General features: G+C 33.4%; 4 protein-coding genes and 1 pseudogene across 6 annotated transcripts in view; 2 read left to right on the forward strand and 3 right to left on the reverse strand.

Moving 5' to 3' along the window:
• The window catches only part of LOC111383173 (probable E3 ubiquitin-protein ligase RZFP34), a 6,515-nt gene extending 3,933 nt beyond the window's left edge, over window positions 1-2,582 (forward strand). Inside the window, exons 6-12 of the mRNA XM_023007251.1 lie at window positions 403-480; window positions 678-721; window positions 1,383-1,423; window positions 1,532-1,614; window positions 1,732-1,823; window positions 1,918-2,029; window positions 2,205-2,582. Coding sequence (XP_022863019.1) covers window positions 403-480; window positions 678-721; window positions 1,383-1,423; window positions 1,532-1,614; window positions 1,732-1,823; window positions 1,918-2,029; window positions 2,205-2,324 — 570 coding nt within the window. The 3' untranslated portion in view covers window positions 2,325-2,582. The remainder of the gene's footprint in view (window positions 1-402; window positions 481-677; window positions 722-1,382; window positions 1,424-1,531; window positions 1,615-1,731; window positions 1,824-1,917; window positions 2,030-2,204) is intronic.
• A 3,408-nt stretch (window positions 2,583-5,990) lies between these two features.
• LOC111383163 lies at window positions 5,991-9,251 on the reverse strand. Of its 3 annotated transcripts, none has more exons than XM_023007239.1 (3): window positions 9,093-9,251; window positions 6,885-8,021; window positions 5,991-6,452 (listed from the first exon to the last, which is right to left on the reverse strand). In XM_023007239.1, exons 2-3 carry the CDS (start codon window positions 7,964-7,966, stop codon window positions 6,314-6,316), a joined length of 1,221 nt encoding a protein of 406 aa, XP_022863007.1. In that variant the 5' UTR covers window positions 7,967-8,021; window positions 9,093-9,251; the 3' UTR covers window positions 5,991-6,313. The 3 variants fall into 3 exon arrangements, with proteins under 3 accessions (XP_022863007.1, XP_022863009.1, XP_022863010.1); XM_023007241.1 differs by having other exon boundaries at window positions 8,919-9,251; XM_023007242.1 differs by lacking the exon at window positions 9,093-9,251 and having other exon boundaries at window positions 6,885-8,624.
• Window positions 9,252-11,345: 2,094 nt separating this feature from the next.
• Window positions 11,346-13,058, forward strand: LOC111383148 (annotated as a pseudogene).
• Window positions 13,059-22,090: 9,032 nt separating this feature from the next.
• LOC111383134 (39S ribosomal protein L28, mitochondrial) lies at window positions 22,091-40,300 on the reverse strand. The gene is made up of 2 exons (XM_023007206.1): window positions 40,101-40,300; window positions 22,091-22,685 (listed from the first exon to the last, which is right to left on the reverse strand). The coding sequence occupies exons 1-2, from the start codon at window positions 40,298-40,300 to the stop codon at window positions 22,232-22,234; spliced, it is 654 nt and encodes a 217-aa protein (XP_022862974.1). The 3' UTR covers window positions 22,091-22,231.
• A 9,953-nt stretch (window positions 40,301-50,253) lies between these two features.
• On the reverse strand, window positions 50,254-56,303 carry LOC111383159 (nitrate regulatory gene2 protein-like). Its single transcript, XM_023007237.1, has 4 exons — window positions 55,052-56,303; window positions 53,759-53,934; window positions 52,901-53,124; window positions 50,254-51,221 (listed from the first exon to the last, which is right to left on the reverse strand). Exons 1-4 carry the CDS (start codon window positions 56,016-56,018, stop codon window positions 50,417-50,419), a joined length of 2,172 nt encoding a protein of 723 aa, XP_022863005.1. The 5' UTR covers window positions 56,019-56,303; the 3' UTR covers window positions 50,254-50,416.
• Window positions 56,304-72,089: the final 15,786 nt, after the last annotated feature.

The following is a 72,089-nucleotide window of genomic DNA, read 5'->3' on the forward strand; positions in this document are numbered from 1 at the left end:
GGCCTCCCTAATAAGAACACTGCATTGAGTTTAAAGGATGAGCTTTACAAATAGCTCCCATTTGTTTATCATTTTTGGAAGAATGAGAATGAAAAATATAGTCGTTACGGGCCCCACACAAGAGATAGAAATTCAAATTTGGTGGCTTGATGTGATGGATAACGATCATATTTTTTATTTTAATGAAGAAATAATGGGAACCAAACACGGGCTAAATATTATCTGGGTCAAGGCTTCATTAATTCATTACTTGAGACCTGCTGAATATTTGGTTGAATTCTGACTCTGTGTGTGTGTTGGGTGGGAAGATGGCCTTCCAAAGAAATTTTTTCTTTTTTCTTTCCACAGTTTTCTTTTTCTATTCAACTGAAATCTTTTTTCCTTGTCCCGCGGTTATTCCAGGTTCGACAATTTTGCATTAATTGTGGTGTATGCATGGCTAGATATTTCTGTGGAATCTGCAAGCTGTTTGATGATGATGTAAGTAACATGCATCCTCTCCGATGATATAGACCTTTTTCTTGAACAGTAATTATCTGTTTGGATCAACGGGTGTTGATATTTAACCGGACACAACCTGTGTCAATACTAAAGTACTTGGTGAAATGTGAAATGTTTTTATGATGTAGACTGCTAAGTTGTACACGCTGATAACAAAATTGAATTGCCATTTGTAGATCTCAAAAGGACAGTTTCACTGCAGTGGGTGTGGCATATGCAGGTATGATTGCAACTCCAGACAAACCCAGCCCTCCCATTATTTCTGATATCACCTTTAATTTAGGTCATCCTTGCTTCTAGATATTGTTCTTTTGAACTAGATGAAAATCACAGTTCCCCAAAAAAATATAAAAAAATAAAAATGTATGACAGAGATGGCATACCACGATAGCTGGAAATTATAGAATAAAAGTAATCGAGGCAAAACACGAAGAGGAATGGATAACTTATATAACTGTTGTCTTTTATACTAAAAAGGTTAAAGACTATTTAGATGATTCCTAATAACCTTCGAAGGAAATAATCTGTTGACAAAGTCACTATTATGGAAATAATCACATAGAGTTAACTAGTGAAACACCTTGATTTCTGGACTTTCCAAGATATTCAATGTGTAAGAGGAAAGAAGACTGGTGAATGAGGAAAGTCAAATCTTCCAACACTGACGATTTGTACCTTGGAACGAGGGTCACTGTCAATTCAAACAAGAACCTTGATAATCAAGACACACTTTAATGTAAGACATATAATCGCCAATTAGTTTTTCTTGTTAACATTTTGAAGGAAATTTTCTCATTAGTTAGTCGAAGGATTTCATCATATGATTGTGAGGATGCATGATTGTGTTTGGTTTCCTGCTGCTAACAATTACTCTGTTTCAGGGTTGGAGGGTCTGAGAATTTCTTCCATTGTGATAATTGTGGTAGTCTACCTCTCCCTTCACACCACCCCAACTAAAAAAATAATTTATTACGCATTTATGATAAGCGTTGCTTCCTGGTTCTTATCGTCTTCTTTGCATGTTATCTAGGATGTTGCTACTCGATCCTTCTGAAAAACAGCCACCCCTGTGTGGAGAGAGCAATGCATCATGACTGCCCTGTATGCTTTGAGGTAAGAACGACATTTAATTTGTCAATACTCGAACTTTCTTTCCCACTTTATGTAGAGTTCCTTTTGCGAATTTATTATCTCTTAGTGCTGCACTGATGGTAAGGTCCTTCTCTCCAGTACCTTTTTGAGTCGATGAACGATGTAACTGCTATGCCATGCGGCCATACCATTCACCAGAAATGCTTGGAGGAAATGCAGGAACACTACCAGTAAGTGAAGATTTTACATGTTTTTTTGTTCTCTAGGCCCTGTAGAGGTTATAGTTTTGTTATAACGATTAGAAATTGATTGATTGTTGAACAGATATGTTTGCCCTCTCTGCTCCAAATCAGTTTGTGATATGTCAAAGGTGTGGGAGAAGTTTGACCTGGAGATTGCAGCTACACCCATGCCAGAATCTTACCAGAACAAAATGGTATCTCTCCTCTCCTCTCTTTTGTCCCTCTCGTCTCAAGTCTTCCATAAATGTTGTACGTGAGAAGTCATGTCGAAAACCAAATTTACGTAAATAAATGTGTCCCTTACTTGAAAACCTAAGCGTGTGTTATATTCTAGCATACACAGAATGCTGATCGAACTTTGATTAACAGGTTTGGATTCTCTGCAACGATTGTGGAGCCAATTCAGAAGTGAAATATCATGTTGTGGCCCAGAAATGTCCTAATTGCAAGTCGTACAACACCCGTCAAACCAGAGGCAATAGCATATAGGGATATATTCACTCTTTAGTGCAATGAAAGCAATCGCTTTTGCTGGAAGCACTTTGGGTTCTCTCTCCTTTTGTTAACTTTGTGTCGTAGCTTTTCAAAGTTGTTATTCTTTTATTGAATTTCATCTATGCGTGCTAATGATTCAGAAGTAGAATAAGTTCGTTACTTTTGTCTCCTTTTCTTTAAAATTCTTATGTTCTTGTACTCATTTTTGAGCAAATATTTACATAATAAATATTTACTCATAAATTTAAATTTTTTCTTTATTGTTTAATTACATATTCGTCAAAAAAAAAAATCACTGGTCATAAATATTTTTTTTCTCAAAGGCATTTTAATTAGGAATTTGAGTAGAGGCTAAATTTTTTGCTAATTTTTGACTTTGACCGCAATCTCTTCCATGTTGTACGTGGTATAAGGACACGCAATATCATACAAACAATTTAAATTCAGATGGAAAGATCAAATCTTACCGTTATGATTTTCCCTGCACTAAGCTATACCTTCAAATTTTGAACTCTTGATTTTGAATGACAACACGTTCTTGTCTACGTTGAGCCTCTGAGTTTGAGATTTAAGTGAGTTGGAGATTGTATCATGTTACAAGTATAGAATTTTTTAAAAGAAAAATTTTACAAACAACACATAATACGACATTATTCAAAGATGAAAAAAAAAAAAAAAACAGTGAACTTATATTTTGTCACGTCATTGTTGGTACAAATTTTGTTAAATTTTTTTTGTACTTATAGAGAAGAATTTAAAGATCATTCAATACTGAAAACAATAAAATCCTAAGTACACAAAAAATTTTAATAGAATTTGTACCAACAATGACATGGCAAAATGTAAGTGGATTGTTTATTTTTTTCATCTTTCAATAATGTTGTGTCATGTGTTGTTTGTAAAAATTTTTTGTTAAAAAATTCTGTACTTGTAGCATAATTCAACTAAAATGTATGGGTTTTCCTAATGCGACATGGTTGGGGATAGGCCCTGTGATGGGGACCACCTCAACCCTTGACACCTAATGTGTTATCGACAGTATCTTAGATATTAAACTCAAATCAATAATTATTTTTTTTATTAATTTTTTTCATTATTCTCGAAAAAGCTCGCTCGGTGATTTTGCTTAAAGGGCTTGAGCTGCCACTATGGCGAATGTATGCATGTGCATATTATACACGTGTAATGTGATCTGAATCATTTATGTTTAAATTTATTTTGTTAGTTTAAAGAATTTTCTTTAGAAGAAAATTTATTTTTTGTCAAGTTAAAGACCACAATATTATTTATGTAGGATAAAAGTAATAAAGAATTATTAATATTTTATTAACATTTATTTATTTATTTTTGTTCGTTTCAGAAAATTAATCCATTAACCCACCCACGATTTTAATTATATTTTCTTTTATGTAGGTTTCTTAATAAAAGCCATGTTTAATTCAGTTTGGAGTTCTCAATATTTTGAATATTGAATTTTTGAATAATGTAATTAAAATGTGGAGAAAAATTTTGAATTTAAAAGCAAAATATTTTATTATGGAAATTTGTGATTGAAAATGAGTATGTAAAAAAAAAATGAAATAAAGGATGTGCAATTATTAAAATTTAAATTAAAATCAACAATTAATTTTAATCACATATTTCGAAAAACCCACTAGTTACCATGCTCTTCACACAAGATACCTCAATTCTCAACTGGCCTAACAGAAGACATATCCATCAGGTATTCATCCGACAATCAAATGATAATTTACAAAGATCACGAGGAGATAAAGTTTATCAGATTGAATTGTACAATACAAAATACTTTTGAAATATGTATACAATTGAAACTTTTGAAAACTTTGATAAACTTTTTTTAAGCGATGATTTATGTGGATTTCGTAAATTTGTATTGAATTAGTAAAAGTCTTTCATTGACTTCTATAGATTTTCATTTTAAATTTTTTATAGACTTTTGTATAATTTAAAAGATTTTTGAAGACATCCATTTAAAATAAAATTCAATTGAATCCCAGTATAATAATGTGAAATTTTTATATACCAGGTGGTGATTCTCACAATTTTCCTTCCCTTCCCCATATAATAAAAAGTTATTTTTAAAAAAATGAAAAGTCAATGTATTTAAATTTAATTATAAATTCGTCATGTGAAATTTAATAAAAACTAGATATTTTTCCCCAAAAAAAAAAAGAAGGAAAGAAGGAAAAAAAATATTTATAAGAATTCGATTTAATTTTGTCACAGAAAATTGAGATAAACAATATGAAAGAGAGAAATAAAAAATAGAAATAAATATAATCAATAAAAAAAAATCATAACTCTAATGTTCGTAGATAAAAAGAAAGAGAAATATTGAAGAAAATACATAATAATAATAATAATAATAATAATATTATTATTATTATTTCTGTGGAAGTTTCAAAATTTGAGATTTTATATGAATATTTTCTATTTAAAAATTAATATCCTAAAGACTTTTATAAAAATCTCTAGAAGTTATTAAAAAATTTAAATGCCCCAAAATTTATATAATTAAACACATCATGATTTTTAGATACATTTTAAAAGTCTATTAAGATCTAAATTGAGTAGATCAATATTTCTAGAGTCTCTTAAAAAAATCTACATTAACTACCCCAAACTTTTTAAATTCCACAAAGTTATTAAAAGTTTTAACTGAATACACCCCCTTTAACTTATTTTTCTTCAATAATACCTTATTATAAACATATATTTCTTGACCTTTTTCATCACGTGAAAATTTTACTTCAAGGAGATGCTGCTTTTTTAGCTACAAGCATAAAAAGGCACCAACTACAAGCTTACAACGTAATGACAACATGTTTGAGTAGTGTGTATAAACCATTTTAATTATAAATAGATAAAAATGATTCGTGGATAATATATAATATTTATAAATTCCTTGAAATATTTTGATAAAAAGTTATTTGAGTATTTATAAATAATCTATAAACACGAGCCAAACATGAGCTTAGTTTCAATCAAGAGAAATAGCCAACATTAGTGCAAACGTATATAAAAGATTTTCATATTTTATGCTTCTCACTAAATACCATCCGTGAATCTCATGATAAGTACCTAAGCCCCTGTTTGGGGCACATTTTCAAGGAAGGAAGTAGAAAAAATTTTACCCTTTTTTTCAAATGTGGAGTCCACTTAAGAGAGAAAAAGTCAAATATGGTGGCTGCATAGTGCTCTCCAACAGTCACAATTCTCATTTTTTTGGATGAAAATGTGCCCCAAACAGGGGCTAAATATTCTTGATGAACTTCGATAGGAGTTTTCCTAAAAACAATAACATGATCTAGTCATACCTCTTGATAGATAGCTACTACATCAATTCGCTGAGCTCATGAGGAAGTCAGATTAAGACGTCAACTCATACAGGAGACGTAAAAAAAAAAAAAAGGTAAGGGTTATACTACATGTAATGTACAAGTAGTATAACATTATTGGAGAGAAAAAACAATTTTTTCACCCTCTAATAATGGAATTTCACATGTACATTATAGACACCCTTATAAATACCATAATGCACATATAGAATTATCCAAAAAAGAATTCGAGTCTTGGCTATCGCTTCAAGAATGTAAGCTTATCCTCGACTTGCTTTCATTATCGATACATAACAGAAAATGAGAAAAAACCACAGTATATTCATAAAACCTTTTGCATTAAATTTAGTTGAAGACTTGTACATCAAATCTAGCGAATACATAGTCTACTGCCCTTCTGAATAAGATATCACCACATAAAATTCTAGTGATATACCAAGAAAGTTAGAATTATAAGAGACGAAACACAATCAACATATGCAACAAGTATCCAAGGCTGCTAAAAGATGCACAAACAGCTCTCAATGGATATAAGGTCGGGGATGTATACCTAAGTCGAGGTTTCCATCAATCACGGGCAGTGTCTCAAGATGACATAACCACAGCATCCTATGTATCGATAAACTAAGTGTCGTCGAAACTTTCTTCACAGTTGTTCAACTCATGAGAGTTTTCTGAAGAATTATTTTTGGCTTTCTCCATCTCCTGATCAATCAAAATCTCCTGCGAGCGGCAACTCCAACTGCAAAATGCCTTCTCGCCCCTGTCAAGACATCAATCGACCAAGAACCAATTATAACCTAACGGTGTAATACTTCATGCACGTCTAGGAGAAAAAATTGAGGAAAATTACACCATCTGTCCCCAATTTAATGCTTGAGTAGCAAGTTGGTCATCGGCCTTTTGTAATAGTTGCACAATTAGTCTCCAACGACGTTAACCATTCAAATCTTCGGTTAATTATCACATGGCCCTTATGAGAACATGCTTCACTTCATATTTCTGGGCATTGACCCAAATTGGGAAACAAAGCATAACTCTATAGCATTAGACATATGAAGGTCACACGACAATTTAACAAATATCTGAATGATTTTTGTGGTTGGAGACTGATTGTGCAAGGTTGAGTGCAATTTTCGCAAAAGATTACTGCATGTATCCAGAAATAAAAGAAGAAAGGATTGTTGGGGCAAACCTATACATGTAAATATCTTCCCCTTCCAATTTCTTCTTGCAAGAGTAACAGAATTTTAAGAAATCACTCGGAGGATAAGAAGCAATAATGTCAGAGAGTTCTGCCGCCTGCTGCAATGCAATATCCTCTTCGCTTTCCTTTAAAAAAGTGGTAACTTCATTGTTGTGACATTCCAAAACACAGTCACCAAAGATATGGGTAATTTTTGGGTTGGGGCCATGTTTTCTTACACAGGTATAGTCTTCAGAAAGCTCAATCTCACTAGGCGGGATATTTCCAATTAAACCAGTTCTGGAGCCGACGGATTCCAGAATTGAACTAAGGTTTTCCTGAGATGAATTGCATAACTTAAAGCTTCGTCCAATGACTTCCGATTGTGAAGGCACTGGCTTTATTGAGTTCTCGGAATTGAAATCACCACATCGCTGATCAGGCTTCAGGTTAGCTAAATGTGAAAAATGCATTCCAGAATCTAATGAGAAAGAGCGGAAATTAGAGCGGAAATTTCCATCCGATTCCTCTTCAAATGGGTCTTCCCCAATTCCAAACAGAACACCAGAATTGCCCTTTTGATGATTTGATTGTTTGCCTCGGGTACAAGGAAAAATCGTAATGTTTTTAGGCAGTGATTTTGGTGTATCAGATGAATCGGTGTGGGTTCTAAAATTTGGACTTTTTATCCTCATTTGTGGTCCAGAAAGAATATTTCTACTATTGGACAATAGGAGAACCTTCTCCGAGTGTTCACTTCCATTTTCAAGACAATGGATAATGCTTAAGCCTACTTTACTACAATCCCATCTCTTCTGATGCCCCTCATTTGATAATTTTGAGACCCTAGATGGATTGCTGAGATTCGAAAACAACTTAAAATCTAAAGGAGAAGTAGGGCTTCTAATTGAATCAGATTCTGAATTCTTGGGATTGAACCCCACAAACAGACTAGGAACATTAAAGACAGAAATGTTTTTAGTTTCCTGACCGAAAACATCAGAATGAAAATAAGGCTGTGAAACAGAATCAGACATCAATTGATCCATCAGTTGATTCTTCTGGTTGGATCTGCTCCTTTTCCTCAGCATTATCTTAAAATCTCAAAATCTTCCAAACAGCCAAGGCCCCTCTTAAAAAAATTATCTGCAAAGAATAATTACATTAATGAATTAATACTCAGAAGAAGAGACGGTAAGAAAGGTGAACACACCATGAACTGCAGGAAACTTAGCAATTAAGTGATGACAGTAGATATTAAACAAAGAATCAAATTGCAGTTTCTTTTCTCTTGGTTATTCGTTAAAAATCAAGATTTCCATCATGGAATTATAAAAGAAAATAAGGACAAAAAGACAGCAAGATAGTTGAAAACAATTAAGTGTGATACACTTCATACAATTGAGTCTAGATTAAGCAAATTTAGAAAGAAAAAATAATAAGAGATGAACATAAAGAATCAAATTGCAGTTTCTTTCTCGTGGTGATAAGTTAAAAGGCTAGATTTTACTAAAATATTAAAGAAAAATCTGTCAGAATCAATTGCATTATTATGTTAATTAACGTAGGATGAGGAAAAAAAGACAGCAAAAAAAAGATTAATTCTATGAGCTGCAAGAAACTTAATAAAATTATAAGAAACATTTCTTTTCTTGATTATAAGTTTAAAAAACAAGATTTCTATGAGGCAATGATTAAAGAAAACCTGTCAGAGAACAGCAATTATGAGATGCAACATTCAAAAAAAAATGAAGAACGTGAAGGACCTAAAAAAAGAGGAACAAACACATTTAAAAAATTCACACATCAAAGAAAAACAAAAAATATAAAACGAATGAACTTACCCACTAATGGAAGCCCAGATTTCAAACAAAAAATGCTGTGATCATGACTACTAAAAAATTAAGAAAACGAAAGAAAGAAAGAAAACTTTTAGTTTATAAATGTTTTTGATAAATATAACACCAAATAGCAGCAATTCCCGGATGACAAATAAACAAACAAAATAAGTAAATAAAAACAGTAAATTGGTAAAAGCCGTGCCTCTCTGAAGTCTAAGAACAACCAAGAAACTAATGCATTATGTTCAAATCCAATACACGAGCCATGGGATTCAAATGAATAAATGAGATGAATTCTGTGTAATATATAAACAAAAATATATACACACACAATAGTTATAGATACGGAGAAAGAGGGGAAATTGGGAAAACCCACCTGGTTTTTTTCCCAAAAGAAACTTCGGGGAAATGGGATTTGAGAGAAGACCCAAATGCAGTAAAAACTAAGAAATATCTAAAGAGAATCCCACCCCACGACCCACAGTTTCTTTGCGTGCGTGGTGCAGTACTGCACCTCTCAGTTGCCTCGAAATAGGAGAGCAGTGAGCTTCTCACGTACCACACCTCCGTATGTATTTATTACACATGGCATATGGTGTTTATTCATTTGTTTAATATTTTAATTAGGACTAATTTGTATTTGTATTTAAAAAAAAAAATGAGACTTTACACTGTTTGGAAGTGATTTTTTCTCCAAAAAAATTAATTTTTTGATCGTTATTTCACTATTTTAGTTGTCATATTTGACTTTTTCTCTTACTGGTAGATTTCACATTTTTCCTAACGGTCAAAAAATCAATTCTTAAAATCACTCCCAAACAGACTCAGTTTGTAAATATTTCTTTATTTTTTTATTTTTATTTATTTAAAAATGTTGATAAATTCGTCGGTAGAGTTATTCTGCATAATATTTGGTTGATTTGATTTACAAAAAATGTAAAGGACACACAATCGATTGACCTTTATTTTAGGTATTAAACACTACTACCATAAAAGAGTGAATATACCAGTTATTATTTATTCAGGACGTATTTTTACTTTCCTATTTTACCCTCAAATATTTTAGCAATCACTCTTTCCTCAAAGAAAATAAGAAAAGACTTGGGCGTAGTTATTCCATTTCAACCAAATTTTTGTGAATTTTTTTACTCTTGCACAAGTTTACTTGGCCCACATCTGCAAAATTTTGTGGCAAGAAAGGGGACAACAATTGCAGCCGTCGGTCAAAAATTGCTTGAAATGTCCAAAATATCCTTGTGATGGTGTAAAATTTTAAAAATTTAGGGATATCATGATATTTTCATCAATCTTTAATTTACTTGTTGAGAAAGTCAAAAATTGCTGCAAAACAGTGGTTTTTTCTATATATTTTTCCTATTTTTCTCCATTCATTTGCGTAATATCTATAAAAAAATATATACTACATTTCTCCGTTCCTTCATCTCTCCAGAGAGATGCCCATATTTTTTTTCCCACACTCTAAGAATATACTGTTCATTTGTGAAGTGTTTTCATTTTCTCATTTTATCCTTCAATCCTATTTTAATTTTTCAACTTAATTAATATATCACTACTACTATAAAATTAATTTTTTAAATAATCTAATAAATTTTTTGACGTCACTTAGAAAATTTTCTAATAAACTTTTAAATTATTTTTAGTGTCAAAAGAGATATCATTTAAAAAATTAAAAATTTCGATAACAAACTAACTTTAAAAATTTATTGACGATTGTATGGTAGTCGAATCCATAAATCTTCTATATTCTCTCGAACTTGAAACTCGTTTCAAGAACTATACCATAAACACATTGAGTGGTCTAAATGAATATCGAAAAAAATTAAACGTACATCAAACATGTGTATTCAAAAATGCGTATAACTCGTCTTTTTTCTCTAAAAAAATCATTCATTTTATTAATGTTTGTTATTTTTTCGCGATACTTTTCTTAATAATAATTTACATCATCTTCTTAAAAAAAAAATTATGTGTATGACGTTAATTATTTTTTTATACGTAGAAATTCCTAATAAAATTATTATCACTTTATAATTTATATGGTTTATAAATTGTTATACTATTTTTCCTACTTTTCTTCATTCCTTTACGCAATATTTATATATAAAAAAAACATTTATGGCATTAAAATAAAATTTAATATATATAAACTAACAGCGCGCATTTAATATATATATTGGCATCTCTGCGCTAAAAATAAAATAAAATAAAATAATAAAATATTAATATATATACTGGGCATCTCCGCACTCGCAAAGCGAAGCAACATCTCTTCGTGCTACACGGAGAGACAGCTCTCCACTCAGCGCGAAGAGAGTATTTGGCACAATTTTTTCCCTCCTTTCGTAATCGCTTCTCTATCAATCACATCCACTAATTCTTCTTTCACTTTCTCTTTCCTTTCTCTCACTTTTCCTCGTTCATATACCATTTCCTTTTCCCTTCGGCTCATTTCCCTTTCCCTTCTCCTCCAAGAGCAAAGGCGTCTCTGGCACTTCGACCCTCGCCCACATGACTCCTCACAACTGCTTTACCACATCTTCTCCTCTAACAGAGGTTTTCTTCCGAGCCCCGTCAACATGGCTGCGGCTCGAACCCATCTCAAGTGAACATGGTGGTTGAGGGTATTTTAGGCCAACTTGCTTGCAGCACCTGCTTCTTGGGTCTAGATCCAGTTCTACTGCTATTAGTGGTGTCGTCTCAGGTACTGTAAAAGGAATTCCTATTCTACTTCACACCACCTGAAGGTTCGTCTATTTTTATGTATTTATTCATGTTATTTCATAAAATTTGAATATATGTGATTCTGCAGCTTTGTTTTTATATCTATACCACGAAGGATGGAGAAAGATTGATTTTAATGAGCATCTTTAGAAGTTTAATGGCATTCCTGTTCTTTTTATCTTTGGGCTCTGAAAAATGTCCAAACGTGGATATAAATTGCATATTGTCTTGAACTTTTTTTTTTCTGTTTATTATATATGATTGTATGTAAATGCGAATGTGCATTTCTCTGTGTATATGAATTCTATTGGTAACTTTAGTTTACAATTTGAATTTTGGTTTCATATGATCTAAGATGAGCTGATTTTAGCTTTATCCAAAAATTACCTCTTCTTTATATTGATTGCGGACAAAAATTAAAGGAATGTTGAATAAATTGCTAAGAAATATCACTTTTTGTGTGTAATGCCAAGTGGGATAGCTAAAATTTGCATATCAGTTCAACTTCTCTAATTTAATTTGCATATAAGTAAGTGGGAAAAATTATCTTGAATTTATATTGACAGCTTGCAGGTATTCTGCCACTGGCAATGGTGCACACCTTAAGCAACCTTTTCACCAACACAAGTCTTGGAAAAGTTGCTATTTCATTCACTCACACTGTAAAAGCCATGGAGCCCCTCTTCTTAGTTGTACTCTCAGCTATGTTCCTGGGACAAATGGGTGATTCATTTTTATTTTAATTTCCTTCCTTCTGTGCATGTAAATTTAAGATGATTAAATTATTTCCATATTCCATGAAAGCTGTCCTCAATTTTTATGGAGGTATAGACTTCAGACCAGGTTCCTGGTTGAGAATGTGATGGTATTGTGTATTTTGGTTATTGTTTGAGTTGTTCAACTTTTATATTTTGGTGTCTAATTTTGCTCTCCTCTTTGAGCAGTTCCCTACAATATGGGTTGTTTATTCTCTTTTACCTATTGTTGGTGGAGTGGCATTGGCATCAATGATTGAGGCCTCTTTTAATTGGTGAGAAGTAGGAATGGATTCGATGGCAATAACTCTTACTGCCACATCTCTTTAAAGCATGGTAAATACATTTGTTTGAGATATTCACATAGAAGTTCTTTTTTGTGAGTGTGTTTTTTGAAGGGCTGGTTTTTGGAGTGCAATGGCCTCAAGTTTGACCAATCAATCTCGAAATGTCCTTAGCAAAAAGTTCATGGTCAAGAAAGAGGTATATTTCACTCTCAATTTTGTTTCATTCCAATAGTTAACAATGAAGCGCTGGTCATTTTCTCATCCACTTAAATCACTTTTGCCGAAATCAGTTGTGGTAAATTTGTTACCTAATACTGTCTAGTTGTGACTAATTGCCTTTCAAGTTATGCTCAAGTTTGAATTGCTTGCTTGGAATACGTACATGATCTGTTTGGTTTTCATGCAGGAATCTTTGGATAACATCACTCTCTTCCGATAATCACAATTATGTCATTTTTCTTGTTGGCCCCTGCAGCTATATTCATGGAAGGAGTTAAGTTTACCCCTACTTTCATTGAAATTGCTATAAGTAAATCTCAAGAACGAAAATGCTTATAATTCTTATTTATTATGCGTTTGATAATGAGCATATTTCATATGTTTGATCAACGATTTTGTTCATAAGAAACAGAAAAATGTAGAAATTGACTATTGTATTGTTTTCTTCACATGGGTTGAATGTCAAGCAGATTTATACTAGGTCCCTCATTGCTGCTCTTTACTTCCATGCATATCAGCAAGCTGTTCAGATTTTCAGTTAGCGCTGAAGCAATGATTATGTCATGTGCATTGTTAAAGTAAATGCTTAAACCCCCCAAAGCAAAATGCAAAGAAGTATATATTTGCTAACCTTTTCATAATGAAAATGGTCTTTGCCATAGTTGCTAATCTTTTCATATTGATATTTCTTACAAAAGTTTGTCTGCAGGTTTCATACATAATATTGCAGAGGGTATCTCCCGTCACACATTATGTAGGTAACTGCGTGAAGTGAGTGGTGGTCATCGTTACCTCTGTTCTTTTCTTCCGCGCTCCAGTTTCACCCATTGACTCTTCTGGTATTTCTCTTATAATTAATGAACTTTAGTCGCATGTTTGTTCTAATGGACAAGACAGGCTAAAATTTTGTTCATTCCTTTGTCCTATACAATCTAATATTATGCACTAAACATGCATTGCTGGAAAAAGAAAAAAAGAAATCGAGTCGCCAAGTACTGACACTATCTTGCTTGTGGCTTGGCATCTCTACCGACGAAGTGGAACTTGTTATTTTAACAACTTTGAACCATTTTTATCTTTTATATATTAACTTCCAACTTTTCTGAAATTTTGAGATTTGTATTATTTCCACAAATTTTTATTTTTATTTTACTTTATGCTTGGATCTTGGTAGACAAGTTAAAGATAATTTCACAAGTTAACTTCGAAGATAATTACAGAATTGCATGCAAATATATTTGTTTTATGTTAAATGATGTATTCTTCACTGAATTTGATGTAAAGGAATTTGACAAGCACATGTTAGGAATGTGAATTGTTTGAACATTGGGAAGAAGAATTGTCGGGCATTCCTTATAGGTGGAGATGATAAAAAAGTTAATCTTTGGTCCATTGGCAAACCATTGGCAAAGCCACATCTTTAGAGGTTAGTAGAACAAAAATCTATTTTGGCATTCTTTTTAACACAACTAAGTCATTATTGTTGCTTGGGCTGCAAACTGTTGGGCATTGTCCAGTTTCAATTGATTGGAGGGATTCCATCTCTATGTATTTGTTACGTTGTGCATGGATTGTAAAGTTATCAAATTTATAGAACATTGATGTACCAAATGAGGAAAAAATTTAGCTATAAAATGGAGGGTAATCGTGACAAATTGATTATTAAATGAGGTATAATGGTCTTTCCATTCATGAATGTATCTATCAAAAAGATTGTCCCTGGGAATAAAATGTGGGATCATAATGCGTTTTCAAAACTTCATTGCATCATTGTCCTCTTTCTTTCTTTTTTCATTTTCTTCTACATTCATCACCTCTTCTGCTTCTTTGTAAAAATGAGTTTGAAAGCTTTGCTGTCTCATTTTTTCATTCTCTAGAGTCCAAAAACAAAGAAAAGCTTCCAATTTTGTAGATGATTGAGTACAACGGCACCCTCTACCATGGCCTTCTTTCCTCATTCAATGATTGGTTCCTTCTCTTTCTTTCTTCTTTAAGATTTATTAATGAACACTTCTTGTTTATTATATGCGTCTTTATTTTGTATGTATAGTTTGGAATTGATGAATATGATCAGGGTTCTTTAACATCTGCTGCATATTATTTTTACTAGTTGGAAATTTCATATTAATTAGCTCCATCTCTCTTTGTTGAGGCGTTAGTTTTAAGGTTCCCCTTTACACGGTCATTTTGTCATCTAATTCACGTTCAATGATTTTCTAATGGATTATGTTCGTTAATGCCAATTTGTTGGTTTTAGCGACATGGGTTTATATTTGTGTCTTAAATATTTTCAAAGTTCTTGTTTAGTAAGCAAATATATAACTAAGTTCAACAAGTAAACAACAGTATTGTTTTAATGTACTTCTTTAACCTCCTCGAGAGCATAATAGGCTTTAATAGGTATTCCAAGCTCTTTTGGTTGTTTTAAATTCATATTTAATAGCATGTTGCTCGCTTGTTTTTCCCATTTTGAAACAAATATTATCTTGCATTGATTGGTTATATTCTTTCTTAATACTATATAGACATCTGTGCAAATAATTGTCGAGTAAACACCATCCAATGACTAATACAGTTGCATTTTTCACTGAACGTGCCCAATTGTTTAAGCACCACCCTGACACTCGCTACCAGCACAATTCATATTGCTATTTAGACTCCCTCACGTTTGGAACAGGGGATTGAGAGGCGAGCATACAATAAAGCAATTGAGGCTATCAAAAGCTTTGACATTTCCTGAAACAACAAGCGTTAATGATGTTTGTGTCGTCAGATGGCTGCTCGTACAATTGATGCCTTATTGCTTACTGATTCAAATGCATTACTGTGTTGAATCTTGACCGATAGGGTATGGCTTCTATTGCACATTTGGTAAATTTGAAGCAATTAAAAGTTTAGATCTTTCTCTTACTCTTGCTTATCTTCTTCTTCTTCTTCGTCTTTTTAATTTTTTTTTAATTTTTTATTTTTATTGAAGGATATCATTATAAGAGTTGTTGCATGTGTTGTTAATCTTGGTGAAACACCTATTTCAAGACTCATGACAAGAAATATTGTTTTGAACTGCTTTTAATATTTCATATCCAATGTTAACATATTTTCTACTTCTCTTCATATAATTAGCTCTTTATCTTTATTGTTTTTTTATCAGACTTCTGTATACACCAACTAAATACTCTCTTCACTTCCCAAAAATTCATTCAATGTACTCCTCTCTCATGAATACTCAATACTCAAGTAACTCAACACACTAATATCACCTTCAAGAAAATTCAAGCCATGCATTGCATGTCCACAAACTAGTTTATTTGAAAGGAACAAATAGAGCCCTTGTTTGAGCCCCATTTTGAAGGAAAAATGCATTTTGAATAGTGTGTTGATAGAAAATGTGTGATTAAAATTAAGGGAAGTTTTAAATTTGCGTTTAATATTATTTTATTAAAGAATTTGTGATTGAAAATTGAAATAATGTCAAAATACTGTTCAAAGAATGCACTTTTTTTCCCAAAGAATGGAGATCAAATAAGGGCAAAATTGAAACTAGTTGTGGAAATACCCTTCTTCCTCCTTTTTTTTTTTTTTTTGCAAACTCATTTTAGATATATCAACTTTATGTTAAATTGGAGATGTTAGAAAGATTTTTCAAATGTATAGGTGTCTCTAATATTGTCACAAAACTTGACTACCTGTAAATTGTCTTTTAATATAAAGAGTACTACACTTGTTTGAGTCCCATTTTTTTCAATTATGTTGCATCTACATTCTTATTTGCACATTTCTTTACACTCTTTCACATAAAAATATTTACACTTTTGATTTTAAACTCATCTATCACATCATTATACAAATTTTCTCTACATAGGGAGGAATATCATCAAAGTGGTAGGGAGGATGTACATATAGTATTATTCTATTTTTTCACTACTCATTATTCATTAAAATACTATTCCAAAATGCATTTTGGATAAAGAAAAAAAGGGATTAAACTACTTGAAAACACAAAGCGTACACTTTGATTGACACCCCTCTATATGTCAAAATTTGACAATTAATTGAAAAAGGTGTTGTCAAGATCAATGTATATAAATTTGCCAATTCAAGTGAGTGTAAAATAATATGTCAACATTTATGTACATGTAGCATAGTCCTTGTAAAAAATAAGGAGAAGAGTTTTGAATTTGCGTATGATTATATTTTATTAAAGAATGAGTGATTGAATATAAGAGAAATATATTTTGGACATAATGAAGACCAAACAAGGGCTTTATTATAGAATTTGTGACTTCAAATAAATTTTCTATAAAAATGTTTTAGGTACTATTTTGACAGGGCTTTGTTTTTGTTTATGTTTATGTTCTTTATAGAAGATTTTCATTAGAAAACTATTTTAATTAGTATGAGAAAATAATTTATAAAAGAGTTTTTTTTCTCAATAAAATACTTTTGCATGTGGAGCTATAATTTTTTTTTCGAATTTTTAACAATGTATTCTCAAAAATATTACTTTTAAAAAACCAACATATCACAAACTCATAGTGTTTTGTTTTTAGCAAAATGTATAAACTTGCCTGAGGTTTACGAGAATTTATAGAGACATCTCTCATTTTTCTAAAATTTTAGAAAACTTCCCTTAAGGTTTTAGTTTTTGTAACAGATTTTTCCATGTCAACAAAAAGTTTAAAATAAATATACACTTCTTATTCTATTTTAAGCTCATGTTTGTCTTTCATTTTTCAAACTCTCCGTCTCTCTCTTTTTAGAAACTCATTTTCAAGTTCCCATTCTTCCAATGAAATATTTTAACGTAAACTCAAAACATTTTCTTACTTTTTAACCGCACATTTTTCAAAAAATACTATTTAAAAACTCATTTTCCCTAAAAAAAATCTTTTTAATGAACATCAAGCATTGGTTAAAATTACCATACTATTATATTTAAATTATATATTTTTCTTTTCTTATTTCTTAAGATTTCATACTTTTCATTAGACCCTTTTTGGTTCGGCTATAAAATTTAATTAAAATCTAAGTCAAAATTAATAATTTTTTTAACCATACATTTTATAGGATACAATTTTTGAACCACACATTCCATCATTTTTTTTTATCAAAATCTATTAAAAAATTGATTTTTATCTAAACCAAATTGGGGCTTAGATAAAATATTTCATTTAAAAAAAAAAAGTATCGTTATAAATCTTATTATAATATTTTTAAAAAATTAATAATATTTTTCAAACATAATTGACAAACAATTAACAATTCATAATAAATAAATATTTTGGAGTAATTTAATAAATGCGACTAACAATATTTTCTATAAATTGATTTTTGGTATTAGAAATAATAATATCATAATACTAGAAAAAGCAAAAAACGATTATGGTTCAGTCCAATAGAGTTTGAGAAGAATCGATCGAATCGAGCGATTTCGATCCTATAATGGTTCGGTCCAATGATTCTGATAATTTTTGTCAACTCCATCTATAATTATAATACTTTTCAACAGAATTTTTTTATATCTTTTTTTTCTTGAGGAAAATTACTTTAAAAACTACAATTAAAGACTAATTATCATAAATAAGGGGATTAGTTTAAGCCCTCTGTTTGGTGGGATTAAAATTAAATTTTTAGTAGATTTTGATAAAAGTTGATTAAATGTGTAGTTGAAAAATTGTAAAATCTATAAAATATAATATTAAAATTAATTGTTAACTTTGACTTAAATTAAAATCTAAATTCTAATCACAACCAAACATGGCTAAATTTCAAATATCATGTTATAATAACATTTCAACAATTATAATTAACAAAATTTAATTAAACATGATATCCATATTCATTCACCCCCAAAATTCATGGGGCTTTTATTTAAAAAGTTTAGTCAAAAAAAAGATTAGTTTATAAAGTCCACAAACTAAGAGCCCGTTTGAGAGTGATTTTGAGAATTGATTTTTTGACTGTTAGGAGAAAAGTGAGGTCCACCTATGAGAGAAGAAATCAAATATGACGGCTAGATAGTGAAATAACAGTAAAAAAATCAATTTTTTGGGTGAAAAAATCGGGCCCAAACAGGCCCTAAGTTCTTTGGGTAAAAGACCTAAAGATATGGAAAATGAAAAAGCGGCTCTGCTCAGCCAAAAACGCTGAGACCATTTTTATTCGAGCCGGCCCATGCTTCAAGTTTTGGTTTTTGGCTCAACTTAACTCATTGACATTCTTATGTATTTGGTGCCCACCAACACGTGTCTGTGATGCAATGCAATTCCCGAGGCAATCCTAAGGCTATAATTCCAGAATTTATCTCTTACTCTCAGTTAATCAAGCGGTCAATAATTCATGAAAAATTGTGTAAGAATTGTGAGAAGCAAATGTCAGCAGGGTCCACCACACATGTGAATCCAACGTGTCAGATTTTTTTTATTATTTTATTATTTTTGGTTTAACATCAAAAAATAGGGAATCCAATGTACAATATATGAACACCTATTCATGAATGGTAGGAGATAATTTCTATCCAATGTATTATAGCATGTATTGAAAAGTGATTATAAATAATTATAAAGCGTAAAAAAATGTTGCCATTATTTGTTTATTTATCACTTATATTTATTTATGAACAAAACCATTTATAAATATTTTTCAAACAAGCTGTAAAATTATTTTATTCGTATTTATAAATAACTTTATTCATATATAAAATTTATATTATTCCATTAGTATCATATATAAAATATTAGGTGCACCATATTGAAATTATATTCATATACGTGTATACTTGATTTAGATAGAGCAATATTTGTCACATAAAATCCATAAATTTCGAAAAATAAAAATAAAAATTATGCATGAGTAAATGTTTAAGAAATTAGAGATGGACAAAACTTTCGAATCGAATCGAGTGGTTCTTTTTTAAGTTAAATACCCAAAATGTACTTGAATCGAGAACTGACATATTTGGTTTGATTCTAAGTTCTAGAAGAAGAATCGAAGAATCGAATCTCCCTGATATTTTAAATTTATTTATCTTAAATAACTCAATTTATTATTTTTTAAAAATAAATTTGTTAACAATTAATTTAGCCAAAAAACCCAAAATATGATTTTTCTATTTCTAATTTTCAACTCAAGTCCATGTTAATCAAATCGACCTAATTTTTACCAAAATTTATAATTCTAACGTAGTGTCATTTCTTCAATTCTAGAACAATCAAACTGAAAGCTTGGTTATACCTCTCTAAGCTCTCTTCATTGTTATGAGCTCGCTATTTTTATTTTATTGTGATTTTAACAATCAAATATATGAATAACTCAACAAAGAGATACGCAAGAGATAGACAAATTGGACTATGTTATTTTGTAAGAACTAAAATTAAATATATCATTAGTTGAATTAATATAGTATTGTAAATATTAAAAAAACTTAATCATTGTATGGATCTCAGAAACTGAATGGAATCGAAACCTAATTGAATTGAATGGAATCGAACCTGAACTGTTCCATAATTAAATTTCGACCAACGATTCTATTTATTACATACTCGAAAATTCAGATTTGATTCAGTCCTCTTTAAAACCGAATTGGATCATTTCCAATCCTATAAGAAATTATGATCATATCTTTTTTCTTAATGGAATCAACAAATTTCGTTTCTCTTTAAATATTTTTTTTATTAAAATTATATGTGATTACTTATTTGATCCAAACAATACTCCGCATGTGATTGCTGTCCCTTTATTAATGGCAAATGAATGGTTTCGTTAGTATTTCAATGATCAACTTCTTCCATAATTATATCTATACTGCCTAGTATCATCATAATATCGGTTTAATATATAAATAGGTGAAAACTACATATGAAATTATAAACAAGTAAATAATATTTATTGATCTAATATTGTATGAGTAAAATAAATTTTGTCAACCGGAGGCTATGTAAGAACCAATTGATGCTATAAAATAATTTCCTTTGAATTTATCGGTTCAAGTTAGTCATTAAATATTTACTTTTATTTTACCATGTCTTGCTATATTAATGGAGATGTGAATAAGCTCCTATTCAAGCCACGGTTATACACTATATATATATATATATATATATATATATTTTTTTTTTTTTTTTAAAAATTTATTTTCAATCACACATTCTTCCAATAAAATAGTTTTACACATAAATCCAAAAATTTTTCATATTTTTTAACTATACATTCTCCAAAAAAATCGCTGTTACAAAATCCATTCTTTAAGAAAATGGGGTCTCAAACATACACTATGATGTAGGAACGATACACTAGCACGATATTTTTACCATCTAGCTAACCCAAAAGTAGATTTAAAATATGCTTTTATGTTAATGGCTCTCATTCTCTTTCATTTTTTTCCTTCTTATTTTCAACCACATAATATTCTATAAAATAATATTACATGTAAATCGAAAACTTTTCATTCTTTTTCAACCACACATTTTTCAAAAAAAATGCTATTCCAAACATTAAAATTTAGAAAAAAAAAATGAGGGTCAAACGGGGGCTAAAAATTTCGAAGTTACATACCTGAAATTCAAATTCAGCCATCAAAGTTATATGCAAGCAGTCCCTTGTTTGGACTAACCCAGAGCGAAGGTAGCAAGTATGGCTTGCTCGACTTGGCTCTCTAACTTATAAGTAACTAGACGAGTCACATGCTTTACAGCTTTATGTGTGAATCAGAAGTCCAAAAACTAGACAAGTTAGTGGGATCAGTTTGATTAATAATTAATCTCGAGTACATGGATTAATTTCACAGGGGTCTGCCAGGTCCCTCACTGTAGCATGTCCTCACATGAAAAGAAAAAGAAAAAAAAAAAAAAAAAACTACGATGGACCCCACTGTGTATGTGTCCTGGCAGGGGACCTGTTTCACAGGTCCTTCAAGCAGGATTGATTTATTAATGGCAATAAACATTAGTGGAAGACCAAATCCAAAATATATTCCAATATCAGATTTGTGTTTATCGTGCCGGACAAGGACTACATTGACTTTATCAATTCAATTAACTTTTATGGGAGTTGAGTGTCGACTAATTTTCTACATTTCACTATTTTATTTGGGGCATCTCATATCACAAGAAACGAAAAATTCAATCGTTGAATACAATTGTAAAATAATTCCACATTCATCTCAATCTATTATTTTCATTCCATTTTTCTCTTTTTTATTTTCAACTACACAATCTTCCGTAAAATAATATTCCAAGTAAACTGAAAACTTTTTCTTCCTTTTCAACCACTCATTTTTCAAAAAAATATCATTCCACCCATTTTTATTTCCAAAAAATGGGGTCAAACGGGAGCTTAATGGACTAGCTTCCTATCTTGACCGTACCAAGCCTACCATGCCCATGTATAGATTAATGCTTGGCCAATTGTGTTAAAAAATAAAAAATAAACCAGCCTAAGCAATTTATAGGCAACAACATTAAAAGGGAGACATCAAAAGAGATCAAGCTACAAAAATCTGGCAGCCCATATAATCAAGCATTAGCTACCATCTGCTCATGAATGTCAGCATGCAGGCTTCCTTCTTCGCTGCCAGAAGGTTCTTCATGTGCTGCTTCTGCATCTGCTCCATCGTCTCTTTTGCCGGACCAACCATACATTTTTCTCCGGCCATCCCCACGTGCTGCTCGCTCAGCTAATTTGATTTCTCTAAATTGCTCTTCTAAACGATCCTCATCTTCAGGTGTGAAGAAAACTACCTCCATCTCCCCAAGTTGTTCGTACATCTTATCAACTTTCGCTTTCCAGAAGAGGCCCATCTCTGCGTCCATCTTGTGGTACGGAGTTTTCAGCAAGTACTTGTCAATCCCGCCTGCCTTATCGATGCAGCGGATAGCGTGCGTGGTTACCTTAACACGAATGTGGCGATCAAGAATGTAGCTGAAGAGTCGTTTCTCCTGCACATTAGGCTTCCAATTCCTCCTCGTCCTATCATTGTCATCAAACTAATAAGATTCAGAGTGCAATATCTTTCATTATTTCATGGACGAGAGTCGAATATGCATAATGGAACTAGAAAATAACTTTCCACCATGCTAACAGAAATTTATCATATCATTACAAATTACTAACTATACAATAATTGCAAGTCAATCACAACAATTTACCACAATACACTTAGCCAATATACTAATTCACATTGAGGATACCAATCTTGGACAGTCAGCACTTATAAATTATAAAGGGTTCTACTTAGTGCAAGTGCTGTACACTTTTACATTCCCCTCACAATGAGGAGACCCACAAATTTTTTATTCATGTGGACCCCCCTTAACATGTGAGGGGACTGTACACCATGGTGTACCAATGGTTTTACCTTATAAATTATGTCAAAAGTGGGAAGATCTCACACTTTAGATCCTAATGTTTTCCCCCATTTTCAATCATAAATATCAATAAAACCGAGAGTACAGGCCATACAGACATTTTAATTTAGTTTCACTTAAGTTGTGATATTTTGTGCCAAAGATACACGACATATGCCCAAAAGAGTGTATGCTGTATTTATTTGGAAACAAAAGAAGGGACAGCTAAGAGTACATGTTATACTGTCAAAAATTGTTTAGAAAAAACCAAATGATACCCGCTTTAAGGCCCTCCTCAAAGTGAGTTGAACAAAAGGCCTCAAGGCCCTAATAATGAGGCAGTTTTTGGAGTTGTACGCCGCACAGCACCACCTCAAAGGCTTGTGGTCCGTAAAACATAAACATTTGTGATAAACCCATTTTTGAGAATAGCCCGCTAAAACATAAAACACTTTGGGTACAGTCCACTGCCCCTACCAACTAAAATAATTTTCTATATAGTTTTTTTTTTTTTTTTAATTTGTTTGCACAGTTTAAATTGTTCGATTATGAATTTTGAAGATTGTTTATGACATATTATGAACTTATTTTGGCATTTTAATATCTTTTTGGTTTACTATGAGGCTTAAGCTTCGCATCGTGAAGGAAAAATGCCTGAGTACCCAATTACGTCTTTTTAAACATTGCGGTCAAATTCCAAAATGGTATCAGAGTAGACGTATTATACTTGCCATTCACAAACCATGTATACACGGGCCAAAGTTGTAGATAACCATTTGCAGAAACTGGATTTAGAGGTTGCAGATATGGGTAAAGCCTTCAAAGCTGTTACCAACAAACTGGAAGCCAGAATGGAGTCTTCAGAGCAAACACTTCAGGTACTTTGTCATAGGCAAATGCTGTATTAGACATAAATCAAAAGTATGAAAAATTAGCGACTATAATGGCCCAAATGACTGCTGATTTTGAAGCTGAAAAGGAGAATAAGAGTGTGGAAGGATCCATGACTAACATTAGATCTGGTAGTATGTTAACCATACAAGGAAGTAGTGGTCGAGAGAATAGTAGCCGTTCTAGACGTAGAATCAGGGAAGGCACTAATCTACCTAAAATTGATTTCCCACACTTGAAGAGGGACCTAAAGAATGGTTGAGGGGAGCCAGAAAATACTTCCAACTCCGTCAGATTTCTGATGAACTGAGGCTGGGAATGGCTGAGAAGTACTTGACGGGGAAAGCAGATATATGGTTTGATGGGTTCATTGCCAGTCACCCTAAAGCAGACTGGAGCTTGTTTTCTGAGAAGCTTTGCAGTAGGTTTTCGGAAACTACTGGGGAAGATGTGGTTGAGACATTTAGCAAAATTAAACAACTGGAAACAAATGATGATAAAGGCTCTGAATCAGAACGTGAGGAGATCATGGAGATATCCATTAATGCAGTGGTTGGGAGGTGGAAACACCAAACCATTAGAGGTTCTAGAATGATCAAAGGGAGGAAGGTGTCCATACTGATTGACAGTGGGGATATTAATAGCTTTGTTGATGAGAAACAATTAGGGAATTGAACTACGCCACTGATGAGAACAACTGAGTGATCGTTAGGGTAGTCAATGATCACAAACTGGAAAGTAAAGCTGCATATCAACTAGTGGTTTGGAAGGTAGCAGGGAATTTCAATACAATCTCAAAACTCTTAAGCTTGCAGGAAGTGACATGATGTTAGGAGAAAAATGGATTCACAAATTTGGTCCAATCAACTTTGACTATGCAAACGAGCGTATTAGATTCAGGAATAATAATGCAGTGGTGGATTTGAAGAGTGAAATTTCAAAACATCCTGTCAAAATGATGAGAGTAGAAGGGATAGAGAGAATGTTAGGTAAGGACCCATATGGGATAGTGGGACAGTTCTACACTATCAAGGAGGAGAAAGGTGGGGATATACCTAACAAGATAAATGAAGGTTATTCACAAATTTCCAACGGCGTTTGAAGAACCAACAGAATTACCCCCTCCTAGGTCACATAACTCCCATATGCCATTGAAAGAAGTGGCACAGCCATTTAGAATGAAACCTTATAGATGTGTGTAGAAATTGGGTTGCTGCCTTTTTGAAGCCCAAAGTTAATATGCCCAACCCAAGACCCGGTTTAATGGCCCAAAAGAAAGAATAATCTGGAAGCTCAATTGGTTTAAAGGAAAAACACGTTTTTCAGTTGTGAAAAACACGTTTTTCAGTTGTGAAAAACGACTTTCACTAGATCTCGACATTTGGCAATTGCTGGACCATTGAATCAAATGATTTGTTTCTTTCATATAAAAGAAACTAAAACGCCTAGGGTTTGCTTGCTCTCATTTTACGCAGCTTTCCTTTGAGTTAAAAATTCTCTCTATACTTTGGCTCTCTCATCTTGGATCTTGTCGATTTTCTGTTGTTGGTTGAGAATATGTGTGATGTTATGAACTCTTGTGTGAGTTCTTCGTGTTGTTGAGGGGATTTTGTTGTTGTTGTAGCTGGAATTGTGTGTTCCGTTTGTAACTCAAAACTGCTATAATTTTGGGCTGGTGATTTAGTGAATTCGAGCTTATTCCTTCATGGATGCTCAACGGGGACTAGGCGATCTGACAAATCGCTGAACCTCGAGGCTTAGGCCAAAAATCGCTTGTGTTCTTTTACTGTTTTTCAGATCTACAAATCTTGAGGCGATCTGACAAATCGCTGAACCTCGAGGCTTAGGCCAAAAATCGCTTGTGTTCTTTTACTGTTTTTCAGATCTACAAATCTTGAGGCGATCTGACAAATCGCTGAACCTCGAGGCTTAGGCCAAAAATCGCTTGTGTTCTTTTACTGTTTTTCAGATCTACAAATCTTGATTTTTAGTTTTGCGATTTTTGATGGTTTTAAAACGTTCCTAGGTTCCTACAGTGATATCAAAGCTTGGAATTTTTTTTTCTTTGCTGTTTTCAGTCACGTTTTTAGTTGAGGATCTAAAATTTCGTTCACTGGCCGAAAGGAAAACGACAGATCTTTCAAGATCTACCAACATTATTTTTTAAATTTTCTCCATTTTTCTTTTGAATAATCAGTGTGGGTGTCGCTTTTCTTTAAGAAATCGAAGTTTTTTTGTTGGTTGTGGAGTCCTCTTAACTCCGGCTGGCGCTGTTTTTATAACTGGAAAGAAAGTTCTTGATACTGTAGGACTTGATCACCTGCAGTGTTGGTGTTGATCTTCGTTTACAAAATAAAAAAAGCCTATTGTGTTTTGTAAATGCTGCAGTATAGTGATAACCTTTGAGTATATTGTAAGCAGTAAGCTAACCTGTTTCTTGGTGAAATTCACAGACGCTCCTTGTCTGTTTTGTGGTACTTACAATCTGCAGACATTGAATTTGTGATTAATAAGATTTTTTGTATTGAATTGTTGGTACATTTAGTTCTTGGGAGTATTGTTTTGGTAATAAAATCATTTTTCTAAAACTAGAGTTTTACAGAACCTCCTCTAACTCTACCTCTGTCTAGGGTTCCCTGAGAGAACCCTAGAAACTTTGGGGATTAGGGCTTCGGTTCAAGAAACCTGGAATCTTCAAAATTGTTTTTAAAAAAAATAAAAAATTCTCACTGTGTGTAGATAATAAAACCAAAAATTATATTTCCATAATTAAATTCTTGTACATTCTATGTAAATTGTACTAATACTTAAATTGATCTTCTCAGGTGTTGAACTGCCTAAGAATAATTGCTTTAAAGGTACATACATTGCATTTACAATTTTTGGTAACTTACTGTGTGTAAGTTTATGTGATTAAATTCATTGCATGCTTAGTGATCTGTATATTGAATGTGTCTTAATTTGGTTGAAATACTTCTGTACATATCACACTTAAACATAATCTATACATAATCTAAAATTGAAATAATAAGACAGTGATCTTTGTGACATACTGTTGACTGAATTACCATGTGATATATCTGTTTTATCATACTTGTGAACAATTTCACACTATAGCACACCATGAACTCTAAGGTAGATGTCCAAATTTGGGATGGCAAAGGAGACTTTAGTCTCTAGCGTTAGAAAATAAAAGCACTTATGTTACAGTTAAAATATGCTAAGGCTATTGATGAATTTTGACCAGAAACCTTATCTGAAGCTAGGAAAACTGAACAAGATGAACTAGCTTGGAGCACTTTGTTTCTACACTTATCTGATACTGTGATTAGGAAAGTAGGAGAAACTAAAACTGCCGTTGAATTGTGGACTGCCTTAGAAAAACACTACCTCACTAAGACTGTACCAAATAAATGTTTTCTTTGGAGACAGTTTTTTAGTTTTAAGTTTGATTCTAATCTTGATACGGGATATAATATGGATAGGTTTAATAGGATCACACAAGACTTAGCAAACTATGATGAGAAAATTTCTGATGAACAGAAGGTAGTTGGCCTACTTAATGCTCCAGGAGATAAATATAAAGACATAAGAAATGCTCTAAAGTATGGTAGGAGTGATCTCATTGTTGAAATAATTCACAATCCTCTTCTGAATAAAGAACTTGAATTAAAATCTGAACACAGAGAAGTGTTCCATGTTGAGGGTGTGTCATCAAACCAAAAACCACATGTTAAAGGAGTAAGTAACTTCAGTCATTCCAATTTTAACAAGAACAAAAATTTTAACAAAAGGCAATGAAATAACACCAAAGGAAAAGGCAAGAATCCAATTAAAGGAAAAGCGAATAGCAACAGTAATAGTAACAGAAAATGCTTTTACTGTGGAAAAACAGGTCACTTTATTAAAGACTGTTTTAAAAAGGCAAATGACCAAAAGAATGGGTTTAACACTAAAAATGCTTCTTTAGTAGCTGCTGCTGCTAATTATAAAGAAGTAGGAGCAAATATTGGAGTTGCCTATGTGTCTATATCTGAAAATACTGATCAAGACTGGGTCTTGGATTCAAGTTGTTCCTTTCATATGACACCCAATATAGGCTGCATTTCAGACTTTTGTAGTTTGGATGGAGGATTTGTAAAACTTGAGAATGATGAGTCATGCCAAGTGAAGGGAATTGTAAATGTGTTGTTGAAATTTAAAAATGGTCATTACATGTTGTTAAAACATACAAGATATGTACCAGCACTTAGAAGAAATCTCATATCCCTAATAGTTCTTGATTATGAAAACTACCAAATTGGTATTAAAAATGACTTTACAAATATAACAAGAAATCAAGAACTTATTGTCAGTTCACCTAAACTTAATGAAATTTATGTAATAGGTGCTGAAATAATTTCACCTAAAAATTCTGTGAATTTTGTCACACATCCCGATAAATCAGAACTGTGGTATAAAAGACTTGGCCACTTGAGTGAAAAAGGTTTTAAAACACTATCATATCAAAGAGCATTTGGAAAGGATAGTGTTCAAAAAATGACTTTTTGTGAACAATGTATCATGGGAAAACAAGTCAGACTACCTTTTAAGGCAGGGTTGCACAAATCCCAAGATGTCATTGAATACATACATTCTAATTTATGGGGACCTGCACCTGTTCCTACTGTATCTAGTTACAGGTATTATCTTCTTACAACTGATGATTATTCAAGAAAAACATGGATTTTCTTACTAAAATATAAATCTGATACTTTTACCATTTTTAAAGAATGGAATGTACTGATTGAAAATCAGACTGGTAAAAAGATAAAAATTTTAAGAACTGACAATGGGCTTGAATTTTGCAATACCGAATTTGATCAATATTACAGTAAACAAAGGATAATGAGACATAAAACTGTAAGCTTTACTCCCACAACAAAATGGGATTGCCGAGAGGTTAAATAGAATGATTCTTGAAAGGACCAGATGTATGTTAATCAGTTCTGGCTTTCCAAAAATTATCTAGGGTGAGGCTGTAAAAACATCATGTCATCTTATCAATAGATGTCCTTCCAGCTCTCTAAATAACAGAATTCTCGAACAAATATGGCCTGGTTCAATGCTAGACTATTCTCACCTAAGAACCTTTGGATGTGCAGCTTATGCACATCATACTGAGTCAAAACTGGACCCTAGATCATTGAAGGGCGTGTTCTTAGGATATGAAGAAGGTGTTAAAGGCTATAGACTGTGGTTAAGAGATGTAAGGGGTTATAAGGTGATAACAAGCAGATCTGTTATCTTTAATGAAGATGATTTCCCTTGTCTTAGTGACAAATCTGGTAAAAAATTGGGAAAAGATGACTTCATTATCACAGAAATTAATTTTGATAGCCAAAATATTGATGACCAGGCTCAGTTTGAGGTGGAGCCACATCACGTAGAACCACAGAATGTCTTTGATTTTGAAATATTGGAAGATGAACAGCATCTGGAGCCTGCACATGACCTGCAAGGCTACCAGCTAGAGATAGAGAAAGGAGAAAATAAGACCTCCTTCCAGGTATCAGTATGCTGATTTTGCATCTGATCAGACTGAATCTGATCTCTTTGACATAGAACCAGCCTCTTATGAAGTGGCTATTTCTTTCAAAGAATCCCCTAAGTGGATTGCTGCGATGGAAGATGAAATGAACTCACTCTTTAAAAATGAAACCTGGACTTTAGTTGAAAAACCAAAAGATTGTAAACTGATTGACTGTAAATGGGTTTATAAGATTAAAGAGGGTGAGACTAAGGCTAGTGATAAAAGATATAAGGCAAGACTTGTAGCTAAAAGCTTTAATCAAAGGGAAGGGATAGACTATACTGAAATCTTTTCACCAGTTGTTAAATATACATCCATTAGAGTCCTACTTGCTATAGTGACACAATGTGACTTAGAGTTAGAACAACTTGATGTGAAAATTGCCTTCTTGTATGGTTCGTTAGATGAAACCATACATATGACTCAACCAAGAGGGTTTGACGTGGAAGGAAAGGAAAACTTAGTGTGCCTCTTAAAGAAATCCTTGTATGGTCTAAAACAGGCCCCTAGGCAGTGGTACAACAGATTTGACTCTTTTATACAAGGTTTGAACTTCAAGAAATCAGAATATGATCCCTGTTTATATTATAAGAAAGAAGGTGAATCTGATTTTTTCTATCTGCTTTTGTATGTTGATGATATGCTCCTTGCTGGTTATAATTCTGATGCACTTAACTCAATTAAAGAAAATCTAAAATCTGATTTGAAATGAAAGATTTAGGACCAGCTAGAAAGATTTTGGGCACGGAAATAAAAAGAGATAGAATAAATGGAAAGTTGTTTTTAACACAAAAATCTTATGTTGATAAGGTTGTTAAAAGGTTTTCCCTTTATGAATCTAAGCCTGTTAGCTTGCCTTTATCTGCCGGTATGAAATTATCTGTTGATCAATCGCTGAAAACTGAAGAAGAACATAAAAGAATGATGAATGTTACGTATTCTAATGCTATTGGATCTGTAATGTATGTTATGGTATGCTCTAGACTTGATATTGCTTATACTATGAGTGTGTTAAGTAGATTTATGAATAACCCAGGTGAAATACATTGTCAATGCATGAAAAATCTGATTAAATATTTGAAAGGAACCAGTAACTTAGGCTTAATGTTCAAAACTAATAAAAATGGACTTAGACTTAAGAGATATATAGATTCAGATTTTGTTGGTAACCCGGACAATAGGAAGTCTACAACAGCATATTTTTATGTTATAAATGATACATGCATTAGCTGAAAATCCAAGCTTTAAAAATTGGTTGCATTGTCTTCAACCAAAACTAAATACATTGTTGCAACTGAAGCAGTTAAGGAGGGTTTATGATTAAAGGGTTTACTTAGTGAATTAGGACTTATAGAAAATCAGGTGGAGTTGTGTTCAGACAACCAAAATGCTATTTTTCTAAGTAAAAATCCTATTTTGCATGATAGATCCAAGCATATAGATATAAAGTTCCATTTTATTAGAGATATCATTGATAAGGGTGATATTAGATTGATCAAAATACCTACTAAGGTAAATCCAGCAGATGACGGAACTAACGTAATCCCTATTAGTAAGTTTGTTGATTCTTTAAGATTAATTAATCTTGAAGAAGACTGATTTTCATTATTTTATTTTTATAGGTAATAAGAGCAAATGAAATGAAGATAAGTTTTGAATATACAAAAGCAGGCACAAAAGACAGCAAAGGTGGAGAATGTAGAAATTGGGTTGCTGCCTTTGTGAAGCCCAAAGTTAATATGCCCAACCCATGATTCGGTTTAATGGCCCAAAAGAAAGAATAATCAGAAAGCTCAATTGGTTTAAAGGAAAAACACGTTTTTCAGTTGTGAAAAATGACTTTCACCGGATCTCGACACTTGGCAATTGCTGGACCATTAGATCAAATGATTTGTTTCTTTCATATAAAAGAAACTAAAACGCCTAGGGTTTGCTTGCTCTCATTTTACGCAGCTTTCCTTTAAGTTAAAAATTCTCTCTGTACTTTGGCTCTCTCATCTTGGATTTTGTTGATTTTCTGTTGTTGGTTAAGAATATGTGTGATGTTATGAACTCTTGTGTGAGTTCTTCGTGTTGTTGAGGGGATTTTGTTGTTGTTGTGACTAGAACTGTGTGTTCCGTTTGTAACTCAAAACTGCTGTAATTTTGGGCAATTGATTTAGTGGATTCGAGCTTATTCCTTCATGGATGCTCAATAGGGACTAGGCGATCTGACAAATCGTTGAACCTCGGGGCTTCGGCCAAAAATCGCTTGTGTTCTTTTACTGTTTTTCAGATCTACAAATCTTGATTTTTAGTCTTGCGATTTTTGATGGTTTTAAAATGTTCCTAGGTTCCTACAATGTCCTTTTATTCAGGAAAAAAATAAAGAGGCTAGTGGTAGGGTTGTGGAGCTACAAATTAAACCAACAGTTAAAGGAAAACCTTTCACAAGTAAGTACAAGTGTGAAGCTTTATGCTGATAAAAAGAGATTAGAAAATTCATTGGTGGAAGGTGATTGGGTGTTTCTGAAGCTACACTCCTATGCACAAAAGTCAGCGGAACACGAAGCTAACCATAAACTAAGTGCTAGGTGTTTTGGCCCATATCAAGTTATTAAGAAGGTAGGAGCAATATCCTATCAATTGGCATTACCTAGAGGCTCAAAAGTCCATCCAATCTTCCATGTGACACTACTGAAGAACAAGTTGGGTGATAACAGTATGCCATTGCTGCAACTACCTGAAGAAATTCGACCACAGCAGACAGAATATTACCCTCTTGCCATCTTGCAGTCCAGGACGGTGAAACGCAAGAAACACACAGCACTTCAATGGCTTATACATAGGTCAAATTCTCCGCTAGACAGTGCAACTTGGGAAGACTCAGATTGGATTAAATTCCAGATTCCTATTTGTAGATCTTGGGGACAAGATCAAGGTGACAGGGAGGGTTATTATGTGAGACGTAGCTGGGAAAGAGGAAGCACAAAAAATGAAAGCGAAGAAGGAAACCAGACCAAAGGAAGAAGAAGAAGGACCAACAGAACTAACTACCATTTTAAATGCTAGTTAGAAAACGTTTTTTGCTACCTTCCTTTTTGTGAAAGACAATTTCCACTATGAGTGTATATATACATCCATGTGCGAAGATCTGTGGGTTGTCGAATTCTGTTATGCAATTTCAGTTAATCATGTATTGATTCTTCAATTCATTTTATCTCTCATCTCTTCTCAATTTTACAACCTCTTTCCCTACCCCAATTTCTGTTTTTGTTCATTTAATTGGTTAACACTCAGCTCACTTCAACTGAGTTCAACTTTTGGTAAGTTACGGTTAAGGACAAACAGAATTTAGAGTCTAACTCGTGACAATTCTGTAATTTAATGTCAACAGCTTATAGTAAGGTGAGATTCTAAGTGACAACAAGTAACAATGACCAAACGAGTTGTTTAAAAAAAAAAAGGTCTCAAGAAGAGAGTAGTATTCAGAATCTACTCCAAAATATAGGGATGTTTCACCAGCTCTTAAAAGCAATGCTTTTATAGAAGTTCTAAAATCTAATTAATGTAGAGTAATAGCTCTTCTTTGCACCCCTGACTTGGTACATTTTTATCAAGCCACTATGACTTTTCCACCACCTGTCATTATGATATATCATGCATGTAAATCAGTGTTGAGCTCTTAGGAGACTAGAAAAACAATAAAAAGAACAACTTGTATTCATTAGTATTAAGAGACGCATCATCTAATATAACTAAAGAATTAATTACCTTAGTCGTCAGTCAAGTGAGTTAGAGAGAGATGCTCTCAACCTAGTGAGAGAAAATCCCACTTGGTGCAAACTTGCCTAGGAGTTTTCTTGTGTGTTCTCTTGTGTTTTAGTTTGATTTTTACTAATCTTTGGTGAAAATTGAATTAATACATATTGATTTCTGTTTATGTTATGCTCTTTGTGAGTTTTGAAGGATTTTCAGCCTCTATTTTCATCTTCTTCAGAGCTCCAGGTTGATCCTTTAGGTTCGGTTTTCATACTTTCCTTTTGGTTGGAACTTTTTCATTCTATCTTGGTGTGGATTTGGTTTGTGGTATTGCTAGTCGTCCAAGGTATGCTGAAGTTCTCTGGTTTTCAGTTTGCTTCTATTTGTTCTTGGTGCATTTGTGTTCGGCCAGTGCCATGCTGCTTGGTTTTCTGTTCAGTTTGGTTGTTTCAGATTGGTCGTTGGTTTTTCTTCTTGCTAGAAACCTTCAGTTCTGTGTTGGTTCAGTTGGCATTGCTTCATTGTTACAGTTCTTTGTTCTGGAGGTTCATTTTTCCTCTTTCGGGTTTTCCATTGCTGGCCAGTTTTTTTCTCCTGTTTGGGTCTTCATCTTCTTCATTTCTGGTTAGGGCTGTTTGGTTAATCTTTGTGCTACTTGGTTAATCTTTCTGGCCGGTGTTCTGGTTTTACAGCAGTATATTGTTGTATGTATTGTGTATCTATCGATTTTCTCAGGTTGTGTATGCATTTTTGCATTTCACATGTGATTGGTTTTTTGAATTTGGTCAGACTTTCCCTCTGATTTTCTGCCTTGTTCAGTGTTATTCCCTGAATTGCAACTTCTAGCTTCTGTCTTTGGTGCTTTGGTGTGACATTTTCAGTGGGTTGGTGGTTAGGTACCTATTGTGACCCGTTTTCTGCTCTTCTTGGGCCGGGTTATTGGGCTATTCCTTCTTGGCCTGGTTTTTCTTTTGTCGCTGGATTTTGGGCTGTTTTTCTTTTGCTGGATTATTTCTGTGTTGCTGGGCTATTTTTCTTCTTGCTGGATTATTTTTGTGTTCCTCTTGGGCCGGCTTTCTCCTTTGCTGCTGGGCTATTTTTTTTTTGTGGTTCTGGATTTGTGAGCTGTGTTGCTGGGCTGTTAATTTGGCTCGTTTCACTTGGTCTTTTTGCCTGGTTTGGGCTCCCTTACCGTGTGAACATCCATGGGTAAGAAGAAGTTAAAATCAGGACTTCCCCCTTTGAACATTAAATCTGTTCAGTAGCCTCCTGCTGAGGTAGGTGTTGCCTCTCCGTTGAAGTTTAAATCGGGGGAGCATAAGGTGATTAATTTGCCTTCACCGAGTGTCTCTTTAACTCTTGGTGAGGAGGATACTGATTCTGAGCATTCTAATTTTGATTCAAATTTTGCTAAATTGATGAATCAAAGTTCTGGAAATGAGATCGGTTTGGATGGGGTTATTGAGAAAAAAACCTCATAGGTTAATCTTTTTAAGGACAACCGTAAATTAGAGGAAAATATCAAGTTGAAACCTTTCCATAATCAATTGGATGAGGTTGTGTTGGGTAAATGTGATGAAGATAACATTGAAAATTCTTGGGGATATGGGTTGGTTGGATACTTTGCCGGTAGGTTTCCGGGGAAAGTAGCTTTACTCCAATTATGTGATTCTTGGAAGGTGAACTATAAATATTATGTTCACACTAGTGGTTGGTTGGTATTCAAGTTTGATACAGATAGTGATAGATTAAGTGTGATGTATGGGGGCCCATACTTAGTCTACGGGAGACCGCTCATGCTCAAAATCATGCCACACTATTTTGATTTCAATGATAAAGATGTGAGTACAATGTCCGTGTGGATTAACTTACCGGGTTTGCCCTTGGAATTTTGGAACACTAATGCCTTGGGTAAAATTGTTTCAAAAGTTGGGAAACCAATCTCAACAGACAAAGTGACGGCTACTAGAGGTCGACTTTCCTTTGCGAGAGCACTTGTTGAAGTTGATGCCTCCATTGAACTTGTGCGGGAGGTCAAGATTAGGCTCCCCAATGGCACGTTAAGGGAACAAGAAATTGTTTTCGAGCATGAACCAAAATTTTGTGGTTCTTGTAAAGTGTTCGGTCACTCGACTACGGGTTGCAACAATAAAAATTCTGGTGGGGAGAAAGGTAAAGGTAAGGCTGCCGGTTCTAACCAAAGGAAAGATGGACAAGATGGAAAATCAGCCTCTAATGCCCAGAAGTCAGCTGATCAGGTAGCGTGTATGCAGCAACAAATTGAGGAACAAAATATCATGGCTTTGGATGGGCAGATTGGCCAGCAACATCATCGAAATTCTAGGCAGCTTACTGTAGAAACTTTGGACAGCCAGCTGGTGGATAAAACTGCCCAGGTTGAGGTGCCGTTTGAGAAGGTAGTGAGCAAGAAAAATAGGGCTGTTGGGGGAAAAATCTGCTCATGTTCAGCCTGGAAAATTTGGAAACGATTTACCTACCAACTCCATTGAAGCAAGCTCTTCTAAAGCTGGAAATGAAAAGCTAAAAGGCAAAGTTGAGGAGAAAAAGAAGTCGGGATTCGAGAAGAAGGGAACATCCCTTGCTTTTTCATCATGGAGATCGCTTCTTGGAATATTAGGGGCATGAATCCACCCCTCAAACAAAATGGGATTCGAGAGTTTATAAAGCTTCATAGCATTGATATTATGACAATTTTGAAAACGAAGTTGGGGGACCGAAAGTTGAATAGGATTTTGTGGAATAAGTTCGATGGCTTTATGCAAGTAAATAATTTTTGCACACAGAGTCGGAAGAATCTTAATTTTGTGGAATCCATCCAAAGTTTTTTTTGGATGTAATGGAGGTTCATCCACAAATTATCCATTGTAAAGCTACTTGAAAGGTAACTTTTTATGCTTTTCTTGTGAGTTTTGTATATGGATTTCACACTATGGTAAACCGAAGGCCTCTTTGGAACACCATTATGGAGCTCAATGAAAATGTGTCGTTACCTTGGTTAATTATGGGTGACTAGAACAATGTTCTTAAATTTGATGAGAAATGCAATGGGGCAGATTTACCCCTTATGAAATTAAAAATCTTACAAATTGTTGCCTTAACGTGGGTCTTACGGATGTGCGCTCCATTGGTTGTTTTTACACGTGGACTAATGGGTCGGTTTGGAGCAAAATTGATAGGGTAATGGTAAATGATGTTTGGATACAAAATGGGGCTTTTGTTGAAGCAAATTTCCTACCTTCCGGATGCCTCTCCGACCACTTCCCTTGCATTGTTTCTATACATTACCGTGTGGGTAGAGCAAAAATCCCTTTCAAGTTTTTTAACATGTGGACCAAGCATGTGGATTTCAATGATTTGATTAGACCTTGCTGGAATTTTTACTTGCGAGGGACAAAACAATTTATCCTTTGCAAGAAATTGGGCAAACTAAATGGTGATTTGAAGGAGCTAAATTTTAAGCATTTTGGGTATATTTCGGGTAGAGCAAGTGAGGCCAAAAATGATTTAGAGTCTGCCCAATTACAGCTCCATAGTCAGCCCTACAATGCTGATTTTCAAGTTTTGGTTGCGAAATTGAGGAAAAAGACCGTTACTTTATGTGAAGCGGAACGTAGTTTTTACTACCAAAAGCCAAAGTGTGTCTTCCTTAAGCAAAGTGATAAATGCACAAAGTTCTTTCACTCATTGGTTAAAATGAATTTTAAGAGGAATTTTATTGCTACCGTACTCAAAAAAGATGGGATGTATACTACATCACAAGATGAAGTGGCTAGAAAATTTGTAAATTTTTATAATTCTTTGCTGGGAAAGAAATGCTCCTCTCGGCCTATTGACATGGATATTCTTACAAATGGTCTCTTGGTTTCCTTGGAACAAGGTAACGCCTTGATTCGGGACATTTCTTATGAGGAAATTAAAGATGCGCTTTTTGATATCAGTGATGACAAATCTCCTGGGCCAGATGGTTATACTTCTTCTTTTTTTTTTAAGAATGCTTGGGGGATTATTGGTGATGATTTTGTTGGGGCTATTTTGGAGTTCTTCTCTTCGGGTTGCATCCTCAAACAAATTAATCACACGGCAATTGCTTTGGTGCCTAAATCGGATCACACGCTGCATGTTGGTGATTTTAGGCCCATATCTTGTTGTAATGTTACTTACAAAGTGGTTGCTAAAATACTTGCTTCTAGATTGAGACCCATTTTTGGAGACATTATTGATCATGCGCAAGCCGCTTTTTTGGAAGGTAGGAGTATCATGGAGAACATTCATCTTGCCCAAGAACTCTTGAGGCAATACAATAGGAAAAGGGTTGCTCCATGCTGCCTCTTAAAAATTGATCTTTCGAAGGCTTATGATTCGGTAAGTTGGAATTTCCTTCGAGATATTTTTTATGGATTGCAATTTCCCTCAAGATTTGTTCATTGGATTATGGAATGTGTCACTTCTACATCATATTCTATTACTTTGAATGGGACTTTGCATGGATTTTTCAAAGGTGAGAAGGGTCTTCGGCAAGATGACCCCATTTCTCCCTTCTTATTTGTGCTTTGTATTGGATACCTTTCGAGAATGCTTAAAGCTGAAACATTTGATAGCGATTTCAACTTTCACCCAAAATGTGGCCCCCAAAAGATCAACCATTTAGCTTTTGCGGATGATTTGATGCTATTTACGAGTGGAGATTTTATGTCGGTTAAAATTCTCATGGATTTCCTTTCAAATTTTGGCTCGGTCTCGGGATTAAAGATGAGTGTTCTCAAATCCAGCTTGTTTACAGCTGGTGTTCATGGACAACTTCTTGAGGATATCATGGAATTAACAAGTGTTCCGAGGGGAAGTATGTCATTTCGGTATTTGGGCATCCCCTTGCATCGGAAAAACATAAAGTAAGTTGTTATGCTCCTTTTCTCGACAAAATAACAACATATATTGGTGCATGGAATTCTTCTACATTATCTTATGCAGGCAAGATTGAACTTATAAGGGCGGTTCTTCAAGGAGTTGAATGTTTTTGGCTCTCTATTTTTCCTATTCCGACTATAATTATATCTAGGATTGTTAGCCTCTGTCGAAAATTCCTTTGGGGATCTAAAAAGCCATTAGTTGTATGGAAGAATATTTGCCTTCCAAAGGAGGAAAGGGGCCTTGGATTAAAGGACTTGAAGAGTTGGAATTTAGCGTTACTTGCTAAATCTCTTTGGAACATTCACAATAAAAAGGACTCCCTATGAATTTGGTGGATCCATCATGTTTATCTTAATGGGACTTGCATATGAGAGGTTTGTAATAGAAAGGATCATTCTCCACTTTTCAAGAAACTTCTCGAAATCAGGGACATTCTTTGTGTAAATGCTGCTGCCCACCAGTTTTCATTTCATGGACAGCAAGGGAAAACGGGTAATATGGATGCTGGAATTGCCCCTTCACGGCAGCCTGTTCATGGCCGAATTTACAATGCTGGGAATGTACTAATTTGGCCGGTTAATGGGCAGAACTGGGATGGCAGTTCAGTAAGGCAGAATCCTTCATTAGGGAGGCAGTTTCTGCAATTTTGGAATGAAAATCTGGGCTGTTCTACAAGTGGAAAATTCAGTACAAAAATTGCCTATAATTTCTTTAGGCCTAAAGGTACTTTCAAGACTTCGGGAGCCAAAGTTTGGAAATCGTGCATCATTCCAAAGCATTCTTTTATGCTTTGGTTAGGGGCCCAATCAAAGCTCCTAACTAAAGACAAATTACTCTTCTTGGATATTGATCGTAAGTGTGATTTTTGTGGAAACTTGTGACCATCTTTTCTTTAAGTGTTCCTTCGCATCTACCTTATAGAGGAACATTAGGCGATAGCTCGGCATTACGAGATCTATATCAACACTTGTTAGTGCTCTTAAGTGGTTGAAAAAGGAGGCACGTGAGACTTCATGGCTAAGTAAGGCGAAGAGGATTGCTTTTGCAAGCGCTGTTTACTACATTTGGCTTACAAGGAATAGGAAGATATTTGAAGACCTCTCACACGACTTGGATTCCATTGTGAGACGGATCAAGACACATGTATACAAAATTATGTTTACTTTTTATCCGGATGTCTTGATCCATTTCGAATCCTTGGCATTGGGTCATTGATCTTTTTTGTATTTCAATTACTTTTGTACCACTCGAGGATGCCCGGTATATTTGTTTGTGATATTTGCTTGTGTTTTGCCCGGATATACACAGTGTACTTGTATATGGAACGTTTTTTTATCAATATATTTACATTTATCGATTTAAAAAAAAAGAATTAATTACCTCACCCAGTCCTAGATTTCCCAGAAACTCTGTATGCATAAATTTGGCAGTCAGGAATAGGGCATTCAAGTAAAGTTCCTAACATATCAAATCAATTTTAACTCAAAATTTCTCAAATTTTGATTCCGAGGCCCCAATGCCGTACTGCCCAACATAGAATGAGCATTTTCAGATATTACAGGACATGATATGATAATATTCTAGCAAACTCTTCCCGTGAGGGCACTGAAATGAGTATCTAGCTGTAAACTTCAGGGCCTCGTGGAATTAGTCGAGGTGCGCGTAAGCTGTCCCGGACACCATGGTTATCAAAAAAAAAATCTAGCAAACTCCATTAAACTAACCAATTAAAATTCACAATCCATTCCCGAAAAATATATTCATTTACCCACCAAAATATCATAATTATTCCATCTCCCAAACCACTCAAATATAAAAATACCAAAAAACCCACAAATTATACAGTATTCTCACAGGTAGGTGTGTCACACACACAGAACCCGAAAACACAAATGATATACTGACTTGTTTCTGCCGTCTTCACTGACGCGATTGTCGAACTGGATGTGGCGGCCTGCGTAAAGCCCACGATGAGCCCGGCCCATGACGACCTTGGTATCGGGCGCAAATTTCTTGAGTTGCTCTTTCACTCCAGGCGCTAAATTCTCGTCTCCCTCAATTTTCTTTATTATCTTCTTCACCATTTCTCTTAACCTGAATGCCATTTTCCAGTCTCTGGTGCATGTGTTGTAATTTGTATAATAACGTTGGTTTCGAGTACAAATTGGATTTCTGCTAGGACTCAATTTGTACGATCAGGGTTTCCCGATGAATAATCAGGGGTTTGGGGAGTGAAATTTAGAAATGGTTTCATAGTCACTGGACTTGTAGCAAATTTTCAATTGAGTCTGGTAACTTTATTTTTTCTTACATTTTCCTTTTCTTAATCGTCACTCATCTTCTTCACTGACTATCGGGACACGTGTTCAGTTATTGTTGGATCAATAGAAAACAATTTAAACAAAAAAATAATTTTAAAAAGTAAATAAGCCATTAATATAATCATCGAGTCGAACAGACCTTTACATGAATTAAAAACATAATCAAACTATGGTTGTTACCAAACTACACTGGAGCAACTCGACTATTTGGTGAACGTTGTTGAGTACTAAACTCGACCATCTTAATCATTAGATCTAAGTAGTCGAGTACAATTGAATTTACTCGATTATTAAGTAATTTTAAAGAGTTGTGTTATTTGTGTAATCGGGGTTGATAGTACCGTCCCATGTGAGAGATTTGTCAACCCCAATTGTACAAATAACAAAATTCAATGTTAAATATGTGTCTTTACAAGAAAAATCGTAGGAGGAATTAAATTCATTTTCAATAAGGTCAAATTGTAGCCCATAGGTTAACTGATAATCAACTTCTTATTTTTCAATATTTTATAACTATTAGTCCCTATCACGTGCGTTGCACGTATTTTGTATTTATCGTATTTTTATTAATTTATGAATTTTAGTTTTTTTGATAAGTTTTTGAAGTAATATCTAAAAATATTTCCATCATATAAGAAAATAATTGTAAATTATTTTTACAATTGCATAGCAGTATGTTATCTAAAAAAAATATGCTTGTATATTTTATGCTTGAATAATAAATATACAAACTATTTTGCTTGTATTTTTTTATAGTGTTGATATGATTGAATTGAATGTGAAGATTATATTTCTAAATTGTGTGTAATTCAATATTGTAAAATTGAAAAAAAAAAAACTCTCCACACAGTGCGGAGAAAGTTGAACCAAGTGCGGAGTAAAAATAAAAAATAAAAAAAGGTGCGGAGAGAAAAAACCTCTTCGCCCAGTGCGGAGAGAGTTGAATCATGTGTGGAGAGTTGACAAACTCTTCATACAGTGCGGAGTAAAAAAAAACATCTCCACACAGTGCGAAGAGATGACAAACCAACTCTTCGCACAGTACAGAGAGAATTAATCTCTTTGCACAGTGCGGAGAGTTGGTCCGCACCATGGAAAAACTCTCCGCACAGTGCGGAGAGAAAAAACAACTCTCTACACAATACGGAGAGAGTTGAACCATGTGTGGAGAGTTGGCAAACTCTTCGTACAGTGCGGAGTAAAAAAAAACTCTCCGTACAGTGCGGAAAGATGACAAACCAGCTCTCCCACAGTATAAAGAGAAAAAAACTCTCTGCATAGTGCGGAGAGTTGTTTTCAAACTCCTTAATTACAAGACAAATTTAAAGGTTGTAAATTTTTCGTATATACAACGAAACAAAGTTGAAAAACATGGCTCAAAATCAATTATGTCTTCTTTAAATTACAATCACAACTCAATTTATAAGCATGCAAATCATATTTACGGTATTGAAAAGGAGTTTTCTCGTGATTCATATAATGAAACAATATGTGAGTTGTGCAAAGAAGGGGATATTGATATTATCATGACATTGCTTTCACAAATGGAGGTTCTAGGATACCACCCAAAATCAATATTTTACACTTGCTTGATAACAACTCTTGGACATTAGAAGTGGATACAATTTTCAATGAAATTATACTTTCGAGTTGTGGGCCAGGAATTAAAGTGTTCAATGCATTGCTCAAAATTTTTTTGAGGAAAGGCCTCTTGAAACTTGCAGATAAGTCCCGAGAGTTTTTTTTTTCTCTTCACACTGTGCGGAGAGATGGTTTGTCATCTCTTCGCACTTTGCGGAAACTTTTTTTCTCATGTGCGGAGAATTTTTTTTGTCTCATGGAGTTTATTTATACAAAAAATTATTATTATTTTTTTATGTTGTTGGCATGATGTGTGTGCGGAAGAATATTTGTCAATCAGCATAAACAAAATTCTTCACAAAATGCAAAAAATAAAAATGCCTAATAAGTCTTCTTCTTGCATTAATAAAATTACAATAAAAAAATTTTTACAAATGATATTAAAAAATCATTTTTTTATTTTCAACAAAAAAACACATTTAAAAATTAGCAATTTCATAACTTTTTTTTTTAAATTCTCGGAAATACAATTATAAAAAAGGAAACAGTATTGAATTACAACATTTAATACTTAAGAAATTCAATATTAAATAAATTTTATACATTTATAACAAATTATAAATCCATATATGCAGCTTACCGTATATACAGCTTAACGTATATGCTGCCTACCGTATTTACAGCTTACCATATTTGCAGTCTACCATATTTACAAAGAGCTTACCGTATTTGCACCTTACCATATATGCTGCCTACCGTATTTGCAACTTACCGTATTTTCAGCCTACTGTATTTGCAAACAACTTACCGTATTTTCACCTTACTGTATTTGCAGCTTATCGTATATGCTGCCTACCATATTTGCAACTTACCGTATATTCTGTCTACCGTATTTGCAACTTACTGTATTTTTATATACCGATTTTTGCATTTACAAGTATCGAGAATGCAGAATATTGCATATTCACTTACCAAACTAAATTTCAAAAAAAAAATTCAGATTTTTATTTTTTCACCATAAGTATAAAATAAATTTAATATATATGAAGTACAAAATATAAATAAATGCATATGAATATGGTGCTCAATCTTCAATTTTTCGATATTGAATTACACAAAATTTAGAAATATAATTTTGACATTCAACTCAATCATATCAACACTATCAAAGAATACAAATAAAATAATTTGTATAATCTCATAAATTCTTATTCAAGTATGAAATATACAAGTAAATTATTTTCTAGATAACACAATATTGTTATATAATTGTAAAAATAATTTGCAATTATTTTCTTATATCATGAAAATATTTTTAGATATTGCTTCAAAATTTTCCAAAAAACCAAAATTCATACACTAATAAAAATATGATAAATACAAAATTCGTGCAACGCATATGACAGTCACTGTGCGAAGATGTTTTTTTTTTAAACTTCGCATTGTACGGAGAGTTTGTCAACTCTCCACACTGTGCGAAATTTTTTTCTTTTTTTACTCCGCATTGTACGGAGAGTCCGCACTTTGTGAGAACAGTGCCCACACTGTGCGGAGAGTTTTGTCATGGTGTTTACCATCTCTCCGCACTATGTGGAGAGATTTTTTTTACTTCGCACTGTATGAACAGTTTGCCAACTCTCTGCACATGGTTTGCTATCTCTCCGTACTATGCGGAGAGTTTTTTTCCTTTTTTACTCAGCACATAATTTGCTATCTCTCCGAACTGTGCGCAGAGTTTTTGTTTTGTTTCTTTTAAAGCTCATGTGCGAAGAGTTTTTTTTTTTTTTTTGCTCATGACATTTTATATTTACTAAAATTATTATTATTATTTTTTAATGCTAGTGATATGATGTGTGGAAAAACATTTGTTTGAAATAATTATTTTTCTAATATTAGTTGGATGATGTGTGGAAGAATATCTGTTTGATATAAACAAAATGGAAAATAAAAAATAACATCATAGTAAAATTGGATTCATTTACTATTGTATGAATAGTAGACCCTCCTTCCCATTTTTATTAAAAGTTAGAAATGGTATTAGGAGAATAAGTTTATAACTTTATATAAAAACTATAAAGAGAGAAATAAGTTAATTTTTAGTTTTACCCAATATTTCTTATCAAACATACTTTAAAAAGCATCTAAAGTACGATCTTCTCGTTTATGAGATGTGAAGACCATACTTCCGATCAATTTAGATAAGGAAATAAATAAACTAAAATATATTCTTATCCTTATAATAGCAAGTCCAATTGGAACAATACACCTCACAAGTTGAGATTTGGGATTTCGAGTTTGCTATCCTTCTAATACATAATTGAAACCTTGAAGCATCACATCTTCTTAGTAATGTAACAATGTGTCAGAAAAATCATGTCGGCGTCTTCATGTTTGCTAAAAAGAGATTGATATGTCAAAATGTAAAAACTTTAATGAAAATGACAACAAATTCGGGACAACCAATTTGAACTTATTTGTATGTATAGTACATATAAATAAAGATTTTACAATATTTTTATAATAATAGCAATAATTAGAAGTAGAGTTAATTAAATACTTAATCACCGACATTTATCTTTGGTTACTACTTGTTCGTTCAAAAATAGAAGGTTACCAGTTGTTTACTCACTTTACATGATATTACCCACCCATCATCTATCTAGTTTCAGTTTGCTCACGTGGCCAAAAAAATCATGTGTGACAAATGGAAATCTTACGTGATAATTAAGAGTGTTACAATTTAAAAGTTAAATGAATAATCACAAACATTTATTTTTGGTTACTACTTGCTCACTCAAAATTAAATAACATACTGCTTATTCAATGAAAAATAAAAGGCTATCGATCACTCACTTTTATACAATGTTACTCATCCATCATTCATCTCAATTTTGTTTTTTATACCATCCAATTTTTTATATTGATTTTCATGGTTTTTGGATTGATTTTGCCAAATTAGTTTCTCATTCTATTTTTCCTCATTTTTTTTCTTCCAAAATATTTATTTTTAATTTTTATTGTGCGGTCTATTGATATGATTATCATGTTTTTAATTCTACGAAACTCACAAATTACTTTTGCTAGCTCTAATTTCTTTAATTTTTACTTCTACGAATTCCATCAACTAATAATTAATTTTCTGAAATTATTTTCACTTTTTACTATCCAGTGTGTCTATATGATTTTTATTTTCCTCATTTTTTATATATATTATTTTTCTCAAATTATTTTTTATTCATTCATTTTCGTCAATTGTGTTTTCTAGGAATTTGTTTGATTCTCATTTTACAAATTCTGTCACCTTGATGTTTTTGTTTACAATTTTTTTGAATTTGTTTTCCTGTTTTTTCGTGATAAAATAAATTTCTATTTCCTGCTTGACATGATGGAGAATTAGCGAGTGGATGTAGAGCCGTCTCAAGAATAAGGCTACTTAGGTGCAGGGGCGGAGTCAGAAACATTGTTCAGTGCAGGCACAATTTAATTAATATCGAAATTTGAGTTTTTGGCTATGGATTTAATAATGACAAAATTATAAAATAATATTACGATAATACTAAAAATGATATAGTTTATAAATTATACTTCTTCCTTGCGAGTTTTCATACTTTGATATCATTGTACAATACCTTCAAGTTAACTAGATAGTAATGTCGATGCACAACAACAAATAAAAAGAATCCCTTTTTAGAACTCCCATCACTCCTGTTGAAAATTCCTCATAGAATAGCATCATTTATTTATTTCAACTTCATTTTATAAGTTGGTGTAGTAGGAGGTCAGTTTAGAATGATGTCACCTCTCTGGGTTTGGAAATTGGGTTAGGTGAGTGACAAATTTTTTTTGTTTTAATTTTTTCTTTGGGTCGATGATTGGAAAGTCCAATAAGCTAATACAAAAAAAAATGGGGAAGAATTCACAAATCATGGTTTAACTATGCGCAGTTCAAGAACCAAGTTTTAAGTTTGACTAATGCAAAAATTAGGTTTTTAGTTAATTAATTAAATTTTTTTATTAATTAAATATAATGAGGTCACATTTATACAATTAATGGTCACATGAACATAATTATAGGTCACATATTTTTTTACTGATCACATATCATCAAATTAATTGATCACAGATTTTCTCGAAGTTGCAAATCAAAAATTTTGTAGGTCACAAATTATTTCGAAATCACATATCAAAAATTGTATAGGTCACAGGTCACATATTTTCAAATTCAATGGTTACAGATTACATTTTAATCACAGTTGATCGAATTTTAAAGTCATGATTTACGGTCAAAATTTATTTAGTTGGTCACAGACCCAAATCAACACCAATATTTTGGTTACAGAGCAACCAAATGGTTCGTCACAATCACTATTATACCTCGTCCCCGCCACAACACCACCACGACACACCCAATTTTAAGGTCACATATTTAACCAAAGGTCACATACACCACCACCAACACTTCCCCCACCATCACCACCGGAGAAACACCACGAATTGGTAAAACACAGTAAATCGGAGAAAATTTCAACCACACCTGCACGATCACCCCCTTGCCGCCACTTGCATAACTATAAATGCCACCATCACCTCACCGCACCAGCAACGCCACCACAAACGGATCACACCAATCCGTTGCAAACTCACCACTACAGTCTACCGCCTGTATCCTACCTACCCCGCACCACCATCACCATCGTCGACCACCACCACCACCTTCAACACCTCCAAATGCACCAACGCCGCCAGCAAAACCCCCCAACAACACCAAAACAACCCCAAACCACCACTACTACCTAAAACCCCACACAAGACCAACCCAGACCTAGACCACCACAAACAGCATCAACAGTTGATGACGCCACTGTACGCGATTGCATCAGAGGTGTTGACGTGTACCGTGCAGTGTTTCTCGCGGTGGCGATAGAGAGAAGGAAAGAAGTGGGACGCACTGCTTCTTCACAGATGACGTGCAGTGCCCCCACACACCTCTGCGTTTGTCTCGCCGCAGAAAAGGCAAATCTACAGCAGTGGCTCTCGTCTCGCCGGACAAATGACGGCGAACTTGAATGAGAGAGAGCAGCGAGTTAAGAGAGCGGAGAGAGAGATTCAGCCAATTAGGTTTTGAAATGGGGAAATGGTATCGCCGTATTGGGGATAAATTGGCCTGATTGATTAATTATAATATAATAATATTATTATTATTAAAATATATAATTATCAACCTGATTTTTGATTAATCAAACTTTGCATATGAATTTTGAAGAGTGGTCTTTAAACACCTGCCAATGTGTAAAAAAAAATTAAAAAAAAAAAATATATATATATATATGAAATGGATTGGGTTGAGCCCAAAGTTCACTCAACTCTATTGGGCTCTGTCCTTGCTTAGGTGATCGTCCATGATATCGTGTTATGACAATGTCCAAAATCACAAAAATAATATAGACGGATTGGACAATGAAATCTAAAAAAAATTTTGAAGAACAGAAAAAATGAGGAAAATAGAATGACCAACGTAATTTGCAAAAATCATATAAACAAATTGAATGGTACAAAATTAAAATTGAGATGAATGATGGATGGATAACAGTGTGTAAATATGAGTGAGCAACCAAAAACATTTTACATATGAATGAGCAAACAATAACCCAAGGTAAAAATTATTTAATTTTGAATGAGCAAACACTAATAAGAGGTAAATGTTAGTAATTACTCATTTAACTAACTTCCAAATTTTAACACCGTTAATAGGCATGAACGATTTCCATCCGTCACGTAAGATTTTTTTTACATGGATGAACGAAATTTAAATAGGGATTATGTTATTTGTACATAAAAAATGTACATAAAGTATTATATAAAATAATGTGGAGGGAAAAGATTGGACGAAAAAGTTAATTTTGTTTTAAACTTGCAAATGATAACGTAACGTATGGCATTATGTAATCCCTATGTAAAGTTTGATGTACATGTAGTAAAATCCTTTAAATAGATGATGTATGAATAACGTTATGTAAAGGTGGGTCAGCAAATAGTAACCAAACTTGATGATTTATCATTTAATTAACTCATTAGAATTACCATGCAAGGGTAGTAGGGTGTGAAGAAGAATATGCAGTTGTGTAGCACTTTTTTTAAGTTTTCCATTTTATCAGTTTTTGTAGGTTTCGTTGGACTAATGTTTACTTTTTGAAAAACGAAACAACATATAATTTCTAATCAGTGTTAGTTTTCTTGTCATTCTCGATCTAGGTTGAATATGAAAATCTTTTATTCATTTTTAGTACGATGCTCGATTTCTGACTAAAACTACTATTTTGTAATTCAATCGAAAATTAGATAAAGCAATGTGATTAAGATGTGTAAATGTTAAGACATGGGATCAACACTCGTTCCAACTTCGAAGCACTTTTTTCCAATTATCAAAGTTGTTTATTTAGAGGTTGTCATAGTAAAAACCTTCAACTGCACATTCTGCGGGTAATATTGGATAATACCAAAAAAAGATAGTGAATTCTTTAAAGGGTAATACCATACGTTACGCTATCATTTGCAAGTTTAAAACAAAAATTTATAGGTCATAGTTTGTTCATCGATCACAAATCGAAAAATTTATAAGTCACGATTTATTTATTAGTCACAAATCACAAATATTACAAGTCACAACTTATTATACACTCACAAATTATCAAATTATTGATCACAGATTAACAATTTTTTTGGTCACACATTATTTTTCGGTCATAATTTATCTTTTCCATTAGTCACATATTATTTATTGGTCACAGATTAACCAATTTAATGGTCACAATCAACCAAATAATTTGTGACCACCATCAACACTTACGATTCACAGTCACAATTTTCAGGTCACGTATTCAATTCTGAGTCATAGTCACAATTTTCAGATCATGTATCCAATTATGAGTCACAAATCAACCAAACAGCCACAACTATTGCCATGACCACCACAACCACTGCCACGACCAACTGTGACTCTCAAATTGTGATCAAACTGTGAGTTATAATTGGGAGTTATAATCACAATTTTCATGTTACGGGTCCAATTATTTGTCACAAAATCAACCAAACCACCACAACCACCGCCACGACCACCACAGTCACCTTTGCACCAATGCCTTATCACCAGAGTTCCCAGCAATCGCCGCGCCACCAACATCACCAACATCTAACTGGACTACCAACGGCACCACCACCTTGCCACCGCAACAAAATCACCGCCACCTACAAGATCCAAAAAATCATAGCCACAGTCACAAAAACCTCATCAAATTAGATCCACAACAAACCAGCTCTCCCCACTGTAAGCACTACCACTTCAATACCGTCAACAACCAAATCCTGCACCACATCACCACCACAAACTTGCATCATTGACAGAACTCCTTCTACGGCTACACTTCCATCAGCAGTCGTCGATTGACGTTGTCGCCGTGCAAAAAAACAGTAGGGGAATATCATCCACTACTGGAGGTGTTGGGACTGAGTTCGCCGATAAATAATTATCGGAACAGGGGCGTAAGATTTGGCAGCGCAAACACCACATCGCAGTTGATTTCTTCGAGTTGCTGCCACCACCAAGATCTCCACGACTACCATCTGCTATGGTTCCCGGTACCGATTGACCGTGATCTTCCGATGACCACTTGTCCGGCGACGGCGAGATTTTGGACACAGAGAGAGGAGGGAATTGAGAGAGAGAAAGTGAATTGAGATTGCGCAAAGAGAGAGAGGAGATAATTAGGTTTGAAATTGTTTATTTAATAAATTTTTAAATATATTAATTAATTAAAAAAAATTTCATTAAAAGAATTTGGCCCTTCTTAACCCACAACAGACCGTAGGCCAGTCAGTGTTGACCAACCTACGTGGGCTGTCAACACGATATGGCCCAAGTATTGTCGGCATAGGCCAGGTCGGACCAACTCTACTTTACAAACTAGTAACTGCCAATGGATTGCCTTCCAACACCAAATAAGTTAAGCTCCCGTTTGGCCCCTATTTTTTTCCCAAATTTTAATGCTTGAAAGAGTATTTTTTTAAGAATGTGTGGTTGAAATAGAATGAAAAATTTTCAATTCACGTATAATATTATTTTATGAAAAATTATGTGGTTGAAAATAAGATAAGAAAAATGAAAGAGAATGAAGGCTAAATCGAGGATGTGTTCACAAGAGAACCATAAATGGGAGTACACTACACGCTAATAAAAACTTCTCCCTAGAGTTGCACAAACTTTTAAGATAGAAAACAATCCTCCATGAACACACTGGAGTCCACCATGCAATAGAAAAACAACTATGAACCCCGGTTCACATGATGCTGCGATAGTGTAAGCAATCTCAGTCTTTCGTAAGAATCAAAGCACGCATGAGCATAGTCAGACAAAGCTCGGAAAAACTCAGGCAACCGGATTTTTAGACTCCCAAGTGACTTCTCCCTCACTTGAATACAGAGTTTCTGATGATCTTTCATTTCCTCTTCCATCCTCATTTTCAAGCTTTCTACCACAAACTGTCTGTCAGAAAGGGGGTCCTTGGTGTTGGAGCTCACGGCTTTCTCCGAGTCAGCCTCGTCTGGGGTTCTGTACTGCATGCTGTACTTTTGATACCATTCTTGGAATGCCTGGTTTTTTCGCATGTGCTCTTTTCTGGTATCTTCGTACTTCTCCTTCAGCTTCATTTCTTCCTCCTGATGGTCAATAATGGCCTTTATCACAGCAGCAAAGGAAGAAATTGCGCTTTTGGCAACCTCATCTGGAAGCTTCTCGAGTTGGTCGTGCCAAGAAATCAGAAGAGGCTGGATTGGAGGTTTCTGAACTCTTGGGGGTGATGAGATTTTTTCTTTTAGGCTGCTCTCAATTGGGATAAGATTTAACTTCAACCAGCTGTTAAGGGCTTGGATGTATTGCCTTTGATTAGTAACAAGCTTTTCAAATTGCGAATGCCATTCCTGGACGATACTCCAAAGCTGGATTGTACGCTCGTGATGATGTTTGCTTGTTTCAATGGGAGTTCCCGAAACTTCAAGGGGTTTGAGTTCGGCAACAATGTTTAGCTGGCTGTCATGATGCTTGCACATGGATTCCCACATCTTCGCCATCCTGCAATATAGTTAAATAACAATCAAGACATAATAAAAGAAAAATGGAAAAAGAAACTAACCAATGTCCTTTACAGAGAGAGTAAATATGAGATCATTATACAGTTCAGCGGCAAAAAGGAATTTTGAACTAAAATGATGGCATTGAAAAAAAAAAACTCCAGTGTTATGCAGAAAGCAAATAAAGGGCTCATCCCGTATTTGGATTTAAGAGATATCAATTAAACTGATATTATCCTCGATTGAGAATTTCAAACAACTTAGCTATCCCAGGAAGAAGAAAAGCAAATTATACGACAAATAACTAGTAAAATAGAGAAGCAAACTGTTTCCATAAATATATTGAGAAATTAGTTTCCTGAGCCAGGTTCAGAAACAGTGAAATTTATATATGGAACAGGTTATTCAATTGATTGAAATGTAGGCAATAATCGGTTTAACTTCAAATGAAGAAAAAAGTAAGTTGCAACTGAACCAATATTAAACAGTCAAACATTGTGGCGCATTTCGATTTCTGATCACAGAACACGGAGCGAGATGATGAATTACATCGATTTTAAATTTGACGTTATTCAGAGTCACAAAATAGAATGTACAATTTTTGCACCAGGAAAGATATACCTTTTTAACTGAAATTTGTTTGTCTCAAAGTCAACTAGAATTACGAGTTTGAGACACCAACGATGCAACATGCTGTGTATTGTTGAGACTTCAACAGTACAACATTATATTGTAGTGTACACCTTGTGCACCAAGTAAAATTTACCATTTCTTTTTTTACTGAAGTTTGTTCATCTCAAAGTCGACTAGAATTATGAGTTTGAGACTTCAACAATACAACATGTAAAGTAATATACATGGTAAGATTTTCCTCTGCATAATGTTTATTGAAGAAATATCTTGTCAGCATGGACGAGGAAGACAGCGGCCTGGTAGAAGGGGAAGGGCATTACCTGGTAGAATGTGAACGAATAAAAGAAGTCGAATTTCTGGTAGGATCATTACTACCTTTTAATATGATACATAAAATCATTACTATGGTGCATTTCACTTGTGCTGAATGCACGAGACTATGAGAGACAATGAGATAGGTGGGTCAAAAAATAAAAATTCAAGCACTCAAAAAAAGTTTCACTGGCATGATTTAATGATTTAAATTTCAAATATTTGGATTACATTATGGTATTTTAATCACCCGGTCAGAATAAGAAAATGCAAAATAGTCAAACATGAAAAACTATCTCAAGACATACGACGGCAACACCCAAAGCCTCATTGGGGGGGTCTTCCCTTAGGTTTATAAGTAGTCAAGTTGGTTATTTGATATTTGAACTAAGTAACACTTGTTCCATGTATTTAATATCTAAATTAGATTTTTTAGGAACATGACATTGCGGAATAATCATACCAACTTTGACAAGAAGAACATGAAAAATCTTAAGTTTGGGGGTAAAAGTTAGAAGAAGCGTCCATCAAATTCAACGTCAGAGCATAGACTGTCATTGGCAATTCAGACAATTCAGGGATGTCCTCCTCATTTTCTTTTAATTTAACATTGGGGACAATATTTAGTTTAATTTTTGGGGGGGGGGGGGGGGGGGTAAATTAGCATACAAAAAGTTTTCATATAAATCAATCGAGATAGTTTTGGCCAAAGGACTAAATAAAACAGAAACTTACCCGTGAACAAGAGCAACAAGTTTTGGATACAACTGCTTGTCACGTATATCATTCACTTCTAATACAGTTGAATCCAAAGATTGCCAGTCAACTATATACCGAGTATGCAAATGAGTAACAGCAGCTTTTGCTCTCTCCAACTGTTCAGGACTAGCATTGCGTTTTTTCAGCTTGTTCAATGCTGAAACCTTCCTCTGATACTCGAGTTTCATAAGCTCACCAGCCTACCGGCGCACAAAAGTTAACAAATTGTATCAATTAATCACATATATAAACATGGCCACACCTAAGGAAGAATTCAAGCTTTTGCGTGCAGTAAGTTACGAAAAAGTGGCTAAACATTTGTTTTTAATCCAAACAAAAGAGCATTTCATAATGCCACAATCAAATGGTTCTACATGCAATTACATTACATGAATGTTGAATTGCGTGGAGCCGCAGGGGGATAGCAGGCAAAGTTTTTTTTATTGAAGGGGTATATCGGGCACTAATACCTCAGTATTAGGTCACACTAGTTTCATACACTATATAAAGGAATCTGATGGAGCCGTTTTTTCTGTGTTATAAGATAAAGAGGTGTAAGGAAAACTTGTAATCTCCTCCGTCATTATTGTAAAAAAAATTCGCAGCAGTGAGTCAACATAGATGGTAAACAACTTAAAATGTGTGTTCTTCTTCATTTTTTTTCTTTTTCGTTTACCACTGCACTGGGAGTTAGAAAATAAGTTTTAATCCAAAAGAAAAGCTTGCCACAGACATCAATTACAAATCAGAAAGATAAAATGAAAATTAAAAAAAAATCTCGTATGAAGTAAAAACGCACACATAAAATGATAAAACTAAGAGAATATAACACACCTTCACTTCTTCATATAGCTTTTTCTCCCATGCTAGCAACTTATCCAAAACAGTGGCATGCGTCTCATAATCATCTGCATCCAAGTTATCCTTCGTGCCATCACCATTTGGTACACCTTTGAAAGACTTGTTCCATGTAATAACTTGCATGACCCTCGCCGCATGGTCAATGTGTCCTAAAGAATAAGAAACATTATTATCAAAATGTAAGAGAACTGGCTGCGGATATATTAACTGGATATGGTTTTGCCTCAATACGTTTTAATCAAGAGTAAGGCAAACATTTTAGTACTTCAGGTGGAAATAGAAATCTTCTGTGGCAGGTCTATATAATGGAAATAGAACTAATAACCGGATGAAATAGAACTAATAACCAGATCATAACATGAACAGTATTTCTATCTCAAAACACCCAATAAGAAGAAACAAATACAGTGTTTCATATGCCGATCACTAGTTTTCTGGTCGGGTGACGGTTGGGGGATGAAACATTACTCATGTAGAACACTATCGTGATGCGTGAACCAAGTCAAATGAATAAACTACTTAGACTAGAAGTGCTGAACAAGCATGGTCCTACAAGCATCTAACATTCTGTATGCTGTTGGGAAAAATCTCCACAACTGAAAAATACTAATGATAACAAGAGTAACAAAGATTGAAACTTTCACACAAGTTCATACATGTTGAATATCGATATAAAACAAACGTTCATTACAACCTGAAATGTTGGAGTGCACAGAAGTCAAACGTTTATCTATTAATTGGCTAATACATTATGTGAAATGTCATTATGTAAATAAGCATAATAAAATCCCACTCCATTAAAATAAAATTAAAAATTTGAAACCAAAAACGAACCCAATAATGCAAATATATGGAGTAACAGATTAAAATCTCTACAAACTTAACTAGTAGCTGACCAACTCAAGGGAGGTGTCTATAAATTGCTGAAAGAGGACTAGATTTCCGTACACAGCCTCTCCCGAGTATTAGGAAACACTTTTTGTGAATGCAATGATTTCTAACAAGGTCAATGTTTATTATAGCAATTTTTTTTCCCCAGACCTGTATCTTTAAATACTTCATACTAGATTAAAGCACAGATAGTATTATAAGATTCACTGTAAACCCCTCATTTAAATGCAAATTCAATTTCGAACAAGAAACCCATCCACAATTAACCTAATAACCTTAAATGTTTGGTGTAATTGGACAAAACTCATCCATAACAAGTATCACACAAAGAACTCAATTAAAAAGCATAGTACTCTGCCAAAATGACATTATCACCTCGATTATCAGCAAAATTTGAATGGTAATGCAACCGGGTTGCCTCCAGCATCTTCGACACCTCTTGTGCACTTTGGGAAGCCTTAAGAAAATGATCATCAATCTCACCCAAAATCTTTGACAAATCCACGCTACTACCAATACCTCCTGTACTCATCCCAGGTGGTGCTGTGTTCGAATGAACGAATTGCTTCTCCATTACCTCAGTCACCGGCGTCTCCTCAGGCGTTCTGAAATCCTCAGCCGCCGGGAATCCTACATTTTTCTCCGGCGTCTTGAACTCCATGTTATTGTCACCTACATTGTTGAAATTCCCATTTTCATTGCTTTGTCCTTCCATATAACGCTCCTCGTCCTCTTCTTCCTCCACCTCGTCCAACGACTGCCCAGGCATATTGTCCCCCATGAAAAAATAATCCCACGCCCCGCCTTTAAGGTCCGGTGGCGGGGGCGGATTAGGGGTTCTTATCGGGGTTTCAGGGCCCACCTCCTCATCACCTTTTTTCCTCCTATTCAGCCCTCCTTTCTCTTCTTCCTCCTCCTCTTCTTCTTCATCACTCTCGTCAATGGAAATACCATTAATTTTTCTCTTCATTTTCTCCGAGTGAGATAGCGCCGCAGGCATGGTCATGGAACGCTGGATGGGGGGGAGGGGGGAAAACCTCGGGAGTGGAGGTGGAGGAGGAGGCAGACTGGACTCCACCATAGAATGCGGCGGCGGTGGAGGGGGTCGCTCTGTAACAGATGGTTCTCCGGGGCCCACCGCCATAGCTGGTAGTGGCGGAGGCACCTCTCCGGCACCGTAATCGCTCAAGGCGGCGCCGGTGTTTTTGAGGGATACGGCGTAGCCCGACTGAGCCGAAGCAAATGCATTTCTCACAGCAACAGCCTCTTTCATCAGATTCCTTCTTTCTTTGCATCTTGAAACTGATTCTTCATTTTCTATTTTTGATTGTACACACCCCATTTTCACATATACAAACTTCTTCCTTTTTTCTAGATTCTTTTCAGCTTTTTGGGTTTAAATCAAAATGATTTTATGGGATTCACACAAAGACACACAATTGTATCGTAAGAAACTGCATGCATCTATAATTTTGGTTAACAGTTGGAAGATGGTGATATATACATATACAATAATCATTTATATGTATTCTGTATGTATATATATCAAGATTTTTTTTCTTCTGTTTGGGAAAATCATTAATGGCAGAGGAGCAAGATGTGATGATGCACAATAGGAAAAAGATGAAATGGACAATTCTGAGACAGCAGAGTACACAGAGGCACTGAGCGTGGCCGTGGGGTCGGTGTCGGGGTCCTCTCCTGTATCGATGCTGTACATTTATATATATGTGAGTGCAATGATAAACGCGATTTACAACATCAAGTTGCGCAATTGTAATAATTGAAGGAAAATCAAAAGGAGAAAGGCTGTCACAGGGAGGGCAAGGACGATTACGGATTTCAGAAAACGGAGGCAACGGTCACATATTTCGAGGTACAACGATGTCGTTTAATGTCACGGGCATAATTTTCAAAATTATAATATGCCTCTCATTTTTATAATTTAAAGAACCAAGATCATAGCACATCAACAACCTAGCAACCGACCTCATCAACAAAATTGCTCGACCCGGTTGAGAAGTTGATATCATAATTTATTTATTTTTTGTTTCATTTTCTTGTTCACTATAAGAATTTGTGATTTGAACATCAGATATGTATTAATATTTCTTCATGGAACAATTCTACATGTAGAATACGTTTCATTACTTTTTAAAATGACAATAGAAAATGACATTAATATGACTATTCAACCTTGTTGAATACAGATCCTCATTGTTGAGTGATAAAAGAAAAGCGGACAAAAATGAATTTTGGAGTGTTTATCCTCAATACATATTACGATGACCATCAAAGTTAATATAATGCAAAATCTTTTACAAGCATGAATGCAATTAATGCAAAGCTTCTACTATGGCACCACCCTAAAAAAGACTCGCATTTTCTTGAAAAACTAAAAGGTATATCAAAAAAATGAAAAGAAAAAAGCTAGGCTTAAACGTCGGATGAGTCGATCAGGATAATTCAATATCTATAATCACCTATTACACTTCGAGTATTTCATACATAAAACCATTTGATTGCACGGAATTATTGGAATTGAACCCAAACCATTGATTCGAGTTTGATTATATATATATATATCATATAAATTAGGGAAAATTACAGTCGAGATACCAAATCTTTCTTTTATTAGCAGACTTGACTCAAACCTTTCATTTGTGCTACTTACGATACCAAACATTTCAAAAACTCGCAGTTGAAATTCAAATGGATGAAAACCGTTACTTTGACTGTTAGTTGACCAAATAATTAATATTGATAAATTTTGAAAGGATAAGATGGTAACTTTACATTTTTCAATAAAAAAAAACATAATTACAATATGGGTAATTATATTGCCACTACAAAATTTATTAAGTACACCACATTATATTCACACCTCAATTAAAAGAGCAAGTCTACATGTACAGAAAAATACTTACCAAAATTGCTCCAGAAGCTAAGTGTCAGCAATTTGCCGAAAAATGTGAAAAAAAAACAGACAAATGAAAGCAGATTCTGCCACACCTACATTCTGTAGCAATTCTGTGAAACTGCTTCTGTACAAGCAGTTTAAACCCAATTAAAATATAGTTTTAATAAATACACCACAACAAATTTACAATTAAATACCTACTTTAAAAAAAATGAAAGAAAGGAAGAAGAATTCTAGGTTTTAATAAATACACCACAAGTAAACTTCGTCTTTTTCTTTTCTTTTAGATATTTCTTTCCACTGTGTACATTTTATATTGGATGTATCCATGCATCCACACTAATTTTATTAATTATTTTTTCAAAGAAGGAGAAGATAAAGAGGAAGAAAACTTGATTTCTAAGAAATAGGCCTAAATCTTTTTGCCTACGAACTTGATTTATAATTTCAGAGATGCACTGAAATGTTTTGAAAGTTATTAAAGGAAGATGGTCCAAATTACAATATATTCACGGAGAGATGCATATTTGCGGTCTTTATTTTGTAATTTTTTTGAGAGTCTAAACTTTTAAGACAAAATTTAAATTTCTGTCAACCTTTTCGGTACGAATTATTATATACTTGGTTTTATATTTATATGTTTATACATTTTGATGTGTGAAGATTTCGGTATCATAATTAATTTTGTGTAGTACAACTTGATTATTCTGATTCTCTTGCTAAAGCCCACTTACCCTTCTCAATGGCTAAATATGTACGGGACATGACAAAAATTTTGGGTCTATGTTAGCCCGAACCTATATTGTAAAAAAGGTCATTTGTTCTTTTTTAAATTTCCTTCATCCCCTTTCAGTTATATCTATCCTCAAAGTTATAACTCTCATATTTGCGGTCTTTATTTTGTAATTTTTTTGAGAGTCTAAACTTTTAAGGACAAAATTTAAATTTCTGTCGACCTTTTCAATATGAATTATTATATACTTGGTTTTATATCTGTGTATTTATTCATTTTGATGTGTGAAGATTTCAGTAACATAATTAATTTTGCGTAGTACAATCTGATTATTCTGGTTCTCTTACGAAAGCCCACTTACCCTTCTCAATGGCTAAATATGTACGGGACATCACAAAATTTTTGGGTCTATGTTAGCCCCAAGCTATATTGTAAAAAGCTCATTTGTTCTTTTTTAACTTTCCTTTATCCCCTTTTCAGTTAGATCTATCCTCAAAGTTATAGCTCTCCTTGATGGGGATTGAAATAAAATTTTCAATAGATATTTTTAAAAGTTGATAAAAACATGTGGTTAAAAAGTTGTGAATCTCATGAATTATATGGTTAAAATTAATTGTTAATTTTGACTCAAATTAGTATCTAAACAGGTAGCACCTAGGCTCGCATTACTAGCGCCCCCTTTTTGCCTGGGTTCTATACCTTCTCTTAGGAGCATTTTGGTAATATTTTGAGGATGTTTTTGAGGTATATTTAAGTCATTTTCCAGCCACTTGAGTCCCATTCTTCATTTACTCATCTATACACTCATTTTGGAGGGAAGGTGGGGAGAAGAAATTAGGGTACAAAGGTAGATGAAGAGAAAAATCAGAGAACGGTGAAGAGACTTTGGGCCAAAATCAATACCAAGCCAATACTCATTTCAAGAATCCAACCAGGGAAAGGATTTTACATTTTGTTTTGTATTTTACCCACTATTTTTCTCTAAGAACTTGCCATGTATTTCTACAAATCTTCTCCGTTTTATCGTGTGTATAGGATAAGCTAAGGTCTTGATATTAGGATGATTGATACAGCTTAACCAGGTTTTATTAATTTCAATACTTGCTTTTTAATATTTAAATGCTTATTTTCACGTGTGTCACAAAAGCTCGCTCCAATGATCGTCAAAACAGTGTTTTTCTGACTCAATTTCACGTTAACTTTCTTTACCAACCACCTAATTCAAACAGTTCCAATCCACGACCAATATATTCACCTCAATTGTTTCTCAATTTCACCCAAAAAACAAGATAAGGTGATAATTTACAAGTTACAAGGGCATGGGAAAAACAATGGAAGAAGGCAAGAGAAGAGACCAAAATACAAAAATGAATCCACCGATTGGAAGCACAAAGGCAGCTATTTTTCTTCTATATGGCACACATTTTTCACCCTTTCCCACATAGGAATCACACATTAAAAAAGGCTAGGTAAGCACATATATGTAGGATTATGTTAGGCTTTAGTTGGACCAATAATAAGGTTAAATGGGTCAAGATTTAAAGTCATTCAGGAGGTAATATAAATAGGCCTGGTTGAGCCTTTGAACTTGATTATTGATAATTATTTTACTCACTGGTGAAGGCCTATAAAATATAATCCAAACTATTTAACAAGTGCATGGGATAATCTACTATCACCACATCACTTCTCCCAACTTACATGGATAATGTGTCTTTACCTAATAAAAGTGAGAAAAATGTCTCTCTTACTCTCCACCTGATCAAGGTCTCTTCGTCGATAAAGGATTCCAACATTTAATCACCTCTCCTCTTGTGAATCAAATGTCACACTCCACATCCTCGGTACAAGCCACCAATGTAACCGTAGGCATCTATACTCCACCTTACCAAAAGATGCTCAACACATTGCTAATGCATCTCAACCCACTATACATGCAAACAATTACACCAAGTAATAAAATCACTTTAATTCATGCAGTTTGTTCACGAAATTATTCTTTTGATTTAAACCACCGCAAGTGTACGGCTCGCAACAAGAAATAAAGTGGAAAATTTGAGTCCGAATATTATCCCATAGAGATTGAGTAGTTCAATTTTATCTAACCTAGCCTTAACCGAAACGAAATTATCAAAAAATAAATTTTTAACCTAAGAAACCCTGATTTAGAAAAACCCTACTTATATAAAACCCTAATTTTGCTAAAGTGATATTTAAATTAATTAAACACGCAAAACAATGTATTTAAATGAATTGGACTGCAATATGATGGTTGGAACGCAAGTTGAATTTTATTCAATGAGAATTAAACGTACTAGGATCACGAATTCTCATTCAATGAGCACCTTAAACTTTAGTTTCACAAAATGACAACACGATTGAATTATTGAAAAATCAATACTCCTAAATCTATCCAGCACTCTCTCTCGAGTAGTATTGAACCTATTCTCATATACTACCGGTCTATATCTCTATAATGGATGCATAAATATAAGAATGCATGTGGTTTTATGAGCACTTGAAGATTCAAGCAAAGCATAGGGGTATATCTCTATACTCTATCGAACCCTACGAAAATTTATACCTTGTCAAATTTATTGCCCTCCTCTCGAATGTAAGAAATAAATCACCACACATAACATAATTACATGCACCTAATTATGGAAGTCAATTAATGTATATAAATCATTCAAATAATCAAATACGTGTTTTAATGTCGAATTGCAAAACTAGAAATCCAAAGATCACATCACATGGTTCATCGATCTCCTGGTACAAAAATATTTAGCCTAACATGGAGAAAATAACAAAATACGTAATTTCTTGAAGATAAAACACCACAAGGTTTTGAATTCGCGTGAAATCTCGATGATTTTCATGAAATCCTTCGTTACTCTTGTTCAAAATCTTCTCCAAGATGTGTTTTCTTGCCTCCTGATGCGTTCTCTCCCGAAATCTGACGAGTCTAGGTTCTTATATCGCGTCCTAATCGAGTTCTAAAAGAGTTTTAATGAAAACATGAAACTGCAGAATCGTGTAAAAAATTTCTACCGTACGACCGCATGGTACAGTTTGTTCTGGTCCTGGAATTCCCTGGACCCCATTGTGCGACTGCATGGATATCCTACTGTGTGATTGCATGGTAAAAGTAATTTCTAATTCCTATTGTTTTGGTCCACAAACTCTATTTTATTGTTTATTGGCCTCCTTTCTTCATCCATCTTGTTCCATTAGCTCACAATGATTCCCAATTGATACTTAGCTCGTTTACATTCTCGATTCACCTTTTAGTTCAACTTTTGTATATTTGCACTTTGGTCCCTAATCTTATGATTTCCTTCATTTTGGTCATTTTCGCTTCTTTTTCTCGTGAACTCCACCATGTTCATCAATATAACCTACAAGACATGAATTAAATGAAATTAAGCCACAATTCAAACACTTTGCTCGTATTTAAGTCATATTTATGAACTAAATAAGTGTGTAAAAACACACTTATTACAGTTGCAGGTACAACTAAATTGTAAGTTTAACATATCAACGCAACAGAATTAAGTAATCACACACATGCGGAAAGAATTACACACAGATGCACATGTAGTAACTAGGTTTACTCTTATTAAACCTCACTAGGGTCATCACTCAACCCTATAGCCACATTCACCTCACCTCACTTTTTATCTTATCTTTCATTTTATTATCATTCCTAGGACAGTCTATTTCGCGATATCTAAAATTTATTGTAGATAAAACATATCTTACTTTTCGCATTGATACCGATTGTCGCAGAAACTCACTCCAAAGATCATTAAATTAGTTTTTTCAAGCCCAATTTCACATTACTTTTCTTTACCAACCAACCAATCTAAACGGCTCCAACCTACAACCAATATATTCACCTCGATTGCTTCTCAATCTCACCCACAAAAGACATGATAATGGTGATAATTTGCAAGCCACAAGGGCACGGGTAAAAACTGTGGAAGAAGGCAAGAGAAGAGGACAAAATACAAAGATAAACCCATCATTTTTTGGAAGCACAAAGGCAGCTGTTTTTCTTCTCTATGACACACGTTTTTCACCCTTTCCCATACAGTTTCGCATTTAGAAATCACACAATAAAAAAAGGCTAGGGTAATTACATATATGTAGGGTTAGGTTAGGCTTTAGTTGAACCAATAATAAGGTTAAATGGGTTAAAATTCAAAGTCATCCAAGAGGTAATATAAATAGGCAGGGTTGAGCTTTTGGACTTGATTGTTGATAATTATTTCACTCATCGATGAGGCCTATGAAATATAATCCAAATTGTTTGACATCATTGCCTCGAATTTATTTGGTATAAAAAACCCAACAATGTGAATTTATTATTGTATTGAATGCTTTTTATTTATTTGACCATTAAATGATTATGTTTAGTGATATGTATAATATTTGAGAGTGTTGTGCATGTTAGACCAAGTAGTTAATATTCTAGATTTTTTTAGGAGAAAGTGATATACTACTAATAAGACCCATTGAGATAGTTTTATAAAGAGTTAATGCAATTGATCGGATTTTAGTTGACTTAAAGATATAGTAGGTTAAACTAATTGATTATGGCTAATTTTGCTTGAGAGAGAGGTAATTTGTTAAAATAGAAAAATCGAGTCTAACATAATAAATAATTAATTTGTCAATTTGCATGTGAAGAATTAATTAGGAGATGATTAAGTGAAATCATGAATTACAACTACTTTATCCTTCCAAATTCTCCTAATTTTAGATTTGTTATTTTGTAAAGTTTTTAGTATATTTATTATTTTAAAAATCAAAATCTTATTGACTATTACATTGTTAGAATTAAGATGACTATTATGTAATTAAAAGTAAACATTATTTGAGGAATCAACTCGAATTCATCGTCCACTTTATTATTTGAACGCAATCCGTACACTCGTGATTTTTAGTTTTAGCGAATAGTGTCAATTCAAAATTAATTGGTCCCAATTTGCATAGGGATTTGTGCCCTTCAATCAAGCATACAAAGGTAGTTGAGAATGCCTTTAATTAGTGGAATTTACAATTCCCAATAATCTAATTTGAGGTTGAACAATGAAATTGAAATCAGTCAGCAACCACTTAATGTAATCAAACATCGATTGCATCGAATTTTGAACCCCCGATCTGCTACCCTCACGAATCCCAATATCATCACGATTTTAGGTGGGACCAACCCTTGGGATCACAACCATTGGATTTGCCTATATGATGGTTTCGATATTTGCCAATTTGATTTAAAAAGTTGTCTTGGGAATTGTGTATCTGCCACCAATGGATGTGTGCATGAGAGGTGTGATTTCACAATCATTACATAGGCAACTCCAAGAAACTCCCTAGGTGATTCCAACATCAAACATGAAAGTTTTTCACCAACTGGTACGTGGTGCACACGGTGCTTGCGCAACCCATGAGGTATATGGTGTACCAACGCGTGCAACACATGCACTTCATTTAACTGTTCTACGTAGCTCATCTATCGTCCCGTCCTCGAGCCATCCTAACAATCTATTTTGCAATCAGCTACTCAGTCTACACATGTTTATGTGGTAAAAAGTCTTATGTCGTGACACTATCGAGTAAACCTATAATTTGTTAAGCTGAAAGTAGCTAGAGAAAGTCTTTTGCATCTATTCTTTAGGCTCCACAAAACTAAACAGTTTATAGGTTCGTTGCTAAGGAACCTTTCATACATATGGACGAGCTGACCATTATAATTTTTGACAAGAAAGAGGTCCTTCTTTTTGAGCCATACAACTACATACTCAGTAAATTTTCTCATCGTAAACTTTCAATGATTAAGGTACGTAAGTGTTTCCAGAAATTTGGTTTTCATGACGATTTTATGCTAGGATTTATGGATGTCAAGCATATACTTATTCACTTACCACATGAGAACTATTACATTGGCTAATTTATTAAGCCGTGTGGGTACATTGATGGATGTCCAATCAATGTTATTAAGTGGATAGCTGATTTTAGCTCAGAGCATGAGACCCCCATAGTCTATGTCTAAATTTTCTTTCATTTATTGCCTATACATTTTCGTGCCAAGAGCTTTTTATTTGCATTAGTTATGGCCATTGGGACCCCATTGCATATCGTTGAGGCAACTTTACACTTATGTCAACCTTGTAATGCTCGCATATGTATTGAGGTTAATCTTGAGTTTGAACTCCGTGACCGTGTTTGGATTGAAATGGGTAAGTACATAGGTTACTAGCAAACTATCTTATTGGCAAGAAGCCAAAATATTATTCCAAATGCAGACACTTAAGACATGATGATAAACACTATTTGGATGGGAAGCTCTTTGCGCCCCTATTGTTGCTCCTGTTGTGAACCCTACTACTGATCGGGCTAAGGATAAGGGTAAGGGAAATAAGGTGATTGATGAGCCTCCTAAAGAGTAGATGTTAGTCTATCGAGCTTTTAGGAGACAACATGTAGCCAGTTCATCTAAAGTACATATTCTGTCTTTAGCTTTACTTACGATTTCGTCATTGTTGTTGCAGATCTGTGTGATGGTGGCACGGTAAATTTACATATATGCAAGTGGGGGTGCGACAGTTATCATACAGAGGTGTTAATGGGGGGCGATGTTGTGTCTTTGGTCGTGTGAATTTGCAATGGTGGTGGTGCGGATTAAAGATCCTATAAATGGTGGTGTTGGTATGATGGATGGTGTGCATGTGGTAGTGGTTTTGTGATGGTGATGATGGGTTGTGAATTTGAGATGATGATGATGTTTTGGGTGGTGTTGATGGTGGTGAAGGGGATGAGGTGAGGATGGGGAGATGAATGCTAATTTGTGACATTTTAATTGGATAATTATAACCAATAAGTTTGATAATTTATTATCAAGAAATAAATCGTAAACAATTAATTTGATAACTTGTAATCGTCAAATAAGTTGTGGTCTATAAAATTGTGTGATTTGTAACTAAATTTGCATTTTTGACCACACATTTTATGTGACTTGTACATAATTATGACAATATATTATATGTTATAGTGACCTTAACCTATTTAACTACATAATTAAAGGTTGCTTTATGTATTTTTCTCATTTTATATATATTAGCTCAACTTAAAAAATGTAATTGCGACAATAAATTATATATTAGCATGACCTTAAACTATTTAATTACATATTTAAAGGTTGATATTTATGTATATATATATATATATATATATATATTAGTTCGATTTAACAAAATTTTAGTCCAATCGTGTCCCCACCCTCGGATGACAATGAAGAGAAGTCAATGAGTGACTGACATTTAAAAGATTAAGCTTGCTTGATTTAGATCATTTGCATGCATGAAACAATCTTACTTTCATTTTGACCTATACTACATCTGATCAAGTAAATTTTGTATAGAATATTCTTCTCTGAATCTTGTAAAATGATGAATATATCCTCATTTTTATATAATAATAAAAAAATAAAAAAATTAATTGTAGCCATGGTCCTTGATTTTTTCAAAATTGCAAAGCATCTCAATTAAAACAATTACAAAAAACAAAAAACAAAAAACAAAAAAAATCGAAAATTTATTTCTTTTCGGCCAACCCCACCTTCCCATGTTATTTGTGCAATTAAGTGTCTTTGATTGCTTAGTGATAACATAAGTTAGTGCATGTATAGAGAAGCACGTATAGATGTGTCTGGTATTTTCGATCGAAAATTAATTTGTGCTAGACCAATAAAATTGTTGGGTCAGCTACTCCACCAATCGGAATACACGATTTGTCTTAATTGTGATAAATGAATATAAAAATAATAGCACTAATTCATTTGAAAATGTATTGAATATAACCAATGTGTGTAGTTTAATTTTTATAGCACAATTGTGCAGCTGAATTAATTTACATGTAAACCGCCTTGGGGATAACCTAAATAGGTAATAGGACAGGGACTCCTCATCAAAAACTCGAAAGGCTTTCATATGCTAGGATTTATGGATGAAATAAATTTGATTAGATACCTATATATATTGGGAACTCATGACAAGGAACGTAGTAAGCGTGTATTCGTGTTCGAAATTCGTTACCTTATGTGATGGATAAATGAGTTTACCTAAATATTTTTGTTTGAGCAATTTTGAATATGAACCAAGTATTTTTTGATGGCTAAATATTTTTTGTAATTTGGTCACAAAGAAACTATAAAAAGAAAATGCGAGTTTAAGCAAGAAAACTATTAGAAATTCGAAACTGTCATCTTAGCCCCAATCTAATTATTCAATGTCCAAACGATAGACATAAAGTTGGCAAGTCAAAAGATCGTAAAATGGAATTGATATAATTTTGCTCGTGTGATTTTAATAGAATATAGATCGTAGTTTTGCACCTTCAGTAAAATAAGCGAAAGCTAATAATTATATAATTCAACCTTTGATTGGTTTCACTATATGATTGACCGAGTCCCTTTGATAGTGTCGTAAAAGTAATTAGCTTAATTGTATTGGTGATGAAAGTTAAGGGATCACACGTGAAAAAGAGACAAGAATAGTTTTCTAGATACAACATACTTAGAGAACAAGCATTCAGTCTATGAGCCTGTTTGAGCCACATTATTTTAAAAAATGCATTCTTAAATAGTGATTTGACATCATTTAAATCACACATTTTTGAATAAAATAATATTACACGTAAATTAAAAAAAATTCTTATTTTTTAACTACACATTTTCTATCAATACACTATTCAAGAATGCATTATTACCAAAATAATGCAGTTCAAACACCACCTATATAATAATTAGGGGAAACAAATTAAGCCCTTGTTTGAGCCACATTATTTTGAAAAAAAAATGCGTTTTTGAATAATGTATTAATGGAAAATGTTGGTTAAAAAATAAAAAAAAATTTATTTGCATGTAATATTATTTTATTAAAATATGTATGGTTGAAATGATGTTAAATCATTGATTAAAAATATATTTTTTCTAAATAATGTGAATCAAACATGGCATAAGGACCCGATTGATGCCCTAGGCATTGACAAAGGGAGAGAGAGAGAGAATTGTTTTCTTCTTTCTCTCGTGCAATTCAAGTTAATATTAGCTTCTGTTTGTCTCACTTCAAAACAAAATTTTTTTTTTTTTTTGTGCATACTCATTTTCAATAAAATATTTTGTAAGTAAACTCAAAATTTTTTCTTACTTTTTATTCACATATTCTCCACAAAAAATACTATTCAAAACATTATTTTTTCTTAATAATGACCATCAAACTGGGGCTTAATTCAATTCTTGATTATAGTTTTATGTCTTTTAGTCTTGGTACCCATTCACTTGTTCATTGACTACATTAAAGATATCAAAGAAGGCTTGGAGTTTGAAGCCAAGAAATTTAAGAATGTAGATTGGAAATAGTTGCAATTCAATTGGAAATTCCAAGTTAGAATTAATCTTGCTACATGGATAATTTCGTTAAGCCCATATGTGAATAACTTAGAATAAATGCAACGTAACTAAGCCTTGTTTGACTCTCTTTATTTCAAAATTCTTTATTTTTCATACTCATTTTCAATTACACGTTCACACAATAAAATATTTTACATGCATTCTTAAAATTTCTTCCTAATTTTAACCACATATTCTTCAAAAAATTATTTAATTAGATTCCGGATCTACACACTTCTGATAAAAAATAAAAATAAAAATTGTTGTGTTTAGTTTTTACTATCTATTTTCCAACATGAAGAGTTTTAAATGGAGCAGACTAGGGATTTGAAATGAAAAATATGGAAAATAAAGTTTTGCCTTAACCTCTTATCAAACATTTAGGCGACTGAATTCTTGTTGATGGTCAACTTATGCATAAATGGAAGAGATCCTAAAGCTTGCCTTAGGATAACGCAAAGCTTATTGGTATGAAACACCACTTCACAATGTTTCAAAATCATCTTCAATAATAAATTTAATAAGACCTACAATTTTTATCAAATTTTAATCATACATTTCATTAATTTTTATTAAAATTTATTAACAAATTAATTTCTAGCAAGACCAAGCATGGGCTTAAAATCTATATTGACAAATTATGCCCAAAAAGAGATGTTACAGTATAGCTACATAGAGTTGATTGTCTATTTGCACTTTTTGTACTTCTCTACAATTTGCTAGTTAAAAAAAAAAAAAGAAAAGAAAAAGTTGAACCCCAACCTTGAGGGCCCCCACCGCCCCGCCCCGCCCCGCCCCGTCCCTAGAGCTTTGTGAGGAAGGTAAATCGCTGGATGTGCCTTAGTAGACCAGAGAACAAGAGCTGTTTGTACACTACGCCTACAAGAATTCCAATTCCATGTCTCAGGAATCGAATCCCCACACTGCCGCTGTCAGTACAATTTGCTAGTAATATGTAAGTGCGAGTGATAAAAATGTTATAAATTAAAGAGAAAAAAGAAGTCAATAGATTTTTTATAACCAAAGCCCCATTAATGGAAGAATGAGAATGAAATATATAATTGTTACGGGCCTCACACAAGATATAGAAATCAAATATGATGGTTTGATGTGATGGATAACGATCATATTTTTTATTTTAATAGGCAAATAATAGGAAACAAACAGGGGCATATATGTTGAAGGATTAGGACTACAAGGAATACAATAACCATAATAACTAATATAAAGGTCATTCACTAATAAACATATCATTTACAACATTTTCATTGAACGACACATTATAAAATACAAAACCTAATGAAACAAAATTTGAGCTAAGATAAACGAGTAGAGTCACTTCCCTTGATTTCAATAAATGAAAATTCTTATATTAAGTCATCTATGTCTTCTATGTCAATGTCTTCAATATTGCAATCCTGGTTAAGTGTGTTTTATGTTATCTTGTATAATTTTTCAAATAATATTGTTTTAATACGAGATATTTATCAATCTTTGATGACTATAGTAATATAATAATTCAAAAAAATTCTCTTGTTGTTCTCTTTATATATATATATATATATATATATATATATATATATATTTTGAAGGTAAATATTTTATAGGTTATGGACATTCATTAAACAGAGAATATGTCTTATTAAAACCTTATTAGGAAAAGTCTTAATGAAGAAAAAAGAATATATTATTCTTTTGAACACATCGCAAAAGTTGTCTCATTAAAAATATTGCCAAAAAATCAAATGGGATAAAATCTTGTTAAAAGGAAAAATGATACAAAGCGTATGTATTTCCCTCATGATATTATCAGTTAAATTATATGCTTCAGACATATTAAAATTTTTAAAGATAACATTAATAGTTATGACAGATGAATTCTTTATGATGCATTTCAAATTTCATGTCAATTATTTCTTCTATTGACATGCTTAGATGAATTTTTTTTGGTTATCCTCGCGCTTTTATAATATATACTAGTATCTTATGTACAAAAGTGATTGTCGACAACTGTTTCTTTTCAATTATATTTCTTTCTCATAACAACATAACTTTTGAGATATTCCAATTTTTAACATTTCAAGTGCTTGAGCCTCTTATGGGATTTTACATTTGTTATGTCTATATACTTTCTGAAAGTATACACCTCTTAATAGGACCGTCTTACTTATATGCTTCATTTTCTTTTGAACATTTTGTCTTAGAATCAAATATAATCACGTTTCAGGTGATTCATAAATTTATCTAATATAATATTTATGAATTATCCTTCCAGAACGTCAATTCGAGTTGAAGTATTTAAAGTTAGTTTGTAAGATATCTTTGATCAGTAAAGGCATCTAAGTGAATAATCACTCGAACTTTTGATTCGAACTGTCTTTTACGATGATCTAGATAATACAATGATGGATTATGTACATAATTTTTTAGCTTCTTAATTCTTTCCCCTAATGCTAAGAAAATTATCCAATTAAATTGATGACCAGCAATCTCCATTATAAAACATCATCATTAGATTTTAAAATATTTCATAAGGGATCAAAATAGACATATATTCTCAACATTCTTTAATGTCCATCTCAGTGTATTATGGTAGATCAATTGCATATGTATATTGCACTTGGGAAATATTTTATTCTCAATATTAATGATTTAGAAATTGATTGAAAGCATTTAGTAAATAATAATATTAAACCACTTATCAATATCCCAACTAACACTTATTTAAATTGTTGAGATTTAGTCTTACTAACATTAACAAGATACATTGTCTTGATAATGTGATCTAAAAATTAGGAAAAATTGTAGTATCGGTTCCTAATCTTTTTGTTTCTTGCAGACTTTACCCTAACTTTCACTTTGTGCTAGTAAAGATTCCTAACCTTTCATAAATATGCATCTGAGGTCCATTTGGATGGAAACCGTCAAAAACACCATTAGTTGATCTAAAAAATTTCTTGAACTATTTCCAACCGCGACAATTTTATTGGATGTTGATACCTTTTGGACGGTGTTTTGGATGATTTTATCGGATGTTGATTCCTTAATTTTTTCGATCAACTGATGGTGTTTTAGACTGTTTTCGTCCAGATGGACTTTATGTGCATAGTTGTGAAAGATTAGGGATCTTTCCAGGCACAAAATGAAGGTCAAGGTAAAATTTGCAAAAAACGAAAATGTTAGAGACCGCTGCTGCAATTTTCCCTAAAAATTATGCTCATAAGCAAACTTCAAGTTGCAACGCATCATGCAATCATTTAGTAGATGTATAATATCTAGATGGTTAATATGGAGCGTGATAATGCCTCGTGTCTCACTTTAATTAATTTTCAAAAAATATAGAAAATTCAATCCCTATCTTAGATAGTAATGATTAATAAGCAATTTTCAGTAAATATAACAAACATCATATACAAATTCATTGGATAGAAAAATCATATGGTTCTTCATTTGATGTCCATTGAGTTGTCCATTCATATAATTATTGATTCAGTAATGATCTATTCATTATGCCAAACAATAATAAATTCAATAATTGAACTCTTATTTTAGTGATTGTTTCAAATGTACTACATAGTTTAGAAACTTAGTATGTTTCTCTTTAATTTAGTAGAGAATAATTACTATAAATAGTAAAATTTCATTATCTCACATAACGCATTATTGGCTCTTCTACAGTATCAAAATCATATTCTTCTGGAATATTGATATATCTTGGTTATGATCACTAATATCTTTTAGGAATATTAACATGTATAAATTAATCATAGTATTCTTCTAAAATATTAATATGTCTAAATTTGTACTTTTTAGTAACACAATATGGTATTTTTCAAACACTAATATGTATTATTTTTGCATTTTCTTGAGTAATATATCAATATTTTTTTTAAATATTGAAAATGTAAAAATATGCTCTTCTAGAGCAGATTATATTCCTTCTAGGACATTTATATAAAGTAGGTTGTATTTTTATATAACATCGATACCATATTTATTTAGTGTAAAATACAATTTTCTAGCAGGGCTAAACAATAAAATCATCAAACCGAAAAATCGAATCAAAATCACTTTTTTGAAATAGTTGGTTTGGGTCCACGTGGATTCATCAAAGTTTTGATTTTGAACCGAATCTAACCTTTTCAAAGTGGTTTGATAGGTTTCAATTTTGTAAGCTATTTCAAACTATCGAACTATTTTAAAAATATCTAAAATAAATTAATTTAAATTTTGTCCAACCAAAAATTAAAATAAACATAAATTTATATTAGATATTACTCAATTAAAGTCAATATCTAAATAGACAATT

Source organism: Olea europaea, unplaced genomic scaffold (assembly GCF_002742605.1).
Source record: "Olea europaea var. sylvestris unplaced genomic scaffold, O_europaea_v1 scaffold262, whole genome shotgun sequence".
In the NCBI taxonomy this organism is placed as follows: Eukaryota; Viridiplantae; Streptophyta; class Magnoliopsida; order Lamiales; family Oleaceae; genus Olea; species Olea europaea.

Bases quoted from the DNA above. Each gene is read 5' to 3' on its own strand.
- LOC111383163 (XM_023007239.1), bottom strand. From the start codon at position 7,966: ATGCTGAGGAAAAGGAGCAGATCCAACCAGAAGAATCAACTGATGGAT. The intron at 6,453-6,884 runs GTTTGCCCCAAC...ATGTCTTGACAG, and splicing joins GAAGATATTTACATGTATAG to GGGCGAGAAGGCATTTTGCA.
- LOC111383134 (XM_023007206.1), bottom strand. From the start codon at position 40,300: ATGGCATTCAGGTTAAGAGAAATGGTGAAGAAGATAATAAAGAAAATT. The intron at 22,686-40,100 runs GTCAGTATATCA...TGACAATGATAG, and splicing joins AGTGAAGACGGCAGAAACAA to GACGAGGAGGAATTGGAAGC.
- LOC111383159 (XM_023007237.1), bottom strand. From the start codon at position 56,018: ATGGGGTGTGTACAATCAAAAATAGAAAATGAAGAATCAGTTTCAAGA. The intron at 53,935-55,051 runs GTGATAATGTCA...CTTATTCTTTAG, and splicing joins AAATTTTGCTGATAATCGAG to GACACATTGACCATGCGGCG. The intron at 51,222-52,900 runs GTAAGTTTCTGT...ACTATATTGCAG, and splicing joins CTTGTTGCTCTTGTTCACGG to GATGGCGAAGATGTGGGAAT.